This window comes from Eucalyptus grandis, chromosome 7 (genome assembly GCF_016545825.1).
Source record: "Eucalyptus grandis isolate ANBG69807.140 chromosome 7, ASM1654582v1, whole genome shotgun sequence".
Taxonomy (NCBI): Eukaryota; Viridiplantae; Streptophyta; class Magnoliopsida; order Myrtales; family Myrtaceae; genus Eucalyptus; species Eucalyptus grandis.
In genome coordinates, this window is record NC_052618.1 from 55,038,019 (window position 1) to 55,110,107 (window position 72,089).

The 72,089-nt window shown below is 40.9% G+C and overlaps 1 protein-coding gene and 2 long non-coding RNA genes across 3 annotated transcripts; all 3 read right to left on the reverse strand.

Annotated features, from left to right (window-relative positions):
- Positions 1–31,089: 31,089 nt before the first annotated feature.
- LOC120295601 lies at positions 31,090–31,776 on the reverse strand. The gene is made up of 2 exons (XR_005552966.1): positions 31,695–31,776; positions 31,090–31,567 (listed from the first exon to the last, which is right to left on the reverse strand). It is a non-coding gene; the product is annotated as an uncharacterized LOC120295601 (long non-coding RNA).
- Positions 31,777–32,100: 324 nt separating this feature from the next.
- LOC120296230 (chaperone protein dnaJ 6-like) lies at positions 32,101–32,582 on the reverse strand (the record flags this gene model as incomplete). The annotated part of the gene is made up of 3 exons (XM_039317951.1): positions 32,101–32,215; positions 32,315–32,424; positions 32,526–32,582. Coding segments are annotated over 3 exons (282 nt in total), but the record flags the coding sequence as incomplete, so codon positions are not given.
- Positions 32,583–32,597: 15 nt separating this feature from the next.
- On the reverse strand, positions 32,598–33,927 carry LOC120295600. The gene is made up of 3 exons (XR_005552965.1): positions 33,733–33,927; positions 33,558–33,655; positions 32,598–33,450 (listed from the first exon to the last, which is right to left on the reverse strand). It is a non-coding gene; the product is annotated as an uncharacterized LOC120295600 (long non-coding RNA).
- Between the last annotated feature and the right edge of the window lie 38,162 nt (positions 33,928–72,089).

Genomic DNA, 72,089 nt, shown 5'->3' on the forward strand with positions numbered 1-72,089 from the left:
TCGTGCAAAGAATGGAGTTCTTTAGTATAGCTTCCATAAATTGTTTCATATCTTGAAATTTCATACCTACCGACAAAGTAGGAGAGGCAACAGATGGATCATAAGAATGAAACTTACTTTTCCTTCTCCTTGTATGCACAGCTCCTTCATTTTCTTCAAGCTCATCCTGGGAAGTAACATTCTCAAGGCTTTCTTCATAATCAGTCTCCTCACCAGCAACAATAGTATCTACAGGGCCTTCGGCCCTATTTGGAACTTCATCAGCTACCTACAAAGCTGAAATTTATCTGTCAAAAAATCCCTTTGCTTTTTTCTTGATTGTACAAGCTCCTCGTCGTCGTTATTACTTGTGAAATTTGCAGTAGGCAACCCTTCATCATCATCATCACTTGATTCAGCTACTTCCCAATCTAATCCAAAGTGATTGTGACATCACCTATGTCATCATCACTATGGTGAACTGCATCTGCGCTCCTCTCCTCTCCATCATGTCTATCCCGCCTTCTTCGACCCTAACCTCGCATTACCTTGAATACCATTTCCTTCTTGTTCTATTTGGGCACTTTCTTCATCATCATCTTCATCCTCACTTTCATTGTACTCAACATATATTTTTACCTCTTCACCATGAAGATAATGGTATAGAATATCCCTAAAACCATTATCGTTTTCTAAGGTTCGCAAACCATCTCTTAAGCCTTTTCCAAGAATACAATACTACAACTTCTGAACTTTACAAGTCTAATAAGTTAGTATATCCCTAACAAATCCTATATAAGATGCCTTCTTAATGTCAACAAAAATGGTGCCCTCATTTCCACCCTCATACTCCCATTCATCCTCCCCAATTACAAATTCCCAAAGATAGAAACTATGACAAATGACATAATCCTTGGCATGAGCCATTTCTCGCACCAACAACAAGACAAAGAATAATTAGTTTTGGGACCACATCCACAAAAACAATAGACAATCGCACAAGGGAGTCCCCCACTCTCATGACTTTATTAAACAGGTCCCCACACTGTCACACCCCACACCGACAATATGCCCCTATATGACAGCCAAAAAAGAGATCGCCACTTTAATAATTTATCTTCCCTTCCCTTACAATATTAATAAAAAACAGAGGCCCCCACACTGAGAATATGCCCTTACATGACAGTCAAGAGGTCGCCACTTTAATTATTTGCCTTGCCTTGCCTTGCCTTCCCTTAAAATATAAACCAAAAACAAAGGTCCCCACAACAAGCATAGGTCCCCACAATAAGCACAACCCAAGCAATTTTGTCTACTAACTTTTGCTGTGTGAGAATGTACATCCACTTAATCAAATCTATTTTTCCTGTGAAAACACATATAGAATTTCATTAAGGCAAGCTTGATGTAAAATTATAGGGTGATAGTTCTGTTTCTCATCCAGCCAAGAGGAGAAATCATACCCTAATCTATAATGTTTGGCCATTAATATATTGTGTCAAGAGGTCATTACACAATCCAAGCCCTAAATTTATCCATTGCACAGTAGACTAATACTACATGTCAAAAGAGCTAATAGTTTATAAACTTTAAAAGGAGGTACTTACATGTGGTTTCAAATTTGTCCCTTGCAGGTAAATGAACTTATATAAAGTATCAAAACAAATTTTGCACTCCTCAATGTTCCCTGCATATATGTCGACTATTTGATTAGAAACAACAATCAGGAAAGAAGACTAAAAGAACGAAAAGATCATAATCAAAGGAACAAAAGCAGATTGATAGCAAAGTTGCGTGCTCTTTGCAGAGCACTTAAGGGCCATTATTCTAGCCACCTGATTCAATAACTTTTCACTCAAATACACTAGTTCCTAGTTCCACATTAGTCAATATTTCGTCTCACTCGAGCCTCGACTGCAGAAATCATCGACCGAGGCGAGCATCTCCACACAAGGGAGTAGCCAAACAGAGCGCGCGCATTTCAACAGCATTTCCATCGGAGCCTTAATAAAATAATCGAGCCCTAATTTCATCACAAGGGAGGGGGAGAAGGGGCCCAACTTGGAGGAGCGACGATGGTGAGCGGGGATGACGACCAACGATGCCGAGTGGCGACGACAACCAACAACGGCGACCGATGACCACCTATGGGCGTGAACGGCGACGGAGAGAAGAGAAGGCGCATGACGTGAACGGCGATGGAGAGAAGGGGCGACCGAGATCTAATGTGAATGCAGATGGGAAGGAACGGCGACGGCGACGGCTAGGTGTGCTTAAGCCAAAATGACCTAAACGACATCGTTTAACACCAACGAAAAACGACATCGTTTAGGTCAGCTCACTCAAGTGTGGGTGGACGACGCGTTTTGTCGTCCACGTGGGTTTTTTTTTTCTTTAAACGTTTGCCACCTCAGTAAAAGAAGTCACCAGAAAATGCCACGTATGCAATTTGACCGGATTTTGGCCGGATTAGCACTCAAGTGATCTATTTTGCTCCAATTTTGACACTTAACTGTACCTTTCGTAACTTTGGCACTTAAGTGTCCCTTTGTGCCAACTTTTGGCACCTGTGGGTCCGTGTCCCTTGAAAATTGATATCTCAAATATTTCCAAAAGATTTTCTATAGGATCTAAGAAACTTGAAAAAATTCTCTCTGTTCAAAGACCTTATAAATCCGGTTTGAGAATGACTGCTGAAACCATTCATTTAATTGATTTTCCTAAGGTGAATGAAAAAAATCAAACAAAGACCCACAAGAGATGCTTACAAAAATCATTTAAAAAGAATCTTTGTAAAACCAAAGAGGTCGCAATGCTCTCGGATGCTCAAAATGCAACAGTGCAGATCATTTTGAAAAGAATGTCCTATGATTTGGAAACCTTGTTAAAAGGTATGGGCAAAAACCGCATATCATACTAACACCAATGGACCCAAGAAAATATGGGTACCAAAGAAGGTTTGAGTTTCTTTTTAAGTGCGAGGTCACTATCAAGAAAAAAGTAAAATGGTATCTCGGATAGTGGATGCTCAAGACACATGACAGAGAGACTCAAATTACTTCATAAAGCTTGTTCGAGTAAATGGTGGAAAAGTCTCTTTTGGAGGAAACAACAAAGGAAAAATTGTGGGATTTGGAATTGTAAAGATTGGAAATCTCAAAATCAGCAATGTTTCCTTAGTGAAAGGACTCAATTACAATTTGTTCGTATTAGTCGGCTATGTGATACGGCTTCAAAATCAACTTTCAAGAGGGAATATGTTCGGAATTAGTAAAGATTCTACTTAGTCATTCATGGGTCGAAGACTTGGAAATATCTACCTCTTGGATGTGAAACCAGATGTATCACAATGTCTAATCTTAATCCAAGACGAAGCAAACTTATGGCACAGAAAGCTTGGGCACGTCAATATGAAGCAAATAGCCAAAATCTCATCAAAGAAGCTTGTTCGTGGTCTACCCAATTTATCATACCAAAAGTCTGATCTATGTACACCATGTATATTGGGAAAACATGTAAGAAATTCCTTTAAGCCAATAAATCAAGTTTCCACTAACCGTGTACTGCAGCTTTTGCATATGGATCTTTTTGGACCAACCAGAACGCAAAGCATTGGAGGTAAGAAATACTGCTTGGTAATTGTGGATGATTACTCACAATTCACTTGGGTATATTTCTTGGCAAGTAAGTTTGAAACCTTCTCTTACTTTGAAAAGTTTGCTAAAAAGGTTCAAAATGAAAAATGGTATGTTATCTCAAGTATAAAAACAAATCATGGAGGTGAATTTGAAAATCATGATTTTACAAAATTCTGTGATGAATCTAGTTTCCAGCATGTATTCTCCTCTCCATATACTCTAGAGCAAAATGGAGTTGTGGAAAGAAAGAATAGATCTCTTCAAGAAATGGCTAGAACTCTTTTAATCAAAAGTAACATCTCTTCACGTTTTTGGGCTGAAGTAGTTTCTACAGCATGTTACATTATAAATAGAGTTTTTTTAAGGCCTATTCTGGAAAAAAAAAAACGCCCTATGAACTATTCAAAGAAAAGAAGCCAATTGTTTCATATTTTCATGTATTTGGATGCAAATGTTTTATATTGAAAAATGTAAATGATCGAGTTGGTAAGTTTGAAAAAAAGTCGATGAAGGCATCTTCTTTGGATATTCAACCACAAGCAAAGCGTATAGAGTCTACAACAAGAAGACTCAAACAGTGGAAGAATCAATGAATGTTAAATTCCAAGACTCTATGCAAAATGAATTCATTCATACTCATCTTGAAGAATCTGAACCTGCTCCAGACTCTACAAAGTCTAAAATAGCTCAGACTTTGAAGGACCAGCAACAAGTGATTGTTGAAGATTCAAGTGAAGGAAGTGACCATCAATCGACAAATTAACCGAAACTGGAAACTTAAGTCCGGTTATCCCAAAGATCTTATTATTGGCGACATCAATGAAGGAATTCGCACAAGATCCAAAAGGCGCGAAGAGTCTAGTGCTTTGTGGCTCTTATTTCTGAAATAGAACCCAAAAGCATAGAAGAAGCTTTATCGATGAAAGCTGGATTGAAGCTATGCAAGAAGAGCTCGAGCAATTCGGTATTAATGATGTCTGGGAATTGACTCTTAAACCAAAAGGTAAATCTGTTATTGGAGCTAAATGGGTTTTCAGGAACAAGTGAACGAGAAAGGAAAAGTTATAAGAAACAAGGCAAGACTCGTGGCCAAAGGATACGCACAAGAAGAAGGGATAGACTATGACGAGACTTACGCACCAGTAGCAAGGTTAGAAGCAATTCGTTTATTACTTGCTTTTGCTTGTTATAAGAATTTCAAGTTATTCCAAATGGATGTCAAAAGTGCCTTCCTAAATGGATTCATCCAAGAGGAAGTCTATGTGGAACAACCACCTGGGTTTGAAGACCCAAGGAAACCCGGACTCGGTATTCGGACTCAAAAAGGCTTTATACGGCTTGAAACAAGCTCCTCGAGCTTGGTACGACAGAACTAAGTAAGTTTTTAATTGAAAATGGATTTGTTAAAGGTAAAGTAGACACTACTCTTTTCATTAAAAGAGAAAGCAAGAGTTTTCTACTTGTTCAAATATATGTCGATGATATTATTTTTGGATCCTCTAATGAAAGTCCGTGCAAGAAATTCTCTAAGACTATGCGGGATGAATTTGAAATGAGCATGATGGGTGAGTTAACCTTCTTCCTTGGACTTCAAGTGAAACAACCGAAGGAAGGAACTTTTATTCATCAAGAAAAATATGCTAATGATATTGTGAAGAAGTTTGGACTGGACAATTGCAAAAAGACTGATATACCAATGTCAAGCTCCATGAAGATAGATAAAGATGAAGAAGGAAAGAAAGTTGACCAAAAGTTATACAGGAGTATCATCGGCTCACTCCTTTATCTTACTGCTTCTAGACCTGATATTTTGTTTAGTGTTTGCATTTGTGCCAGATTTCAAGTAGACCCTAAAGAATCACATTTAAATGCTGCAAAGCGTATTATCAAATATATTGCATCAACTTCAAGCTTCGGTCTCTGGTATCCTAAAAGGGAGACTTTACTCTTCTTGGGTATTCAGACGCAGACTTAGCCAGATGTAGAGCACCTTAGGTACCTGTCAACTACTTGGAGGCAGGACAGTGTCTTGGTTTTCAAGGAAACAAAGTACAGTAGCTCTCTCTACAGCAGAAGTAGAATATGTAGCTCTTGGAAGCTGTTGTTCACAAATTCTGTGGATAAAACAACAGCTAAGAGACTTTGGAATTGAATATTCATGCACGGAGATTAAATGTGACAACACCAGCGCAATCAATCTCACCAAAAATCTAATTCTTCACTTAAGAGCAAAGCATATAGAGATACGACATCACTTCATTAGAGATCATGTTCAAAATGGAGAAATCTCGATTCAGTTTGTTGACTCAAAGAACCAACTGGCGGATATATTTACAAAGCCTTTAGAGAAAAATCAATTTGAAATTATCCGTTCTAGACTTAACATTTTGAGGTTTGAAGAAGTTAAAGTCTAGAGACTCTCAGACTCAGACAAATAAGACTTTGACTGCAAGACTTTGACTGTAAGTTATTCTCTCTCTCTAATCTCATTTTGAAAAGGTACGATTATTGTTATCTCAATCGCTATCTCAATTGGTATCTTTAATTGACGAAATTATTGCATCGTTTCTTTTAGAAAAAAGAAGTTATCTTGATATGACCATTTTTCGAAAAAGGCAGTTATTTTTTTTAAGGCATCTTTTCACTTACCATTACAACGGTTGGTATCCCCTCCTTTCGACTGTCTTATATATAGTCGGTTTCTCCTCGCTTAACTCCAAAACCCTAAAAAGCACCAATCTTCCATTCCTGTTTTCTTCTCTTGTTTAATCTTCAAAAAAGTTGTCATCTTTCTTGGGAAAGTCAAGCAAAGAATCTTTCAAAGAGTAAGAAAGATGTCGTCTTTAAGAAAGTCTTCGAGGATCGCAAGCAGGGGACCACGGCGAATGAGTGAGGGGCCTACGCACTTCGATCTCATAGAAGAAGAAGTGTCTCCAAATCAGCAGCAGAGCCCACAACATTCTCAGCAGAGTCATTCTCCTCCATCTAGTCCTCAAGATGTTGATCATCATCAAAATGAAGAAATCATTGAAGATGCAGACCCTATAAGAGTTCAAACGCCATCTTTTATTTATAAGCTGTATCGTGCTTTAAAAGTGACTGGTACTCCATTGAACTATGTGGATGATTTTCTTAAGGACAAAGGATATGGAAATGAATATATCTTTTTGAAAAATGGAAAGTTTGGGAATTGCTCGTAAGGGTGTGGCGAAGAATCCCTTGCGAATATCCCAAGTGACCCTCGTGATTGGGGAGTTAATACGGTGGATGGAAATGATGATGATAAATTATATAGCGAATTTCAACCAAGAATGGGAATTGCGGCGGAAAATCGAGGAAAAATGGGAGAGTTGTTTAGATCGAAGGAACGGATGGATTTATACTCAAAATTGCTGAAGCGTGGGGTGATAAACCCTAGGAGTGTGGATTTTGACTTTCTCGGATCTTTGTAAATGTGAACTTAAGGGAAAAGCTTGGTCATCTTCAACTTGAGAAATTCTGCTCGACACCACGAAGCCCATCCTCAACTAACGCATATTTCTATTCAAATCTTAGTTTCTTGGATGCGAATAGATTCTCCTTCAGTGTCAAAGATCAAGATTTTGTTGTGGATATGGATATGCCGGCAGATGTGTTAGGAGTTGAGAGAGGAAGATATCAACGGATAAAAGTTTCTGTTGCTCGTACTACATTGGAACTCGTTAAGGATAGGAGAACAGATGGAAAGATTTCCTATTCAAGGATGAGTGCATTTAACATCTTGCTGCACAAAATTGTAATTAACTGTCTCGGACCGAAATCAACTTCCAAGACTGATGTCTCAAGTTCAGAGGCAAAGCTAATGTATGCAATCATCACTAGGAAAATGTTTTCACTTCCTCACACTGTTATGTTCCACATGTATAGAGCTGTGATGAAGGATAGAGGACAACTTCCTTATCCAGGTCTTGTGACGAAGTTATTCAAACATCTGAACATTCAGCCTCCGCAAATCCTTTGTGCTCGATCGTGCGATCATATGGTGGTAGGACTGAAAATGGTGACCAAGATGCGTTTGAAGGAACTAAGCAAGGCATTGGAGAAATTTAAGGAGAAGACTCCAGTCAAATCTCATCAATTCTCTTTTGCAAGAAAAAGGAAAGGGAAGGAGCCCATGGATGCTCCATCCAAGAGAAGAAGAGCTCTCCTCGTTGATGATGAAGATGATGAGGATAACATCACTATTTCTGCTTTGAAGAATCTCAGTCAATCTGTTCCAGAGAAAGAGTCAGAACAACAGACAGAAGAAAGAGCAGAGAAAGAGGCAGAGGAAAAAGAAACAGAGGAAAGAGAAGAAGAAGAAGAACGAGATGCTGAGCAAGAGAGAATTGAAAAAGAAGAAGAAGAGAAAAGAGATCAAGAAGAAGGAGAACATGAGAAGCACTCTCCACCTGAAGGCATGAACACAGGGGGAGACCAAGAGAAAAGAGGAATGCCCTCAAATCCGGCAACCGGTGAGGGAGTCGGTCGATCCCAGCCCAGATCCAAAGGAGGTTTTTGCCTCTCAATTTCCTGAGGAAGGTCATGAGGCTTCTTCGCCAAATCTGCGCGATTATGCTGATCTACCATCGTCTGCATTTACTCCATCAGATTGTGCTAATGCCAGTACGCAGACCGAAAATTCAGCAAACTTTCGCAGAGTGATGGATATTCTCTTGGAGATGCAAGGTCGAGATATATGCATTGGGATGTGAAGTTCGGAACTTACGGCAATGCGGACAAGTCTCTTCGGGTTCATTAAATGATCAAATCCAAGCCCTTTCTCTTGATTCAGGCTAATGCTAAGGGTGAGGATGTTGCACAACCGAAGGAAGACTTGAAAAGGCCGGAAGGCATCGTTCGGTCGATGGGAGATTTTCGGTTTGTTCGTGTTCCCAAGAATCATTGACTTCATTTTCATCTCAATCTTTTTATGCTGACAAAAAGGGGAGAGTTGTGAGACTTGAAAAACTTTGAACTTAAATTTGTCGAACTTTTGGCTTGTTTGGTTTGTGGTTTGTTTTGACTTGACTTGTGTGTCTGGATGTGGACTAAATTTGGGATTTGGATTTGACTGCTTATTATTAACTACTATTGTTATCTTATGGATGGTTTTTGTTGCATACTGGACTAACCTATTTTCTGTGGGTGCAGATTCTAGAGTTATTCATTTAGCCATTTATCTATAAGATATACATATGTGTTTGAGAAATGTTTTGCAGGTCAAATTTTTCCAAATCTGTAGGAAAGTTTTGTCACCATAAAAAAAGAGGGAGATTGTTGGAGAAATTCTTGTGAAGTGTTTTGAAGTTGACAAAACGTTTCCATTAGTCTAGTCTGAAGGCTTGCAGACTTTGTTATTTAAAGTATGAAGACCTCCGGACAGCCAGACTCAAGACTCAAAGTCTATCCTCATTGACAGTTTCTAATCCGTTGAAGAAAGGCTATCCAGAACTGGATGTTTCATTAAAGATGTAGCCTTATCGATTGGAGAAGATCTCTTGGCTGGATATGACATAATAGAATTCTTTATTTGATCATAATTGATTCGAAGATTAAAGATCCGATGATTGGCAAAGTAAACTTGGAAGGTTCTACTTATGGAAACCGAGATTTTGATTGTATGGGCGAACATGATTGATGGGCTATCGACATGTTCTTTTAATAGCTCGAATGATCTTCCTAATTGATTCCGTTCAACGGGTAGATTGGAGGAATTCCTTTGGTAAGTGCCAACATGTATGATGGCATGAAGGAGTATATAAGGAAGACGTTCCGGTTGTTCGAAGCGATGCGATAGAAGAATTCCAAAGTCCGAAGCTTCTTGTTCTTAGTCAATTCATTTGTTGAGCAAAATCGTGTAAACAAAAAGAGTCTATACTCGTGAGAAACCTTGAGGAAGTGTGGTAGAACATCTACACCGTAGAATCGGGGAAAAGTCAGTCTTTGTAACTTCTCTTTTGTTCATAGTGAAATCCAGCCGGTGGGGCATCGGTGCGGAAGAGTGGACGTAGGCTTGGAAATAAGCCGAACCACTATAAATCTTGTGTTCATTTCTCTCTTCCCTATCTTTTACTTTACTTTGATCGTATTTTCTTTTCTATCGATTGCCTAGAGTTGCTTCCGTATCTCGAGAATTTGTTTGTGCACCTATTCACCCTCTCTAGGTGCTTATACTAGCTATATCAGTTGGCACCCATTGCACTCGTAGGTGCTGCCCCCTTTTTTCTGCTTATGATAAATAAGGGGACGGTCGTGACCACGAATCAGCCACTTCCTCATGATGGAAGACATCTTCATGCTGATAAAAGTGGAGATGCATAGGGTTATTTCAAGCAATAACTAGAAGGAAGCAAATCGCCTAATGACAGTAAATAAATTTGACTCTAGATTTGAAAGTTCCTGAGCTTTCTTTTAAGATACTTTTCTTATAGTTGATCATCTTATTCTACCCTACCAAAGAGCGATGCATACCAAACAAAAACGGCTAGAGGTACTTTCCAAACCAGTTGCTACCATATAAAACAAAGAGGAAGGGTCTTCCCCGTTTCCTAGACCCATTTACTGTTCCCACCCAATGAATCGGGACCGCCAGACCCTCTCCACATGTGAACCTAGCTCTAACACCAAATATACCCTAACTCGCAAACTCCCTATCTTAATTTGCTCCTTCACTTCTCTCTATCATTTTCTGCACATGGCAGTAGCCACATATTTACCACACCTTCTATAACCATCAACACTTCCTCCAAGAACACCACTGCGCATCACACACAACTGCCGCTGCACCTCCGCATTTTCTTTTGTTTTTCACCACCACGCCACTGCTTTTGACCTGATCATGGACTTAACAACCCGTTGGCTTACTCTTGCCGAATGGACAGGGCTATTTGATTAGATCTTTGGCCCGTTGATTGAAGATGCATGCATGTACTTTTAACGGTGAGAAGACCTAGGTGATTAAGTTAGGTCTGACCTTCGACCACGGACCAGGCCCCACCTAATTTTCAACCTCTCTCCGTTCGCCACCATCACGTGTTCTTTAGTTTTCCACCACCATGTCGCCTTTGCCTTTTCCGCCAACCTCGTCTCCTTTTCTAGTTTCCACTGCCACATCATTCACTTAGCCTCGTCGGTATCGAGCTTTAGATTGAACCTGATTTGAGGTTCTCTCGCTCCCACAGATTGAGCCTCCATCGGAGCCTCGGATCTGACGCTCCCTGAGGCTCCGTATTGACGTCTCATTGATGGAAGAGAGATGGGAGAGGGGAGGGAGGGGGGCCATCTGCAATGAAAGATCGGACAAGGACACCAGCGACTGAAGTAGCAATGTTGGTAGCCGTTGACATCTAAATTTTAATTTTTTTTTATTTTTTTTAGGGTAACAATGATTTTTAACTTATCTCTTAAAAAGGTTATTAAAAAAAATATTTTGCGGAGGAATGAGATTTTGAAGGATTTTCGGATAACGAAGTCATATCAAAAGTTGAGTGAATTGTCTTTAAAAAATCTTCATAAAGAATTTGAAATTATTTTCTTGTTGAGCACATCTCTCCGTTTCTTCGAATGATCCTTAGCGATTAGGTCAATATATGCAAATCTTCGTAGGTTGAAGAAACCGGGGTTTTCTCTGTATAAATAGGGGGGCTTTTTCTCGGTTTAGGGGGGCTCTCTCTGAAATCGAAAGGAAAAGAACACAAAAGTCAAAAAAGTGAAAAGTAAAAAGAAAAGAAAGAGAGAGAGTACGAAGGCAGAGGATAGTGTGCGGCTGCAGAGAAGAGAAGCGTAAAGGCAGAAGAAAAAGGGGGGTGATTTGACCCCTACTGTTCATCGTATCCCCAAGTTTGCTGCCCACGTTGCTGCTCCATCCGCGACGCCCGTTGCTGCTCCTGCGCCCTGCACAGCCCGCGCCCGGCCTCCAATCACCGCGTGCCCCTGCTCCGATTGATGCTGATCCGCGCCCGATAGACGACACCGCTGCCGCTGTCTTGATCTGCCTGCTTGAGCGCTCGACTCCGGCAGATTTGAGCCGGACCGCTGCTGCCCGCTTTCCGCCGGTAATCGATCCACCCAACGCCGCCCGCTGCTACTCGGAGCCGAAGACCCGTGCGCCGCCGTCGTCCAGCCTCCAAAAGTCCGAGTCATCCCTACCGCCGGCTGACCCACGATTCCGACCGCTCGTTGCCGCCCGAACCGCCCCCTGACGGACCCACTCCAGTCGCAGCGCTCGTCTCCCTCACGACGACCCAGGCACCAACCGCCGCGACACCACCATCTGTTGCCCGACGGCGCTCGTTACTCCCGACGCCCGCGATCGCCGGTGTCTGTCGCCCAGCAGCCGAACCCAAGCCGAATCGCGGTCCGACCCGGCACCCTTGTCCGTGAAGCTACCACCGATTCAACCCCTCGCCGCTCGCTTGTTGCTGTTTTCCTCTCGCCGGAGCTCTGACGATCATCCCCTAACGCCGGCGACTCCTCACCGGACCGGCCACCACGTGCTGCTTTGCTCAGAAGAAAAGAAAAAACAAAAAAAAGAAAAGGAAATTAGGTAGTTTTATTTTCTTTTTCTATTAACTTTATTTTATTTGCTTCTTTTAAGTTAGTTGTTATTGTATAAATTTGAAGGGATCTTCATTTCATGAATTTTGTAGGCATTATCCGCAGGGTCTTCCCCATAATTATTATAATTATTAATTTGACCCGTAAGATGTTGGGTCATTTTTTTTAATTATTTTAATTCTTGGAATTTGTTGATAGTACTTTAATTGTTGAATCAATGTAATTATTAATTTGATCTGTAAGAATTCGGATAAGATTTTTAGTTATTTTGATCATTTTGTCGTGATAATTAGGGTTAGGATAATTGTTAATTTGACCTGTGAGACAACATGTTATTTTTTCGATTATTTTAATCATTTATTTGATTGAATATCTTGATTGTTTAGATTTAGTTGATAATTGCTTGTTTTTTTAAACCACTAAAAAATCTAAAAATTATTTGAATTAGGATTCAGTTTGTTTTAAAATATTTCTCGTTATCTTGCATATCTAGAATAGGGATTTTATTTTGAATTTAGAAAAATATAAAAAAATAAAAACAAAAAAAGTGCATTCATTTAGGTTGTTAGTTTTATCATTATTTGAATTGCATGTGAAATTTTAATTTCGAAATTAATATAAAAACACAAAAAATCATCATGCATATATCATGTTGAATTAGGGCATTCTTTGCACGTCATTGCATGTTAGATAAATTGCATGTTAGATTAAGATAATATCTTTGTTTAAATTAGGATTTAATGTGACTTGATCCTTAGTTTAAATTAGAATCTTAATCTAGCTAGATCATTTTTGCATTTTTAAATAGAAATATCAAATGCACATCATTTAGTTTTTATTAGGTTCATTTAATTAGAACTTCTTCGTCATTAGATTAAGTCATTTAATAAATGTCGCGTGACATATAACTCGCAGACTAAATTGTATGTTGCGTATCATTTTAGTATGTCATTGCATTGCATTATCTGTCATCATTTGATTAATTTAGATTGCATTTAATTATTGCATTTCTTCATGTCATATAGTTTAAGTCATGCTACCATGTCATATTAGATTACATGCATTGCATAAGTCATGATTTTCATTAAATAAAGTGAAAACAAAAATTGAAATTGCGTGTTAATTAGAAATCATATCTAGGGTTGCTGATGCGAATTTTGATTTAACAATGTAGATGCTTTCGTTGCTTCTAGGTATGTTTTGCAATATTTAATTGCTTTCTTGAGTGTTAAACTGGTGGTATGCGCACATGTATGATCACATCACGTGTTAGAAAGTTAAATTAAAATCAATTCAATTGCCAAACATTTTTTGAAAATGAAATAAAAAGGTACCGAAATGGCACTAGGATAGTCTGGTGTAACCAAGTCCCCGAACTCATGAATCTCTAGTTCGTAGGAGTAAAGTAAATATCCCGTTACTTTACTTGGGTTTCTAATCAACCCACCAAAAATAGATTAGTAGCGACTCCTGATTGAAATTCAATTGCATGTTAATAATTTAAACCTAAGTCGCGAATTGGTATGGGTTTGGGAGAGCCCGAGCTAAGCTTAAAGACTTAGTAATTCATTAACCTAATTTTAGATGGTGAACCCGAAAAAATCTGGTCGCGACAGTAGCCAAAGTGGGACACACGACTGTGGCCGATACATGGATGGATGATAACCAAGGAGGTCAACTGTGGCAGCTAGCAACAGGTTTAGAGCTCTTAAGCATAGAAGAAAAAGATGAGTATGTAGATGGCATCAAATCAGGTTTTTTCTTTTTTTGTGGCAGTTTTCGAAGAAAGCAAATGATGGGTACACTTGGCATTCATTCAGCACTAGCAATGTGTCATTGGAGATAGTTGATGGGTCTATGAAGCCGGAATCGAGCCAAATCCCTAAAAAATTCCAATGGAAACCCTGACAACATAATCTTCTGTTCACCGTCAAACGGGAATGATGGTTGGCTCCAGTTTCATGCTCGTGGCGGAGATAGTTGATGGGAGAGAGGAGAGGAGAGGGAGGGCAACGATGGTGTGGGACCGGTGACGAGCTAGGGCTTACTCGAGCTCAAAAACGAACCCAGTCAAATTATGTACTGTGCAACGTAGAGATAATAGCAGGCTAGATGAGATGATAAGGAGAAACGGCAAACCTAGAAGGGAAGTTCGCTGCGGGTAGACTCGGACTGCGCTGTATAGTTTCTTCTCCTTTCGTTCCCTCCTTATGAATCCTGCAATATCCTCATATTCACAATAACTCATAATCATTATTATCCTCATGAAACCCAGATGCAGATAACATACGCAACAAGACTAATTGCTGGTCAAAAAACTAACCTGAAGTCGAACTCAGACTAACATGGCGAAGATGGGGTTGAACCACATGCTATATATAGCATGATCACTGCAGTATTCGTGCATTTTTTGGGAAATTTCCCGGAGGTTGTGCATATTCCCTCCTTGTGCAAATAGATTCTTTCAGAATCATTCTTATGAAGAACATAGCGGACTCGAACAGGACGCATCATTACGTCATTCTCTCTCTCTCTCTCTCTCTCAAGTCAATGAAGATGCGATTGGAAAAGTTCAAAGTCATATACCCGCTATATACATAAACTGAGTAGAACAAGCCACTGCGAACCGGCGGAATTGCTAGGCGTGCTAATTATTTCTGAAGACTTGATGTGACGACTCAACACGCGTAAATAAGAGTCATTGGAGGTGGTTTATAGGAGGATACTTCTCAAGACATTTGGAATCTAGACCACAGAGAAGTTACTTTACATTGTACCTGAGCTTATGAACTTTTCAACACATAGCGGGTAGGTTTAGACTTTAAAATGCTCTTAATTTCTTTCTTCAACCAGTGCTAGGGAACGATCTTACACATCTAAGTGCTTGCTCAAGTTTAGACCTATCAAACAAGTGGATCGAGTCAAAATTGATCTAACCCAAATCGAGCCATTTAGGGCCTGTTTGGTTCAAAGATTGCAAATGCTCATTTGGCCTCTAAAGTCCTTTGGCCAAATGCAAACACGTTTGTTCATATTTTTGCGCAACTTTGGCAAGATGCAATTGCATCTCCAAATGAGTCCAAAGGCCTTTAGCCCAATGGAGCTCTTGGGGTGCATTGGCAAGTTGCATCCTGGGAATGCAAGTAGCTCGGTTACTGTTCATCTTCTCCAACCTCTCCAAGCTGCTGATCGGAGGCCGACGACCACCGGCGAAGGGATGGCGCGCGCCGGCGACCGCCGCCTGAGGGTCGCCCGACCCCGGCGACCGTCGCCTGGGGTCGCCGGACCTCAGGCGACGCCCGGATCTCGCGACCCAGGGGTCGGCCGCCTGGATCGCGCGACCCAAGCGACCGCGAGGTCGCATGACCCGGCGACGGTTGCGACCGGGCGACCCTGGGCGACGGCGCTGAGAGGTCGCGCGACCTTAGGCGACGGCCGCCCGGGTCGTGCGCGGCCGTCGCCTGGTCGCCTGAGGTCGCGCGACCCGCGACGGTCGCTGGGTCGCGCGCGCCGTCGCTGTCGCTGGGTCGCGCGACCCCGGGCGATGGCCGCCCGAGGTCGCACGACCCGGCGGCCGATCGAGCCATCCGGCCGCCCGGCGCGACCCCGCGGACCGTCGCTTGAGGTCGCGCGACCCCGGCGACGGTCGCCCGAGGTCGCGCGACCCCGGGCGACGGTCGCCCGAGGTCGCGCGACCCCGGCGACGGTCGCCCGAGGTCGCGCGACCCGGGCGGTCGGATCCGGCCGATCCGGCCATCCGCCCGCCGATCCGACGGTCCGCCGCCGGATCCGGCGTCCGGTGGCCGGATTTCAAAAAAGGAAAATAGAATTTTTTTTTTTTTTAATTTAATAAAGTAATTTACAAATGCAAATTTTACCAAAACGGTATTTTGGCCAAAGTTGTATTTCAATACAAATTTTACCAAACGATATTTGCATTTCGGAAAACCCCATTCACCCAAAGGTATTTGCATTTTGGCAAATGCATTCCCCAAAAGCCGAACCAAACGGGCCCTTAATCCGCTTTGATTCATTTCCATGCAATACAAATCTAATGACTAATGCTCGACTCAATTCATATTACTAAAGCACTTCAATATTTAAACAAATTTAGGAAAACTCATACCCAAACTGAGGTAAGAGTGCAGAGTGAGCAAGCCTAATATCAAGTGAGAGTGAGAGAAAGTGAAAAGAGAGTCATAGAGATTGGTTGACTCTATATAAATTATGTACCTATTTAACATAGGGCTTTATCATTTTAAATCTATTTATTACCAAATATAATTAACTCACATAATAACTTAGCCCATCAAACATGCGTTAACAAATGGGTCATCAAGTCTATGAAAGTCCATCAGTTCCGTTAGGTTATATATATAGAAAGGCTCATTGAGACATGACTAATTCTAATTCTGCTCGTACATGTCTTACTCATTTAATTATGTCATTAGAATTCTTCATTTCAGTTTGCTTATCCTCCTATTAACGATGATACTACTTTTGCCCAAATAATCTGATTTAATCAGTTATCTCACCTTCGGTGGGATTATATACATTTGTTTGTAGATAATTGAAGACAACTATCGACTACTAGCTGGTTGTTATGACCAAGGGGTTACACTTACACTTTAAAATGTTATTATAATTCTCTACTAAATATCTTATAGAGGATTAAAATAACCATCTAATATAATTTATACCAAATTCTTAGCGGGACAGCTTCCCTTTCAAGATATACTGGAGTCAATGCTTGATTTCACCGGCTCCGTTTTAATTCTTCAAGACTCGGTATTAAAAGGAGTATAAATAAATTCTGCCATGTGCTTGATCAAGTCATGCTCAAATTGTTGCCTTTGTCACGTCGATGTAAGCAAAAAAAAAGTCGAACATGATAGGAACACGGACCTCTCCCTCTCTTTCTTTGAGTCAATAAAAATACTATTTAGAGAGTGCAAAACACCTACTATATTTATAAATTGACCAAACCAATTTAATGCCGGCGATATAATGTTGAACGTGCTCAATATAATGACTTAACTTATGATTGTTTCACAATTTTCAACTAATAATATTAGGGACATGTACAGTTTCCTTTACTACAATTAAGGATAAAATAGAATGTGATTAAGTCAGCTCTTCAAAAAAATAATAATTTTTGTTAGGCTAATGAGAATTTTGCAGGAACGTGTTGGAGGAATCAAACGATAACCGGGTACGGCAACTCTCTCTTTGATTTCTACGGCGACCAGGTAATTTTGAAATTTAAAATTCATTAGCCTAAAAAAATATATTGGCTAACGCGCAATAGCTTTAGTATGAATCAGATTTGAACCATCGACGAATAAGGTGAACCAATTAATCTCATAAAAGAACCTCAACCATGACCAAGAGCTTTGTTTTGATATTTCACAAATTGCATCATATGTAATGGCGACAGGATCAGCCGGCGACAAATTCTTCGACAAGGCTCATGCAGCCGCAAGCCTCCTCTTCGCTTTCCTCTGTGCCGCGCTTCCTCAATTTTGTCTTCATGTGCCCTCCTTAAGAAAGTTTGATGCTTGTGTTTTCGTCCTTTCTTTTTGCTGAATTTTGTGTAACATGCGTTTTGCTTGCACCAATGCGAGGGTTATACATAATTGACACTTCCCATGTATTGTATTTTCTATCCAAACTTGAATTTAGGTAAAGCGAATTAATGCATCAATATACGGTATACGATGAACGCGATGTGCATGGCCCACATTTCGCATCTAAGACCTGATTACATGTATTTGAAGATGACAATAGAGTAATATATGTTTATATTGTACCATTTTCTATCGGTTTAAAATTTGAGAAAAACTATTCTTATTGAATCCCAAATGAAAATGAACAGGGGAAAACGGAGAGACTCTCGATCCCATTGGCCAACTTCCCCAATGTTCAATGAATGCGAGTCCTTCACGGGTAGGCGGCCATCTCAAGTGTTGATTCCCCATTGATTTGAAAAGTCAACCATAGGCTTGACCTTTCCATGTCTCGACTTACTAGCAAAGGACAAATACACATCCTAATTAACGCGAGTCAAGCTCGGAAAGTGAATGCTCGAAATAATGAACGTGGGATTTGGAATGATGTTAGAACTTAGCTTCACATAAAGCGCGCCCTCATCAATTCAGGCAAGGGCTCAAAATTACTTTTTTTCTCTTTCCTAAAAGAATGTATTTTATCCTAGACGGGTAATTTTATAGATAGGGGTCCCCATGGGTTCAAAGAGCAACCATTCATAGGGAATCAATTTACATATGCATGATGATTTTTTGTTGTTTTTATTAATTTTCCTATTTCGACCTGCATATTAAACAGGTCGGGTTTGGACTCTCTAGGCTTGGCCCATACTGACTCAGGAACTCCCTTGCAATTAGCAAAACTTTGAAATTTATAAACAATTGATGGGGCCAAGTTGGGTCGGCGACGGCGTCTGGCGGACGATTTTGGGTGTGGCCAAATTGTTTATGTCAATGTTTGCCGTACCACGTAAGATAGCCGATGCCAACTAGACCACTGCGTAAGTGATTTTTAGTCAAAATTGGTTAGAATAACTAAATTGGCAAATTATTAAAATATTTAGAACTGAATTAGCACAATTAAAAAGTTTATGACTGAATTGGTAACTTGTTACAAAGTTTATAACTCGATTGGTCAAATTGAAAGATTTGAGACTAAATTTGCACAAATACAATAGATCTAAAACCTTTTTTTTTTTTTTTTTTTGGTAATTTTCCCAATTCATACAAGATGACCAAAAAACTTTAAGAAAAGCCAAATGGCGGACAGTCCAATACAATAATTTGACAAAAGCATTTGTGTTTCAAGTTCCATTTGTTTCATAGAAAATAAAATGATCGTCGTATCACTTACAAAATGAACAAATGAAAATAATTTTCGTTGTCTATGAAAATATTTAGATATAAATTATTGTCGATGATGAAATTAAAATTTATTGGCTAATTATTTCAAATGATACAAAGATCATTTTTAGAAAACTACTTTCTAAATTATTATTTTTTACGAAATAAATTAGAGAAAAGGTAAAGCAAAGCACCAACACGAGCTTTTAGCAAATTCTCTATGTGGAGAGTTTTAATCAGACGAAAATTTACCACAACCCACGGCGTCCTCGCCATGCAACATGCAACATGCAACGACAGCCATCAAAGCAAACCAAGAAAAAAGAAATTCAAGAAACGTACGACAAGATTTCAGTTGCAGAAGAACCAATAAAACCTGGATGGAAGAAACGACGAGTCGACAACCATCGGCGACCAACAATTTCAAGAACGCGACGTTATCATCAAGGGAAACGAGAAGCATCGCGGAGAGATTGAAATTCCAGATACTCCACAGAACAAACCCCAAAGAGCCCATGTCGAACCCGGGTATCCGACACCCTTGCTCAGCTGCCCGTTTGCCTCCGCCAGTCGCCAAGCCCCGACTGCAGTCGTCTTCCTCTCTCTCTCTCTCTCTCTCTCTCTGAAAGACAGAAGAAGAAAGCACAGACGAAGATGAAGAAGAAGAAGAAGAGAGGAGAAGGTGGCTGGAAGTGAGATGAAGCGACCTGTGGGTATTTTAGTCGCGTGGCGAGGAGATAGCCAATTACCCGATTTCTTCATTTCTAACTATAACCACCGTTTTACCTTCATATTTCGATTTACTTCTTCCATTCTATGAACAAAGTTCTATTCTCTCGGTTACTTTTACGTGGAAGTTAGCGTCACTTTGTATAACCAATTATTATTAGGAAAATATTTTTTGAAATTTTGAACTTTGCCTGAAATAAACGCACCTTTAACTTTTGAATATTCTCTTTGTTCGACAATAATACAACTAAATCCTGATTGGGACTTATATTTCTCCTATATCGTTACTAATTTGCTACACTATCAGAAGTTGCTTTTTGATCAAGGAGTAACCATTAGCATGTGTTGGCCGGTTTGCAATAAAAGGATGAACTCCTTGGTGTTGAACGAGGATAAGATTCGAATGTGAATTACTGAGAGAAGCCTCGATTAAATATCGCCACACCGATTATTCGAGATTGACATTGATTAACATGTTTTATAAAGTAATATGAAATATGCAATGACGAAATGAAGAGACGAACCTATACTGAAAAGATAGAAATTTAAGAGGCCTCATAAATGGTGCGGCTAACGTGGGTGGGTGGTTGTTTAGGGAATTTGCGTTTATTCGAGTGGGGCTTTTGTTTTGGACTGAAAATCAAGTTGGGCTTAGCCACATTTGTTTTTTAAAACATTTTTTTAAAAATAATTACTGACATCGCTTATAAAAAAATGAAAAATATTTTCATCGTCCACAAAATATTTAAACATATATTATTATTGATACAAACTATTTTCAATTAATTAATTATTTCAAGTGATCAGTTTTAGGAAAATATTTTCTAAATTATTCATTTTTTATGAGATAAATGAAACCTTAATCACTACCAATTTCTGATTTTCTAAGGTTGCTTGCCCAAATAAAAACTACATAAAACTCACAAAATAAACCTACGTGTCTAATCTAGCCATATAACATATAACTTGGAAAAAGCTTCTTTATCTTCCTAGTTATTCTAAAATCACATTTCAAAAAGTAATAGTCAAAATTTATGAATAAACTGCATCCACCACCGAACAACCACGTCTTCTGCTAAATATTAATTACTCTGACCCATTCTTCCGTTAAAAATTAACTATCCTCTTCCATTTTTGGAGTTTAGCTCCCAATATATTTTTCAACATATATGTTCTATTTTTCGCACACGCGAGGCGAATGCTTAATTCTAGGATTTTTCAACTATACCCATACACACACGTATATACATACATATATATATATATATATATATATGTATATTGCAATTTTGAAATGAGTTTTCTCTCAATTTTAAATTCCAGTTTAGCCCTCATCTACACATTACTTTAGTAATAAATTGCATTTTAGCTTTAAAGAAAGTGAAATCGTTCCCAAAAAAAGGACAAAAAGGTGAAAGAAAAAAAAATTAGCTACCATCTTTACACTAAAATTTTCTCTATCTGTCCTTACATTGTAATAACCAATCTCATCCTTCTCTCATATCTTTTTCTAAGTTTTGAATAAATATCCAGTGGTAAAAGAGAAAATAATGTATTAAATTTATTAATTTTATTATCAATTCACTATGACATTGCACGAGAAATGAAAAATAACTGCACACCCATAACGCATGCATGCAATTAATCTCTTTTTTATGACAATTTTGAGGTTTTTGGTTTTGCTTGCGTGTGATTTTGACCACTTAAATTTTGTCAATTCGTAACTCTTAGAATATTTTGCGGATTTATATAATTTACACCGTTAATACACAAGCAATCTCAGAATGGTTATCAACATATTTATAAAATAAATTTATATGCTAAACATAAAAAGTGTATAGATGTCTTTATCTAAAAGCCACTTCTTTTGCGACCAAAAAAAAAAAAAAAAAAAAAAGCCACTTCTTTAAAGAATTTTTTACACCATGAGAGAAAAAAAAAAAGAGTCTATGTAGGAGGTGACAATTAAATTACAGATTTCCATGTCAAATGAGCTCCTCCTTCATGAAACGTGGGATTTGGAATGATGTTAGAACTTAGCCCTAGCCCATACTGACTCAAGAACTCCCCGTGTAATTAGCAAAACTTCAAAATTTATAAACAATTGATAGGGTCAGGCCGGTGCCGAACTAGACCAACATGGTTTAAGGTGTAACCAAATTATTTATGTCAGCACTGGTCATACCGTGTAAGATAGTTAGGTTAACTAAACTGTCACGTTAATGATTTTTCAGCCAAAATTAATTGGAATGACTAAATTGGTAAATCGTCAAAAGGTTTAGAATTGAATTAGCCATTTGTCAAAAGTTTTGGAAATAAATTGTCACAATTAAAATGTTTAGGACTGAATTAGTATATTGTCAAAAGATATATGACTCAATTGGACAAATTGAAAGGTTTGAGACTATATTCCCGGTGCTCATAGAATAAATATTGAATAACCCACCTTGAACCTGAAATCCGCCACTTACACGCCGTTGCTTAGCCTTCCCTTTGTCATTGCTAGGTGTGACCCAGTCTTCAACCCCCGACTGCAGTCGGCTTCCTCTCTCTCACTCTACGCAATGGGGTGTTCTGTCAAAGATGATGGGCTGCACATGCTTTCCCGACCATATCGGTGCTCTCGAGAGAGGAAAAGGGGAGCAAGAAAGGGACGACGAAGAAGAAAGCACACACGAAGATGAAGAGGAAGAGAGGAGTAGGAGGTTGGAACCTGTAGAGATTCAGGATGTGTTTAGTTCAACTTTGAGATTGTCTTTGAGAAGCACAAAATCAGATCGGAACCAAACCGAAGAACTACCTAAGTTTCTTTACTTATTATTACCCAATCCGAACTTGAAAATTTCGAGTCAGGTTGGGTAATATTGAGGCACCACGCTCCTGCCTAGCTACTTGAAATTCAATCATACCATTTGAAGTCAAACCTTCAAAGTCCTGTTTATTGATACCTAAATTTTGATTAGGTATTTTGAATTAAATTGCATAAGAAAATTAAGGACCAATTTAACCCTAACAAAAATGATTTTCGCATCACTTATGTCTTAGTTTTTATTTGCATCCATTAAGTTTTATTTTCTATTTTTATTTTCCTTTTTCTTACCTTATTTCGGATAAATAGAATTATATATGTATATATAAGGGCCTGCGGGGGCTGGGCCTTCACGCCTGGCTCCCCTTCTTCTTCTTTTTCACCCAAGCGGGCCCAAGGCCCATTCCCACCTTTTTTTTTTCCTTGGGCGGGCCCCCTCCTCCTTGCCTTCTTCCTCCTTTGCCTCTATAACACACGCACAGAGGAGGCCGGACGCGCGCGATGCCGGACAGAAGGAGAAAATATTAGGTACCTTAAAGGGACCACGTCATCGATGCTCTGAACGATTCACCATACGACACCTGTCCAGCGGCAGGTCCACGTCAGCCGTCTTCACTTTTCTCGCGCTTCTCTCTCTCTCCTCTCTCTTCTCACTCTCCCAAGTAACTCCACAGCTGGTGGCTCGGCTCAGCTGAGCAGTCCCGCTTAAAATTTCTCTCTCCTCACTTGAATATTTTCTAGATTCTCTCTCCTTGTGGACGAGCTGCACTTCCTCTGTTTCCTTCTTAGTGCATTCCACCCCCTCCGCCTTCGCCTCCGCCTCTCCAAGAAGCCTCGCTGGTCATCTACCTTTGGCACGTCGCCTCTTCCAAGAGCCCCACCAGTCGCAACTGGTTCCCGACCCCCTTCGCCTCCAACCGTTTCCAACGCCGAGATCGAGCGTAAGGTTTGTGCTCGCGTTGGTCTCTTGGCAACTTCTGGGCCTCCATTCGATTGCCTCCCTCCGACGAACTCGTCATCAACTCCGACTCCGAGCCGCCGCCGTCATCAATGGCGTCTTCCGTCTCTAGCATCTGCTCGTCCTCCCCCTCCCTCAGGGTGAAGACGCCGCCGGCCTTCGCCGTGAAGCTGTCGGCCTCCGGCAGGAGGGAGGCGGCCTCGGTCTCGTTCTCGAGCGGCGTCAGGCTCCCTGTCGTTGACCGGGTGCTGTCCCTATCGCTGGCCCGATCGGTCACAAGGGAGATCTCGGTGGACCTGGGCAAGGCCGACGGCGCAGCGAAGAAGGAGAGGTGCGGGCTAGAGGGTTGGAGCTTGTTGTGGACGAGGTACGTGGACTGGTTGCACTAGCACCGGATTTAGGGCTTTTCCTTGGACGTGAGCTGAATCGGGTTCATGGACGAGTTCGTGGAGAAGATGGAGCCTCGGTTCTAGGCTGCGTTCAAGGCGATGGAGGAGCTGGAGAAGGGCGTGATCGCGAACCCGGCCTGGGCAAGGGCCGCATGGTCGGGCACTACTGGTTGAGGAAGTCAGAACTCGCGCCGGCCCAGTTCCTGAAGGTGCAAATTGAGAGCAAGCTCCCGTCTGCAATTTCGCTGTCGACATGGTCAGCGGTGAGGTCAGTTCTAGAATTCCGGTCGTTGTTGCTCTCCGTGTGGTAAGCTATGTAGCACCAACACGGACACGACACACGACACGACACGACACGACACGCCGACACGCCATTTCTTAAAAATAGAGAATTTCGACACGTTCCGACACGTTATATATTAAATATATTTTTATATATAAATGCAGAAATAATAATAATAATAATAATAAAATAATATTTTTAAAAAATAAAATAATAATAAATAATAATAATAATAATAATAATAATAATAATAATAATAATAATAATAATAATAATAATAATAATAATAATAATAATAATAATAATAACCTAGAGTTAATTTACACGAAAAATATTAAATAATATCATTCATTATTTTAATTTGTTACAATAATACATAAAACTTAGAGGAAAAAACATTGTTTAAAGAAAAATGCTGAAATGATATTTTTAAATTTACTTATTTATCATATATAGCATTTTTTATTACTTCTTTCATAGTAAAAGACTTTTTAAAAAACTAAAACAGTTCTAAAAAAAAAACTGAAAAAAAAATTGACCCCGTGCGTGTATATTTATAGCATTTTTATTACTTCTTTTATTACTTCTTTTATTACTTCTTTTGAGTATATTTATATTTTGACCCAACAAGTATTAGAAATTTTTAAAATTGACCCCGTGCGTGTCGGAATCGCGTGTCGGAGTTCTGGACTCGCGTGTTGGAGCGTGTCGGAGAGAGTTGACCACGTGTCGGATTTTTCGACACTCGTTGACCGCGTGTTGGGACGTGTCGGAGCGTGTCGGACACGTGTCGGAGTGTCGGACACGACACGAAGGCTTCTGGAGAGTGTCCGTGCTACATAGGTGGTAAGAGAGTTTGTAGTTCCCTGCATTTTTTTTTTTTTTTTTTTTTTCCTGGGAATCATTTTGCCATTATAGATGCCTGTGTCAGTTTTTTGATAAATGCCAGCATTGTCTTAGTAGCTTGAGGAAAGCGCGAGCCGGGGATAAATTGAATTGGTTTCTGGTCGAAGAGATGGAGAGCTCGTTTACTCGTTTACTCGTTTACGTATTATTCACTTGAAATGATTGTGTATGGAAATTTCTGACTCTGAGACGCAGTAATTTCAAAATTTTCTTCAGGTTTTCCGATTAATGTCAGCGTGAAATTCAGTTTTTGATCGTTGGTTTTCTTTTAGTGTGCTTAGCTGATTGCATCGGACATGGACGGATTGATTGACTTGATTATATTTGACGCTTAATTTGCAGATTAAGCCCCCTCCTACTTCTCCCGTGGATCGCTTTCTCTCTCACCCTTTCAGTTGGAATAGGAGGTTCAGCTCTTGGGCCACGGTTTGTTGCAGAGGCATTGGCTCCCAATAATCCTCCATTGAATTGTTAAAGACCGGAGTGTCCATCCTCCTCTCGCAATCTACCCTTCAGGTATTTAGCTTCATGGAATGTGCTGCTCTTTTAACGTTTCATACCTTCATTGATCTATTAATTTAAGTTGTCGGTCGATGCACATTGCACCGTTGATAGTGGAGGTGAGCACAGCCCTTTTTCATTCAGTTGGGCACCGAACCAAACAAACTGCATTAATACGGTTTACCAAACCAAACCACACTATGTTCTTTTTGTAACTTTTACTCCATCCTATTTTTCAATGCAAGCTGAGCTGGTCACTTCCTTCGGTTTTATTGGCAAATTGTGCGGCAAGCCAGACTCTGTTTTTCTGCTTAGCGCATTCCTTCCCCCTCAACAAAAAAGAGTCCCTCTAAAATCTATGGCATGGACAAATATGTGCACTTTTTGGTGGTTTAAATCAGCACCTAACCTAGCTCTTCACCGTATGTCATTTTTTTTATTGTCTTTATTAGGAAGCAGCCTTGCAAAAGTTGGTATTGCTCTATGCTGAAGAAGTGGACGAAACTGATGTTCAAGGTGAATCTGAGTTCAAATCATTGGATGTATAGATCTATGAGAGAATCCCTATTTGAGTTTTGCCGTTAAATTCTTTATGATATCTGACATTACCATGTTCTTCGTTTATTTAATTTTTCCACATGAATCGATGAGCTCTAAACTTCTAGAATTGAATTCACTGCATTTTTTTGCAATTGATTAGGATATCTTTCCTCACAAAGTATCATTCCGTATCATGGACACGGCATGTAGAAGATCTACTCTCATCATGTCTATGCTCTCAGCATGTCCCGAATGAACTTCTTTTATACTTCTCTGATTTATTTCTTCCTTCAATGAAGTAGTTTAGATTTTAATAAAGAAAGTGATCTATCTAAATTACTTCCATTCACATCATCTGCAGCTTCATGTTTAATTGCCAGAATCAAATTTTGCTACCTGTTTTATCGCATTTCAAGTAACTTCAATGGTTAATTGTAATAATAATAGAAAAACTTTCATGGTTAATCACATTTAAAATAAAGTGAGGTACAGAGGATGTATATCCACTGGATAAGAAGACCTTAAATCCCAGTACTCATTTCAAGTTGTTAAGTTGCTCAGCATTTGACGCTCATAATAATCTTTTAGTATCAGGGAAAGGTGTTGAGAGATGAGAATATGAGCCCCAAATCTATTATTTGATACTCCTGATAATTGCTTAGTTGTAGGTGGCTTATGGACACATAAAAGAGTTACATATTGCTCTACGACTTCAATACTGGCTTCTTGTTGACTACATATTATTGTTTGTCATCTAATATTCGTGAAATTAGTTGGAGAGCTTGGATTAGCGGTGCACAGCAAGTCCAGTTCAAGCCAAGAATCGGGTAGAGCCATCCTGATGAAGTCCGGTTCCAGGTCAATTCTAAAAAAAATTGGTCCACTTCTTGATAATGAAACCGTAGAGTCGGCCTTTTTCTGGTTTGGCTCCGGGTTCTTATACTAAAACCATCTATTGGACCTTGAAACCGACCAACCAAGGTGGTTCTAGGCTCGAACCAATCCAGAACCCATGTTTCACTTTATTTATAAAAAATGTAATAGCAAGTTGCAACCGAGAGGGATTGGAAGCCGTGACCTCAAGTATGAGGTGTATGCATAACACCACTAAGCTCACAAGAGTTTGCTTGACGACAGCTATAAAAGATGATCAATGATATTTTAGACATGATTTTCACAAAAAAAAAAAAAAAAAAACCCCTGGTTCTTGAGTACTGGAAACTGGCCTGAAACCGGCCAAGTGTAATTGACTCAGTTCTTGATTCCAACCTCGGAAATGAATCGCCCAATTCCCAAGAAGAGCTTTTGTGGAAATCAGATCATACATATTGTATGTTATTTTCCATTGCTCATGTCCAGGCTAGTTGCAGATCATTTGTAACTGAGACCTCCATGGTTGGTACAAGGTTTTTGCCATGGAATTGACACATCCTAGAACAGGTCGCCTGTAGTTTTAGATGTCAAGTAGCAGTATTCTTTATATATCTGATTTTTTGATCTCAAATTTTCCTTTCAATGATTCAAGGAATTGATACTCCACCAACCATTGTTGTTTGATAGGGTGACAACAATCTATCCTTTTTCTCAAATTTTTCCCCTTGCCTATAGAAGTTTCACCGACAAGTCGTTGAGTTTCATGTTTTTTATAAAGATACTAACTAGAGTAGAGTTAACAACTAATTATTAGCTTCTCGTGACGCGCAAGAGCTATAAGCTATCGAATATCAGACTTATCATTTTTATTGCAAAGAAATTAGTTGATCTTGGTTGATGTGCTCATGTGGTTGTCACAGAGTAGGTTCCATGGCCTTTCTATTGTTGTTGCACATAAAATAATAATAATAATAATAAAAAATCGAATACCCTGTTGGTTTCTTTTCTGGTTGAGCATTTTCTTTAGGGCAAGCTTCCAGATGTCTCGGGTTGAACTCTATTTTGGTGCATGTATTTTATAATTAGGATTATCCAGTCTAGTGGCTTTTTAAAGTCATTATTGCTAATGAGGCTTAGTCAGTTTGTTAGTCTTGCGTGGAAAAGTTATTGCTTGTGATGTATAACAAAATCTTGGGTAACTGGATGTCTTCATTTATATGTCATTCTGATGGTACACTTGCATGAAGTTATGTCAAAATTAATCTTTTCGGTCGTTTGCTTAAGTGAAATTTTGGCATCTTTAATTTTGCAGATATTGCATTGATCACTGTTTTTCCCATCATGAATGCAGGGTGTTCCCATAACACAAGAACTCGTTGTTGGACAATACTGCGCGGATTGAGGGCTGGTTGGCTAGATTTCCAATGTTTGACCGGGTGGGTGGCAGAACATCTTACATGTCTGCAGTTGGTCTATTTCCAGCAGCCCTTCAAGTTCGTAAGCCTTACTTCTAATCTCATTGTGGTTATATTCTGATTTGACTCGAAGAGCATATTCATTAGCGAATCCAACTTTGGGGGATCGATAGCAGAGAAATGCTTGTTGGTGCATCCTTGGTGGATGAGGCTACCACGACGAAAGTGGTAACATTGCTGTCAACTAATGTTATTTGGTGTTTCTTCGGAACGTTCTGTTGTTACCCAAGTCCAGTAAAGGAATTAGTTTCGGTATCAGTGGGGCAACTTATGGTGTAAAATCTTGCTCAGTGTGTAGTGCTCAGGATTCTGCATGTGCACGTTTATGATGTAGGAAGCTGGGTCGCCAGAATGAACTTAGTATGGTCGAGATATCAGTCTTGATTATAGATAGCTAATCAGGCATTAAAGGATGTCAGCTAACAAGTTGAATGGTTGTCACTGATGGTATGCACTGTGATGTATGCAAGAGTAACTTGTGAACTTATATGCAGCAGAATCGTACTTGTATCCAGTCATTATGTGCCGAGAAGATTTTGTAGTATATGTGCTAGAGGATGTCATACAGTATAATTCATTGTAAAATAGAATGTAGAGGATCCATTTGATCCATTTAAGCTCACGACTGGCAATTGCTAGGAATTGTCGTTGTTGTCGTTTAGTTGCTTCAAGGCATGTTCATTTCTAGTTGCTGATGCATGCTACAGTGAATCAAAGTACAATGCACTTTGATTTGTGTTTAGAGTGAATTATCCAGGTTTAAGAATGCAGAAGCCCCTGTTTACTATCTCTCTCTTTCACTCTATAGGAATCTTTATGGCAACTGAAGATGCCGGACTCCAAAAGGTCCCATCCTTTCCATCGACAACTGAGGCTTTTTTTGAAGTGCCACCACAGCCAATATATTTCCCAACTTCCAACTGCCACATGGACATGCTGCTGAGGCAAGAACAAGCTAGGCTTGCAGCTTGTCCTGTTAGCAGCATTGTCACGGGAAGCTCTGGCAAGAGTGGGAAGCACACAGTTGCCGGTGCAAGGGCTGTGCAAGGGTTGCGCTGGATATCAAATTCTCCTCAATCAGAGTTCTCCAAAATCCAATGCAAGTGGTAATTTAGCTATAATGTTATTCAAAAGTTTTGGACCTACTGGGTGCACTGCCTGATGAAAGCAGGTGGATTTGATCGGGTTCAACTGCAGGTGCAGCAACTTCCTATAATTCAGCACAGGTGAGAAGATCCAGCTACCTAGAGACCATGCAATAAAAACAAATCTCATGAACTGATTAAATCTAGACCTTTGGCCTATGCAGGTGGCCCTAATCCAAAGCAGTTTGCACTAAATAGATGAGATTAGACGGATGACCTCCGGTTGCTCTTAGAGATGGTGCATCAGCATCACTATTCTAATATGCATGGCTGCCCCTCTGATCACTGGACCGCTGCCCAGGATGCTATTGCTAAAGGAATCCCCATCTGTCATCAAGGCAATAAGAATTTGATAATATCTTAGAATGCGGGAGCTGCGTTGAAGGGTCTCAGACTCTGATGCTAGTTTGACTTCCTGTGAGCGCAGCATGCCAGCTAGCTCATGTCTTGAAGCTTTAGCATTGAGGACATTTTCTCATGTAAACAGCATTTGCAACACAGCTCATGATAGCACAATTTATTTGTTGCTGGGTACGGAATTTGTGTCTCTAACGACGTGCCACTCGGAATCTTGGATGGATGGTGTCATTCTGGTTGTAAAAATTTGTGATTTTAAGTATTACTAGTTAAGATTTGGCAAATCGTAAGCATGCAGAACGTCTCTTGTGCATTTTAGCATGTGAACTGGCTTAGGCTCTGCAAACAAAATCTGCACAAAATGGATTTCCAATTCCCAACTTGCTGATCGTCCTTGCGCTGAACACCCAGTTAAATTCTAGTTCTCCTTGCAACTGTTTCCAGCTAAGTCAAGTAGGACACATTGCTCCTAACCCCAAGATGCAGCCATGGAATTATACTAAAATCTTGATCGGTTCTAATCTGATTAGACAAAGACATTGCTCTGAAGTTGCAATCGAGAATTGACTGAATCGCAAAAGCTTTCACCTTTATTCATCTCAGAATTGAGAACAAGTCAGTCTTATATACTTAAAATCTGGCTCCACTGTTTTATGACGATTGAGATGAAGTATACTGAGCAAAGTCTTCTGCTCAAAAGATCATATGTACATCCCCCCTCTATTCAAGGATAGCATAAATATGGAATCAACTCAAACTAATCTCTCAAGGATAATCAACATGTTTTGAGTTCATGTTAAAATAATATTTACTACAATTCGTTCATGCCATCACCTTATGCGATAGACTGAAATTAAACAGGTGGCGTTGATGAAATCAAGAAAGCAGAATGAATAAAACCATATTCATAATCCAAAACTTGAACTTCTCTAGTTTTTCTTCATCTAGAAACTGCTGAACATTCATTGGCAGTCTTTTTAATGTTCAAATGAACCCCTGGAGAATGATCAGCCATTTGGTAGAAAAGTAGTCCAATCCCATTTGGGAAAGTAAAGTTCCTGTAACTTAAGCATGCACAAAACTATAGGCAGCAATTTCTAGTATTACAACAAATGTAGTTCTTGCGCTGCCAGAAGATAAGGAAACAAACCAAGGAGTGCATTGAGCATCTCTCATCCCAAAATATCATCCAAACAAAGGGGAAATCAAACACACCAATTTTGGCTACAGAAATTAGGAGCATAAGAGAGTGCTCAAAGCAACCAAAGCTATACACAGTTAATCCAATCAAAAGCTACATCACATGTTCCTGTTATTTCTGCCTGGACTTTTTGGCAGACTTTCGGCTCTCAAGTTTCTTTCTTGCAGCCTCAAACTCTTCTTCACTGGGTTCCGAACTCTGCATTCCACCACCATATTTATTCACCAAAGATGAAAACATGGAATCAAAATGCTCCTTTCGCTTGCTACAGCACTGAGATATTAATTGCAAGAAGATCGTCTGACTTCTTCTTCGCTCTATCAGAAATGGGAAACAAAGGTTAGCATTCCAATTCAAAACAAGAACATACTACTAACAGTACAGTCAAGAAATCGAAGCAAAAATTATGTAGAATAGAAAGCCCAGTGCAGCTGTGTCACTCACTTCCCCCTCTTTCTAAGAGGATCTGTAGGTGGTTCAGTTTTGGAAATTTGCTTTGCCCACTTCTCATATGCATTGGTTGTCTTGAACGTTCCTGTAGGACACAGATAAACAGAGCATGCATTAAGCACTATAACAGGATAGTGTACGCTACATTATCAAGCACGCATAAGATCTAGGCTACTAAACACCAGTATCCTCAGACCAGCATTATTTAGAAACATAAAAAGAAAAAAAAGGATGCTCTCCATAAAAGTAAATGAGCAACCTGTGCTAAATTTTGTCATTGTGAAAGAAAATTATTTCTTAAATATTGACCTCACTGTTATTAAACTCTATAAAACATGATGAAGCCTAGCCCTGCTTGAAGTCTCAAATTCTGACTGAGGTTTAAGAGTAAATCTAATGGTCAAGAAGAGATCAAATTGTCAAAAAACCAACCTGCTGCTATTGCATCATCAATGATATCCTTAAAGCGGTGGGAATCAAGCTTGGGATCTGAGCAGAGCATTGAACAGAAAAGCCTGTGAAGGAAAAGGTACAAAAGATTTCAAATACTTTTATGTCAGATTGGCATCTATAAGAAAGGAAAAAAGAGAGGAAAAAGGACATATCAACCCCACCTGTTCATGTTACCCTTGAATTTCTCGTATAGATCAATAAGATCATTCTTTTCAGAATCAGAACCTCTATAGCTTGCCTCAAACTCTTCGACGTCTGCTTCAGTAACCACCTGGATGAAGCCATGTCAGATAACTTCAAACCTAGAGATATTTATGCAAGAGAATGTCATTCACATCAGAAAGCTGTCATTCCAGGTAGAATATGATCAACCTTGTATACAGCTCTAAAAAAATCGTGCAGATTCTGAGCGACTTCCCCTGCAAGGTCCTAAGTACCAGGAAGATAGATGTGAGAAAAAGCACTCGCAATAATGAAAGAAAACTCTAATTGCCCAATAATATAAATTATTACACTTGGGCTTAAAGAATATCACAATTTGATCATCTTTCGTCACATTTTAGCTAGGCCATTTCAAAGCACAGAGTCTATGGACCATGCTATCTTAAATATATTCAACTAAGTAACATAATTTCTCTCTTTGCTTGGAGCAGCTATTTATCTATCGAATAGAGATCAAGACTTAATTCTCTCCTGTTTTTTGTGACTATGCTTCTGCAGAGATTCAGGTGGAACTCACAGCATACAAAGTGCAACTTATGTCGATTTTGTTATTCATCCAACATCACTTGAGATGCTAATTATATCTCATAAGCAACTTAACTGATCATTGGCTGTGATCTTTATTTAAGATGAGAAGCATTTCATTCGAATAGACACAAAGCAAATGGACTAACCCTACTACAAGCATATTATTATATCAATTAACTAGATTAAAACATCAGAATGTCTATATAGACTCCAACATTCTCGGTCAAAATATGACAATTCATTGGGGTCAAATGCACTTGCTGTAACAAATCATAATGCCTTTGAACTGCAACAATAGGTAGGGAGCCAGTCCTTCAACCCAGTCGTTCTGTGTACTCTTCCCACATGCTTTACAATAACAATTTACAAGCCTTAGAAACAACCATAGAAAGACAAAAAATGACTTACAGGTTTCATTATCATTTTGAGAAAAAGCGTGATGCAAAAAAATTCATTTTCATAAACAAATTGCTCTTTGTTGAAGGCAAATTCTCAAGACCTCATGGTTTTCCATCAGTAATATTCACTTCCCTGCTCAATAATCTCCCTTGCAAGCATCAAATAGAAAAACTTGATTTTTGCTTACTGTAAAGGTTACATAGGAAACACTATAACGACTATCACACGCTTGCAACTAAAACAATTCATCCCCACCTCAATGTAGCTCTCAATTCATGAAATGTCATTGCCTCAATTTTGGCCGGGTCATTATTAGGCAACACGACTTCACCAATGCTTGCACCAGAATTTTTCTGCAGAAAAAATGAATGCTAAATGGTCAAGCCCCCAAAACAGGGGTGGAACGATAGGTTCGATTAAAAGACAATACCTTGACATGACTTTTGGTAGAACTAGGAACTGAAGCCACCAATCCTTTCGATTTCTTCCCTTTCTTGTCCTCAGAAGTCGCCGCCACTCAGGTGTTGACGAATTCGACATGCTCCTTTTGGACACCATTTTGCTCGCTCCGAGCAAGACGATAGAACGACCAGCCCAGAATCTCGGAGCAGCCGCGAAGCTACAACGTGTGAAAAAGTCAGCAACTTTTTAAGGAACCAAAGCAAGGCTTAGCATCACAGAGCGAAACCTAGATTCCATTGAAGCTTAGCAATCGCTTTTGCTGAAGGACCGATCGAAGTGAAAAGGATAGTCATCTGGAAAGAAAGACTATAAAATTCACGCTGGGTTCACGCAAAAATGAGAGCTACCCGGACGAACCTCAAAGAAGGGGTGGCGAAACCCTTGAACCCTAGTCGAAATGCTTGCTTGATGGATGAAAGAATGCACAGAAAGACACACTCAGAGAGAGAGAGAGAGAGAGGCAGTACGGTGTTGCTGAGCAAGGAAGAAGAGACGTAGCACGAGGGCATACCCGAGACCTCACCGAACCGCGAGGGAAGAACCGCCAAAAGCGTGGAGGTTGTGGGAGAGGCAAGCGAAATCGGCCGTCGAGAGAGAGCGCGATTTAGGAAGAAGTGCGCCGAGAGAGTGGAGCCCTGAGGCCGTCAAGTGGAGAGAGAAAGTCGTTGGAAGGGAGCAACGGTCGTCGGAGGAATCGCTAGACCAGATGGAGCGTCGGGGAGAGAGAGACAAAACCCAGAAATTCAATTGAGGAGAGAGAAATTTAAGCGGGAGTATTGCGTATTTATTACCCATCCATCCATCCTTTCTTCTGTCGGCTGAGCCGAGCCACCAGCTGAGCCGAGAGTTATTTGGGAGAGAGTGAGAAAAGAGAGGAGAGAAAGAAGCGAGATGAGAAGGGAGAGTAGACGTGGACCTGCCCGCTGAACATGTGTCGACCGGTGAATGGATCAGAGCACAAATGACGTGGTCTTTTTTAAGGTATGCAATATTTTCTCTGGACAGAAGAGGAGAATGGCGACACACGTGGAGCGGCGCAGACGGAGGGGACGCGTCTTCAATGCGGTAGAGGAGGTGGCCTAGTTAAAGCCGCCTCGACTGGTGGGATGCTAGTTTGATCAGGGGAGGCCGCTCGGAGGGCCAAGGATTAGCGGTCTGAGCACCTCCGTCGATCGGCCTCCTCGCCTATAAATAGGGCGTTGAGGGGAAGGCCAAAAACACACACACATAGAGGGCAGCGAGCTCAGAGGACTTCTCTCGAGAGACATTAAGGGAGGTTCGAGAGCAAGCAAGCAAGCCGGAGAGTGAGATCAGAGAATGTCGAGGAGAGAAAGAGGGCCAAATCTGAGGGAGATCTATGAGCGAGCGAGATCTGAGGGCAAATCTGGGGATCCCACGGAGAGAGAAGGGCGGGCTAAGCGAGATCGATTGAGAAAGATTCGAGAGAGAGAGAGTTGCACGAGCCAGATCTAAGGGGGAGAGAGTGTCGTCTAACCACCGACGAAGCTGCCTGTTCGCTTCCCTCCAGTCACCGTTGGCGTCCGTAGACGTTGCTGCTCCATCTCCACGAAGACCCGGCCACTCACCAACTTCGGTCGAGCCTCATGCCGTCAAGCCCGTCGACGTCTCCCTTGCTGTTTGTCGACATCATCGCCCTTACATCTCGGCTTGGACTCGACGAGCTAACTGCTCGCCACCTTGCTGATTCGCCACCATTTGCTATTGCTGCCACGTTAGTGTTGCGCTTGCCGGTCCCTTGATGCGAGCTGCGGCTGACTCGCCACGCGCGACCACGACAATGGATGTCGCTAGTCGCAGCCAGCTCCGTTGGCTTTGTTTGGTCGTCCGGATTTTTAATTGGGATAGAACTGGATATGATAGGATATTGAATCTTGAGATTTTTTTATATTTTTTCTATTGTTTGGTGAGTCATAGTATTATAGTCGGATATATTTTTATCATATCATGTATATTTGTTTAATATAAATGGCATATCATTATAAATGAACCTAAATGTTCATAAACAGATATGGTGAAAATCTCTTGTAACTTTATTCTTTAATTTTGTTTATTTTTTTCCTCTTTTTTATATTATTTTATTTATTATTTCTTTTTCCCCTTTCATCATTATTTAATAAAATTTTCTCAAATAGTAAACTATACTAACCTACATAAAATACAAAAATACCTAAAATATATAATAAATATAAATATTTAACTTATAGATTAAATGCTTATTATAAGATAGAATTAAAGTTGAATATATAAATTGAAATAAGATTAATTAAAAATAAATTTCTATTTTTAATTTTTAATTTCTTAAATTGGAATTCAAATATTATTTATATTGAAATATAATTTCAATTTTATTAATTTAATAAGTTTGTTATTCAAGAAAAATAACTTTCCTATTATGAACATTAGAAATCCTATCCACCTTTATTCCACATTCCTCATGAGATAATTTTATCCTGTCTATATCCCTATTATATCTGACTTTATCCTGTCCTAAGTGAGCACCAAACGTAAGATAGGATAAATCATATCATATCCCGAATTTTATCTCGATCGCCAAACGCAACCTGATTTACGGTGAGGAGAATAGAGGGGGAGACGAACTGGGTCAGAGCGCAATCTAGTTGACCCGACTTGCCTTAACCGGGTAGGGTTTCTTTGGTTCGGGCCAGCTAGGTCCAATTGAACATGGGCTCGTTTTGCGTTGGCCTAGGAAGATTTGGGCCTGTTTTGTTTTTCTTTTAAATTGTCAGCTTGGATTTTTTTTTTTTTTAAAAAAGAGAAGGGCCTTCAGTTGGGCCCATACTTCAGGCTCATTTGGGCCAAAGGCTGGCGAGCCAGGTCTGTCCCATCTCAGGAGTTTGACCGGTATCCTTTTTATAAAATAATATAATTATTTTAACATAAAAATATTTCAATCATAATAAAAAATCAAAAAATCAGAAAAAGTAAAAAATATATATATTTTCCAAAAATTAGAAAAATCCGATTTTTTTATTTTCCAAAAATAGAAAAAAAAAAAAACCAAAAAATGTGGTTTTTGATTAGGTTTCTCTGTAAATGCATAGACCCTTGAAAAACCCAAAAAAAAAGGGAAAAAGAAAAAGAGAAATTGTGTTTAACTTTCTAGAAAGCAAATATTGACTTATTTATGCATTCCAATTACACCTTTATGATGCATGCATTTCTATTTCCTCAATCTGATTAGGAATTGAATCCTAGATTTCGTGATTGGTATAACATGTTGCATAAATGCTTGACGATTAAACAAGATTAGGTGTTGAAAGGGCATTAGTAATTAACTAATGTAATCAAGTCTTCGATCCTAGTTTCTCTAGTTGCGCGGGAGTATAGTATTTCTTTCGATATTTTACTTTGATTTCTAATCGACCCAACCCAAATCGATTAGTGATGACTCATATTTGAAATTGACTTGTATGTTAAAAACTCGTGAATTGGTAGGCTTGGGAGAGCCCGGGCTAAGCCTAAGACTTAGTTGAGCCATTAACCTTCGCACACGCCTGCGCATAAGAGGGCACCTGAAAAAGGGAGGTTGTGACAACTTGGCGACTCCACTGAGAACAATCTTTTGTGGAATTAGGCCTTTTTATCTTATATAAATGCTTCGCTAACTTGATTTTTTTTCTTTTGTGTAGGATAGTAGCTTATTAATTTTAATTTCATTACAATATAATGTTTTGTGATTATAAATTGCTATGCATGTTTTAATGTTTTAGTACTACATGTGGCACACACAACTCGACCGTCGAACATGGGTCGTCATAGGATATTTAGGATGGTGTTAAGAAAGATACGACCTTAAACGTGATACTGTTGTTGACACCTAAATTTTACAATTTTATTTAAGATTTAATCGTGTATAAATTTATGAATTAGTCACTAAAAAAAAGAAAGTAATTTCATTAAAATGCATCGCGTATGTTCTCATTAAAATCCGTTACGCATAGACATTATGAACATTTACACAACTATCACTAATTATTAAATTTAATTTTTTTTTAAAAATCAATTTTTTTCAAAGGACAAAAAGCGAGGCCGGGCCAAGGTTAGGTCGGCCCAACCCTCTTCTTCCTTCTATTCTTCTTTTTGCCCAAATTGACCCAACTCCTTTCATTTCGGCTTAGCCCACGCATGGGTCTTCTTCCTCCTGCATCATCCTCATGCTGGTTTGACTTTGGCAGAAAAATAAACGTACAAACCAGGGGGTGAGACAGAGGATCGAGAGGGCAGAGGACAGCGCGATCCCAGGGTCGGAGATCAAGCCGGCTACGACAGGCTGGCAGTGGCAGAAGCCATGCGCGCCTCTTGGCCAAGCTTAAAAGGAAGAGAGCAAAGTGAAGAGAAGGCGGGTCTCGACTGTTTTTTTTTTTTTTGGGGCCAAGAGAGAGCAAGAGAGGAAAGGAGAGGACGAGCCGAAGGGAGAGAGGGAACTCGAAGGATAGCTTTGCCATCGCCCGTCGTCCGCCTGAGAGCCGTCATCCGCCGCAGTGCTACCCTCCGAACTAGGTAGGTCGTTCTTGAGTACGTCTACCATTTTTTTTGGTGGGGCATCGGGCCGGAGCTCGTGGTCAATGAGTTCACAGGAGCTTCGGTCTCGGTCCTCACCTGAAATTCTGTCGTGCTCATGTTCATTCATCACATGCCTATTGTAGTGCTTTATGCAAATATTTGTTTGTGTTTGGTGTTATGGCCGAGACTTGTTATTTTTGTTCAAACTCAAGTTAAATGCTGATAAACTTGTCCCTGAGCCGATCTAGAGTAGTGCTTGTATATCGCGTGATGATCTTAGCCTGAAGCCGAGCCCCGAATGAGTCTATACTTACACCTTTAGTTAGTGCGTCTTATGTGTTCGATGGAATGCCTTAATAAAAAACCGAAGAGCAGTGTATGTTTTAACACAAGACCAACTCGTTTTTGCCCCCATGCCTACTGAGTCCTGCTTGCTTTGCTCATTTTTATGGTGTTTTTTGTAGTGTTCGTGGAAAATATTCATGTGTATTCAAGTCAATGAGGTTTTCTTCAACCCAAAAATTGGTTAGTGGTCACCGGAATAGGTGGCCAACAGTGGTCATTGTCGGTCGGAACGAATGACCGGCGCCAAATGGTAGCTTGGCGACCCCACGAACACCGGTGAGCGTTTGCCGTGGTGTTGATTTTAGTTCGGTGAGGATGGCGCAAAATGAGGAAGAAGCGTCGCGGAAGAAGAAGACGCACGAAGGAGAAGGCACGTGAAGAAGAACGCCAAAGGGGAAATAAAAAAAAACAAGGAAAAAGAAAAAAAACTAGAAAATAAAAATCTTTTAAAGAAAAGGAAGAGGAAAACCCAAAAAAAAATGGCTTCGGGAAGGAGGAATCATAGAAGGGGAGTTCAGTCGAAAAGACAAAATAGGGAAAAGACAAAAATTATTTAAAAAATTATTTAAAAATAATATTAATATAAAAAACAAAAACAAAAAACAAAAAAAATGTTTTATGAAATAGGTTTTGTCCTTTTTAGGGTAAGGTCGGGTCGTCAGATTGAGCTAGCAGGTCGGATTGGGTTTACTTGGTTCCGAACTAGTTTTTTTTTTTTTTTTTTCCGAATATAATAATATTAAATATTAAAAATATATTAAAAATTTCAAAAATTTAAAAATTTCAAAAATTTAAAAAAAAAAATTAGAAAAATTAGAAAATTCAAAAAGTAAAAGTAAAAAAAAAGTCAAAAAATTCAGAATTTCATTTGAAAAATTTTAAAAACAAACTTTCCGAGCTATTTTTTTAAAAATAGAACTTTTTTAACTCTAAAGTGTGTAAAAGAATTGAGCAAGCTCTTAGAGCTCTACCTTAGGGTCTTAATTGTTTTCAAAGATAATTATTCTTGTTTGCATGCTTTTGCTGATTTGATCCCTTTACTCTAGTTAAAATTAGCATTTATCTTTTCCTTAATAATAAATATTTGCTCTCCCATGCAATTTATTTAAATGCTTTCCTTGGCTACTAACTGTTATTTTAATGATTGCGTACTCGCACGATCACTTCACATGTTAGTGGATTGGTCTAAAATTAATCCAAGCTGCTTGATAATTTTTTTTTAAATGAATAAGATTAAGTACCGAAAGGGCATTAATTAGTTAATTAGTGTAATTAAGTCCCCGACCTTAAATTCTCTGGTTACGTAGGAAGTGAGGTACACTACATACCTCCATTGGTTTTTAGTCGATCCTAATATACTAGTGGCGACTCATTATTACAAAATTCTTATGAACATTTTAATGTCGTGCGAGGTATGGGCTTGAGAGAGGTCGTACCTAATCATAGAATGTAGGCCTATATTTTAGGCAATACCCCTAAATCTATTCTCTCCCCTGAGGGGTAGGTTGCGAAAACTGCAATGTAGAGGTTGCATTTTTTTCCCTAAATTTCTTTAGGTAGAGCCGATGTTAAGAAGGTAGGATGCCAACGCAAGACTGTGACGAGCAGACACCCTCTTGATTTCTCTAAACCTTCTCACTTATACATTGAGCCGCATGTATCATGCACATGTCTATGTGTTGCTATTTTCTTTAAAAGTAAAGTGATTTCTTTACCTTTTTACTGAGTCTTTTTACTTTATTGGCCCATGTCAATTTATGTCCATTTTTTGGGTCCCAGTTTATATGCAATGGGAAGAGATGATATCCAGTTTATTCCCGTCCCCAAAGCAGAGCTCTTCAGATGGTGAGATCAATTGGATCAATTTGCCCAAAAGCGCATGAAAGCCTAAATCGGTCATCTTCTATTGTTATTCTAAATCCCTATCCATTCTGAAGTCCTACAGGCAATAGCACATTTTTGGTGTCCTAGGACATTCACTTTTATGTTTAGTAAGTTGGAGCTAATCCAAACTCTAGAAGAATATAGCATCGCTATTGGAATGCCTCTCGAAGGTAAGCTTGTCAGGCCATCAACAAATATTGACCCACTTGCGTGGGTTAGCGCGACTTTTAAGAACTGAAGTTCATGTTATGAGGCAAATTCTCGAAACCAACCATAATACTTGCACACTACCATTTTTGATTGATTGTTTTGAAAATCAACTATGATCCAAAAAAGTGAGATTTTCCTTCTAGCATTTTTTGGGTTCATCATTTTCCCCCATAAAAAAGATGCCATAAGTCTCTCGATGGCATGGGTGGTTGATCAAGTCCTAAATGGACAAAATTATGTCAACATGATTTTAGCCAAAACATTTATGTCCCTTAATTGTTTTAAAGAAAACATGGAAAAAATCATGCAAACCTCCCCGGAAATTTTACAAGTCTGGTTCTTTTCTCACTTAAGTGAATTTGGATGCCTCATGCAATTGTCTGATATAAATGATTTCGAAAATCCATTATAGAGATTTGTGACCACACATTCCCAACTAAAGCCACTTTAACTAGATAAATCCCCTAAGAGACCCCACTCCTGAGGCATTCGTGTGGTGTGCTGGTTGGTTCTACGAAAAGAGAGCTCTTTTGCTTACTAACATTGTAATTCAATCTCGTTGCTCGGTCTCACCAATGCCACTCCCTATTACCCATAGAAGATGGCATGTCAGTACGGAGCCTTTCAAGAGATCCTGTCGCCTCTCAAGATGAAGATCTCTCCACTCTTTTTCACCCATAAAAACTGTGATTATGCATTCGAGATTTCCATTATCAAGGATACATGGAGCAAGTGCTATCATAAAAAGGATGGTGTTGCCTGAAAGGCTTGAGGGACAGGAAAATACCCATCACACCTTTAAGTCCTACATCAACAACCATCGTTTCCCGACAAGACTACGACCATTGGTCCTTGACCTAGCCAGCAAAATTAGTCAACATGAGCAAATTGAGCGTATGCGAAGGGGCTTGGGAATAAGTTGGGTACATATCTTAGAGCTAGTCCAAGAAAGCAAACAGTTTCGCAAGACCAAGGCACCCCGTTGCATATAAAGTAGCGGTCATGTGCCCCCTAATGTTAATATTTAGAAAGTTTTGTCTTGTTCCTAGTTCCATTGTTTAGGGACTCGTGTTTAATGTCTAATATTTCGTTCTGCCATTTTAATTCCAAGTTTAGATGTCAGAAATATGCTATCTACGAAATCCTCTTTTGATAAATAAAAAAAAAATTGAACTGTTGCCATGAGTCAATCTTTATTTACTCTTGTACTCATTCATTTTTTTTTTGCAACGTCAGGTAATTATGAATTGCCGACCATCCGTCGCTTGCGAATGGCCTCAAGCAATAGTGGCCAATCAGAGTGATGTACAAAATTACCTCACTAATATTGAAGATGGCGTAGGACATATGTCCATTGTCCTTTGACAACTCTCAAGGCAAATGGAGTCCACTCAGGCCAAGACCAACCTCGTGATTGCCGTAAACACACTCGTGACACCTGCGAACTTGCCAAATGATGACCAATAGGACAAACACTTTGCAATGATCATGAAGAAGCTAAGCCAGTTGCAAGGTCAAGATCCCATTGATCTATCTAATTATGCAAGTGTTAAAATTCCAAAAGAGCTCAAAGTGCTTGATTGCGAGGGGTACGCCAATACCTCTTGCCCAGAGGCCTATTTATAGGCTTAACTGGTCCAAAGGATGATTCAATTGTATCAATCAAATTTGACTGGCCTCGCCTTGCGGTGGTACATTGTAAGGAGGATTAGTCTCCTTAAGATTTGGGGGGAACTGACCAATGCTTTCTGCTAAGAATATAATGTTGACATCGACGTCGACATCACCCCGCCTCACGAAGAGCTGATAGTCACAGAGACAAAGGATAATAAGTTCTTAAGGACACATGCCGCGTCAAGGAGGAGCTCGACCGCCTAGTTTGACCTGCAGCCCACAGAAGAAGGATCAATCATAGAAAATATCGATGTAGCCTTGCATGATAAAGGGACTACCGAGCAATATCCTATTACTAAGAAGCTTCCCACTAAAAAAGGCAAGCAACCCATAGATGAGGTCAACACTATAAAACCTATTTAGAATTGGAGCACGACAGTGCAGCTTCCCAAGTTTATTGTAAGAGTTAGGGTCCAAAGAATGTCGACCCCCATTAACCTATGAAGCGAAATTCCACAATTTCTAATCCTCTTGACAAACTCAAGCTAGCAAAATGAAGGGCTTTACTCAAAAGGTTAGGACCAGAAGTCAAGAAAAGAATGCCTAAGTAATTTGAGCCAACGTTCGCCACTAAATGTAGGCAAAGTCTGACAGTTAATGAGTCGCCACACCAAGGCTTCGAACTTCGTCCGTAGTACGGTCCCGAGAGCTACTAGTATTATAAAATTGATGTTTATCATTCATCAAATAACTGCCTCCCACGTACATATAGGGTCCAAAACTTGTTAGAAGGGGTAACGTTTACTCTTTAAAGCTTATCTCCTAATGGGCTGCCAAATTTGTCATCTAACCATGAGAATGACATAAACGCCACATCCTTGATAGGAAATTTTGACTCCGAAGAAAGCAATGAAATGATCTCGAAAGAGTCTAACCTCCCTGAAGTAGCATAATTCATCACCGTAATGAATGGAATGTCAATGCAATGGGAAGATCGGTCGCTTAACTAAGACATGGTGGGTCCTTGCCCCAATAGCATTACGATTCCTAGAGAAATGGGAATATCTAATCTCCATAAATGCAATGGCAGGACTTGTCCCATGAACCACTTGCAATATTTCTAGGTTGAAATGAGTCGGCATTGCAATCGGACACCATTCATAACTCAGGCCTTCCAAGAGAGTCTCACAAGGTCCGCATTGCAATGGTTCTTCATGGCAAGGATCCACCTCATGAGGGATTGGAATGAGCTATCTTCCACATTCCTACATCAATACCAAAGCAAGATTGGAACTAAATTGCCTTGCGAGGATTTGGTTTGCATAAGAAGAAGACCAATGGAGGATTTCCAAGCATATCCAAAAAGGTGGGAGGCTTTCATGATGCAAACTAACTCTCAATTGACCGAAGAAAAAAATGATGAAGCTATTCATAAAAGCTTTACCCCACAAGCATCGATTTGGTTGCATGGATTACGCTTCCGTAACTTCAATAAAGTGGTCCTCTCATGCAAATACTTTGAGTCTACTAGGGGTGAAGAATTCAAAGGTGCTTAATTTTAGAGTCAATACTATCAACTATCAAAATGCTCCCTTTCATAGGAGTTTTCATGAGTTTTGGTTGTTTTTATAATCTCATGTTCTCTATCCTGTCTAGTATGTTACTATTGCATTTTTCATTCCAATAATTTAATTTGTTTTCACTCGGAATGTACAGTTCTAATATTTCGTTTTGAGAGCATGAGGTGATATGCCACACCGGCTGGATGATACTATCCAACCATGAAAGAAAATATCATCCAAGGAGAATCCTGAGGGTTGGGCTTCCTTATGCTTCCTCCCCCCAAAAAGCCAAAAAAAAAAAAAAACTTTATTTCATTGCCAAAAACTTTTTTCAAAGAAAGATGTCAAATTTAACCCGATTTATTTTTCTAACTTACTTCGTGTCTTAGAACATCATCCCCTTGACTTAGCGTGATAGGGGGCATTTGGAAATGGCATGTCATGTGGACTTGTCAAGTTCTAAAATACTCTTTTAAGAAAGTAGGGGCAAACAAAAAAGATCACCCCGTTTCAAAAAAATGGTACGTCTTGTTCCCTGAACATAATTTTGGGAATGATGCTCTCTCTTTTCTATTTATAGGAGACAAAAGATATGACATAATAGGCACAGGTACATGGTTGAACTCAAAGCATGCATATCATAGCAACTTAGGGCAAGGTAACCTAGGAATCCTCCTCCATTCTACTCTGTACACTCTACCTCTCACCTACATGACTTTATCTCAAGTCTGAGTAGTGTCTCCTTTGCACAACGTACCTGAGCAACCAAACATTGCAGCTTCATTAATGGGACGTTTAGATTCGACAAGCTAAGAAACACAAGGAAGGAATTCATTCTCTTCCTTTGAATTGGCTATTGTTAATAAGGAGAAAATCTAGATAGTCGAGGCGATCTCTAGCCCCCTATTCTAGATAATGACTTTGGAATTCGAAAACCTCACTTCTTATTCTAGATGCATACTCTCCTAAGAAGTGATTGCCATAAGAAAACTTGAGATTTTGACTATCCATCTCAGATTCCATGGAAGCTTGAGGTACATGACTTTGCCCAATGTTGCTAATGTTCATATGATTAAAGGCAGAAGAAAAAATTCTACAGAAGGAAGGCTTTGAAGATGGATCAACGACCATCGGCCGCACATACATGACCATAATAAAAAAAAAAAGGCCAACCAGAAGGGATGTTGAACCGTAACAAGACAAAGTGGCCGTCATGACATTTGAGATATTCTAAGAAGTCATTGAATACAAACTCTAGGGAAAGGTAATTTGGTATCATTTCCAATACTTCCCGTATCTAAATTCACTTTTGACATATTTCCCCTATTGATAGGAAGCATCAAGATGCAAGCAATAAACTCAATGGGTTAATTTGAGCAAATCGATATTGGCCAAGTAAACACATGGGAGTGATCTATATCGAATTCACTTAACTTAGTATGAAAAGACATATCATCCTAGAGCCGATTCAATTAAATAAAAAAGGAAACGCCCTATGGACATTACCGTTGCCTTGGCTTGGTGGTATGGGAAATGAATTGGTCCAGACATGTCTAGGGTTCGATCCCCGAAAGCGGCAACTAGTTGCCATATGTACAAACTAATAAAAAAAATTTGCTTCTCTTGCATATGCAAAAACAGGAGAGTGATTGACCTAACGAAACAAAAAAAAAATGTAGGACTTCATATCCTTCTCGTGCTTTAAAACCTCAGGTCTATTCAATCATTTGCAAATCAGTGAAGGGTAATGCGGTATCGCTCCTGGTTGTTCAACTCTTGAGAGAGTTGGTGATTGACATGTTCTCTCCTATCAACTGTAGGATCACCTGACCACCAAATATGTGGACAACAAACCAAAGAGAGGAACGTCAAACTCTAATAAACTCTCCTAAGCGAAATGGCATCCCAAGTATCGCCAAAACATATGACAGAAATCTTTCAGGCCTTAATGCACATTTGCTTTTGGCCTTATTAATTGATCTATTTTTGCATATTCTCTTCTGCAGGGGTAAACGCAGACATGCCCATCAAATCAAAGATCAAATTCCCAACCTGGACTGAACATTCATATGTCATCTCCCTATTGAGTAAGGACAGTCCGTGGACACCCATTTGTGAATAATCCCCTTTGATTTAACACGTCTGTAGGGGCAATTTTGTTAAATGTTTTTGATGAAATTTTTTGAGTTAAATCAATTATTTGTTTCAGAAATACAAAATCCCTCATATTTGAAATACTCCATGCATTTTCCAAACGGATTTTTCATGATGATTTTGTCTATCTAAGTCATTGACTCCACTGAGGATTATCAAAGTAGATAGCTGAATGAATGACGTGGGAACGATTGAGCATGCCAAATATTGTGCATCAAGATGATGAAAGGCAAGCCATATCCCACACATAGTGTCACACCCGAACCCCGGGCACGCACACATCTATCGGCGGCCGATTAAAATTGCGACGTTCCCAGGATGCGTTGCTGACCCATTCATTTTATGCACATGTGGAAACAAAATTGAACATATACTTGGACAACAATGAACACAGGGATAATAGAAAGACATGCAACCATTTTTCACAAATCCCACTTTATAAACAAACCAGGTTAACCTTCCCTAGGCCACCTACGCTCTGGACCCTTCAACCTTGGCTCCGAGTTCTCCATCTAAGGATTTGAAAAAGGGTTAACCACGATTGGGTGAGATAAAATCTTTGTGAGTCGACACCCTAAACCCCGATTAGGACGAGAATTCACTTAGAGGCAGCCTAAACAAGCGTCACACACAAACTTACCTCGCCTCAGCACCTTCCTACACATTAGATTATCACATATATCATATGCATACAACAAACATATTTCATAACTGGAACACATCAATTCATCTTTCAAACAATCACATGTGTCCCGATTATAAGGCCGAAACGTTATGACACGTCCCATTCCGTACCACACAATTTTGTCTCATAATCAGGTGTGGCTATCTCAATCACTCAGGCGTGTCCCAGTTATTTACGACCCATCGGCCACGACCAACTCAATAGTCGGCGGTCATCCTGTGACATCCTGCATTTTCAACCCTATCCCAATGGGCATTTCGTCGACACGCCTATGGTCCTTTTTCTCGGAGCTGATCACTTTCGAGTTAACTGATTTATCAGGTGAAGCCGTTAAAGGATATAAACGTGACAGCTTGAGAATTCGATTAGAAATCAATTGCTCGACCATGATAATCGACAAGAATCATTACAACACCGTTATAATTGATTAGTAATCAGATATGGATCGATTTGATAGAATGACATAATTGAATTGCGGGTGATTCTATATGATTGCAAAATTCACGTCGAACGACACTAACTTGATTTTCTGTTGATTTTGTACTCGGTACTCGTAATTGAAACCTTAAAATTTTTATGACAACCAAAAGTTGTTGACGAGTCGGAGATGCACAAACGTGGATCGAAATTATCGACAATGGGTCAAACATGCTAAAATGCCTAAAAGCTACCCGGTAGGTTGGGTCATGCTAAAATTGCATCTGGTATATTTTCGGGAATCGAACGTTTGAGCGTGTTACGATTTATTTTTAGAACCTCATCTCATTTTTTGAAGAAATTCCGTCGAGTTGGGAATTTTTGGCGGAAAAAAATCAATTTCGGCAAAAAAGAATTGGTGGAAATTCGTAGGGGCTATTATGGAGGGATTTTTGGGCTACCAAATTGGTTTGTTTGTGAAGAAATGAGAGCTAAATTGCCATTGGAGGGTCCCTAGACTTTTGGGCAGAATTAAGGGACTTCTTGGCCTTCAAAATGGATTAATTGGTGAGGAATTGGAAGGAAGTTGAAAAGAAATTCGTATGGGCAGCTGAAGAGGATTATTTGGCTACCTAAAAGGCTTGGTTTGTGAAGATTTGAAGAGAAATTGGCCATTGGATGATGCCTTGACTTATAAGGCTGAAGACTTTGTGCCATTTTTTTTTATCATTGCATGGGATTTTTGCTTGAAATCCCATTGGCTGCTTGGTGGAATTTCATGGACCCTTGTTCCCCTTTGTTCCCTCTCTTCTTCTCCCTTGTTCCCCTCCCATGCGTGAACTCCAGTAGCCGAACCCCCTTTGTCCAGCTTCAGCTTCTTCACTTCTTCTTCTCCATTTTCATTCCCTTGTTGCCGCAAACACCAGCCTAAGGCCAGCATCGAACTAGCCACCACTAGCGACCCAGTCCGAGCTCAGCCAGCTCCAGCCGCACCACTTGCCAGCTCTCATGCCTCAGCTAGCTTGCCAGCCCTGCCTCTTTGCCTCTCGCCTTCCGTTTGTTTGCCCACTAGTCCAGCAGCTCGCTAGCGCCACCGTTTGCCTAGTCCAGCTCCATTTCAGCCTCATCTCACCCCCGCCGTCCCCGTGCTATGTCCACCCAGCTCGACCAGCAAGTAGCACCAAATCTCAGCTTGGGCTGAGACTTGTTGGGGCCGTTTTCAGCCTCGTTCGGGCCTTGTTGGGGTTGCTGTAGACATGTAATCTCACTGTCTTCACGCCGTCGTCGCTGTGAACTTGTTACCTCGCTAATCCAGTGAGTTAACGCCCTAATCTTGGATTAGGAAATTAATTACACTTAGCGAATTAGTTTAGAATTAATTAAGGATTAGTGGTTAGTTAATTAATGTAACTAAATTAGTTAGGATTAGTTAGTTACCTAGACCAGTTAGTTAGGGAGTTTGGGACACTTGAGTGCCATAACTTGGCACGGGGGGACACTTAAGTGCCATAACTTCGAAAATGTACACTTAAGTGTTAGTTTCGAAGTTAAATGGAACACTTAGGTGCCACTCCGGCGAAAATCCGGCCAAATGGTTGACGTGGCAATTTTCCGGCGAGTTTGGTAAAAAACGGCGTTGTTTTGCACGCTGATGTGGCGAGAAAATGCAAAAACGACGCCATTTTCGTGTCTGATGTGTAAATAATAATATAAAAATTAATTAAATTAAATTTAAACTTAATTTTATTTAAAATATTCAAAAATTAAAAAACTAAAAATTAAAAAAAAAAAAAAAAAAAAAGAGGCCATAGGGGGCGGCCGAGAGTTGAGCCTTGCCATTGCTTGCCTCCCCGCCATCGCCGGAAGGGCCGGTGACGAAGGGGGAGGGTCGGCCGGGGACGCCGGCCCCGGCTGATTGGCAGCGAGGGCTCGCGGGCACTCGTTGTCGCGGCCCTTGCCCGACGAGGGCTGCGGGCCCTCGCCACCTCCCCGCCGCCGTCGGGAAGGGCCGGTGACGGCGGGGAGGCGACGGCGGCGAGGGCTCAGCCCTCGGCCACCCCTTCGGCCTCCTTTTTCTTTTTAATTTTTAGTTTTTTAATGTTTAGAATATTTTCAATAAAATTAAGTTTAAATTTAATTTAATTGATTTTTCTATTATTATTTACACATCGACACGAAACGACGTCGTTTTTGCATTTTCTCACCACGTCGCATGCAAACGACGCCGTTTTGGACCAAACTCGTCGAAAAATTGCCACGTCAGCCATTTGGCCAGATTTTCACCGGAGTGGCACCTAAGTGTTCCATTTAACTTCGAAACTAGCACTTAAGTGTACATTTTCGAAGTTATGGCACTTAAGTGTCCTCCCGTGCCAAGTTATGGCACTTGGGCTATTCTTCTGTTGTTAGTTAGGTGGTTAGTTAGGTTATTTAGTTAGCTTAATTAGATTAATGCAGTTAACCTAGTTAGATTAGTTTAGTTAGCTCAATTATGTTAGTTCGGTTAGCTTAATTAAATTAAATTCGTAATTTAATTAATTAATTATAATTAGCATAAATTGTACTAGGATAGCCGATTAATGGAATATTACGCTGATTGAAGTGGTTGAATTCATTTATGAATTTGATTGCTAAATTATGCAATTAAGTGCTTGGTGATGATTTTTTATTAGTATTGCAAAAATATGATTGTATGGTATTTAATTAGAAAAATACCATATGTCGGTTTTTGACACAAAATATTTTATATAGTATATAAAATCGTGGAATTTTGAAATTGGAGAGTATCACGTTTTATAACTCGATTTAAACATGTGACCACGCACAATTATTTTATCGGAATTTTTAATTTGAAAAAAATTGGCCAAATCCATTATTTGAAATTGAGACAATTGAGTACAAAGCACGATATTCTTGGCCAAGTATGTGCTGGTGTGTGGTCACCTAAATACCTTGATGCATTTACGTGGGGTAGTGAATCCGTTCTGATGGGTTTACGTGGGATAATGCCTAATTAAGTTCGGATGCCCCATGTCAACGAATGCCGATCGCAGTGGAGGCTGGGCCGATACTCCTTAAGAAATGTCGTCCTGATGCATTTTTACGTGGGATGATGCCGTGCTTAATGGGGCGAGACGACGCCCGGTTATGCCGGATGACTACTGATTATTGATTTGGACATGACTGATGGGTCATAATAACTAGGATACGTGTGAGTGATTGAGATAGCCGCGCTTGATTACAAGACAAAATTGTATAACAGGGAATGGAACGTGTCATAATGGTTTGGCCTTATAATCAGGACCCATGTGATTGTTTGAAAGATGAATTGATGTGTTCCATTTGTGAAATGTGTTTGATGTATGCATATGATATATGTGATAAGCTAATGTGCAGGAAGGTGCTGAGACGAGGTAAGTCTGTGTGTGATGCCTATTGAGGCTGCCTCTGAGTGAATTCTCGTTCTAATCGAGGTTTAGGGTATAGACCCGCTGAGATTTTATTTCACCTTGTTGTGGTTTAAATATTTTCAGGTTCTTAGATGGAGGTACGTCACATCTGTTTTGGGTGTTCACAGGAGGTGGAGATCGAGACTACCCTTCTCCCCATCCACTGGACCACCTTGACTCATGAGCTTGTGGTGACCATTATTTGGGTTGATGAGGGCCTACCTTACTTGGTATCCCATCGCTTTAAAGCGTGGTTTCTTAACAAGCCTGACGGGGTTCAGGAGGGCCATTTGGAACCGGGCTTGCCATTGAAACCGAGTATGAAAAGGTACTTGGTCCCATGGATATCGATATATTGGACGATATCCTGTCAAACTCGAGGCCTGAGGCTGAAGGGTCCGAAGTAGAGGTAGCTGATCCCTTGGACATCGACATCCCAAATGGTGTCGTAGTGGACCCGGATCCCGAGTAAGTAGGGTCTAGGGTAGAATTGGCTTGGTGGCTTCTTTTGAAACCTGTAGGTTGAACCTAATATGTTTATAAAGCGTGTTTTGTGAAAAGGTGTTGGCATATGATTTTACTATCCCAGTGTTTAATGGTTGTCAAGGTATTTATTTAATTCGCTTTCGCATATGCATAAAACGAATGGGTCGACGGCGCGTCCTGGGAACGTTGCAAATTTTAGTCGACTGCCGAGGGATGTGTGCATGCCTAGGGTTTGGGGCGTGACACATTCGGCATAACCAGGCGTCGCCCCGCTCCGTTGGGCACGGCAACATCTACATCTAGATGGCATTCCATAAAAGAGCATCGGCCCAGCCTCCACTACGACCGGCATCCGTTGACAAAGGGCATCCGAACTTAAACACGCATCATCCCGCGTGAACGCATCAGGACGGGTTCCGATAGTGACCGCACGCACATCCATACTCGGCCAAGAACATTATGTTTTGCACTCAAATGCCTCAATTTCAAATAATGAATTTGGCCAATTTTTTCATATTAAAAATCATCCTAGTAAAATAATCGTGTGTGGTCACGCATTTAAATCGAACCAATAAGTATGGTACACTCTCATTTCAAAATCTCACGATTTCATATAGTACATAAAATTTTGGCATAAAAAAACGACACCCAGTATTTTTCTAATTAAATACCCAAAAAAATCACTTTTTGCAATAATAACTGCCAATCACCATCAAGTAGTCAATTTCACATATAAGCAGTCAATTTCACATATAAACTCATCTACGACGATCATCGTAAAATTTTTATAAATGGCTATCCCATCACAATTTACAATAATTATAATTAATTAAATAAACAACAAATAAATTAATTAATTTAATTTAATTAACCGAACCATGGTTATTTAAACTAACCACGGTTAACTAACCACGATTAACTAAACTAACCCTAGTTAACTAACTAACCTAGGGTAGTAACCTAACTAACCACCTAACTAACTAGTTAACCTAACCAACTAACCTAACTAACTAGTTCATCTAACTAGGTAATTAACACTAATCTAACCTACTAAGTGTAATTAACTTCATAATATGAGATTAGGGCGTTAACTCATCGGATTAGCGCGGTGGCAGGTTCACGACGACGGCGATGCAAAGGCAGTAAAGACACATAACTACAGTGTCACCAACAGATGACTAACCAGGGTTAAAAAAGGCCCTACAAGCTCATGGCTTGAGGGATAGTTCTGAGGAGGGGCTTCTGGTCTCAGTTCTGGATGGAGCTGGCTGCGGCGCCAGTGGCTGGACGGTGCGAGGACGGCGTTGGATGACAGTGGGTAGTGAGGTGGTGCAGGTTGATGGCAGCTTGACTGAACTACGATGGGTGGTCAAGGGACGGCAGCTGTGCTGGACACGAGCTGGTGGAGGCGAGCTGAAGGTGGTCGAGCAGGTGGCAGGGCTGACAGTTGTGGAGCAGTGGCGATGCTGGCAGCCAAGCGGGAGCTAGTGGTGTTGTGGTTGCTGGACTGGACGACGCAAGCCTGACTAGCTTTGAGTTGGTGGCTTGTGGTTTCAAAGTAATGAAAATGAAGAAGAATTGAGGAAGAAGAAGCATAAGAGATGTTCAGTTAAGGGGGATGCGCATGGAGGGGGGACAAGGGGAGAAGGAAGTTGAGGTGAGAGCCAGTTGGGAGTCAAGCAAAATATCTTAAGCACTAAAGTGCAAAGGCCACAAAGTCTTCAGCCCTTTTGGCACCGCCCAAGACTAAATTCCTCTCAATTCTTCACAAATAAGGTCTTTTTGGTGGCCAAATAAAGCAATTCAACAGCCTATACGAATTTCCTTTCTTTTCTTTTTGCCGAATTGATTTTTTGCAATTTTCCAGGCTCGACGGAAATTTCCCGAAAGATGAGACGAGGTCCTAAAGATAAATGGTGGCATGCTCGAACGTTTGATTCCCGAAACCGAATTTAATTTCATGGTTAAAATCGATTGGACACGATTTTAGTATAACCTAACCTACCGGGTAGTTTTTAGGGAATTTAATGTGTTTGACCTATGGTCGATAATTTTCAATCCACATTTGTACATCTTCGACTCATAGATGACTCTCGGTTGTTGTAAAAATTTCAAGATTTCAATTACGGGTACTGAGTATAAAATTGATAGAAAACCAGGTTAGTGCCGTTCGACATGAATTTCAATTACGGAAACTGAGTATAAAATTGATAGAAAACCAGGTTAGTGCCGTTCGACACAAATTTCGCAATCAGGCAGAATCACCCGCAATTCAATTACATGATTAAGTCGAATCGACCTATATCTGATCACAAATTTCAATTATAATGGTGTTGTATCGACCCTTGCCGATTATCACGGTCGAGCGATCGATTTCCGATCGAATTCTCAAATCTATCGCGTTTATATCCCTTAACGGCTTCACCTAATAGGTTAGTTAACTCGTGAGTGATCAGCTCAGAGAAAAAAGGACCATAGCTGCATCGATGAAATGCCCATTTCATATCATCGAGATGGGGTAAAAAATTCAAGATGTCACAACTCTTCCTCTCTTATAAAAATTTCGTTCTAAAAATTTAAACCATTACAATTCTTCTTAAAAAATGTGGGGGTATTGACGTTTCATTAAGTCCTCGCTTTCCCATGTAGCTCCTTTTGTCCCGTGGTGTTGCCAAACCACTTTAACCAAGGGAATCGTCTTGTTGCACAACACTTGCTCCTTTTGATCCATTATCTGAACCGGTCTCTCCACGTACGACACTCTTTCGTCCACATCTAATTCTTCAAAATTCAGCACGTGAGTCGGATCAAGCTCATACTTTCTCAACATCGACACGCGGAAGACATCATGCATCTGAGCAAGTCTTGGCGGCAGCGCAAGATGATACGCCAAAGTTCCTATTCACTCCAAGATTTTAAAGGGATCAACGTACCTCAAACTTAACTTCCCTTTCTTGCTAAAACGTGAAGTACCCCTCATTAGCGACACTTTAAGGAATACGTGCTCACCAACTTAAAATTCCAATGGTCTATGCCGCTTATCTGCATAACTTTTCTAACGACTCTAAGCGGTCTTAAGTCTTTCTTGAATGACTTTCACGGCGTCCACTGATTGTTGAATCAACTCAGGACTTGTAATCTTCCGCTCTCCAACTTCGTCCCAATAGACTGGAGTTCTACAGGCTCTACCCTACTGTGACATCCCGATTTTCCAATTCTATTTTCAATAAATTAAGACGGGCATTTCGTTGGCACGCATATAGTTCTTTTCCTTGAGTCGGCCACTCATGTGAAAACTAGTCTATCAGGCGAAGCTGTTAAGAAATTCTAATGCATCAGACTCGAGAATTTGACCAGGAAGCAACCTTTCGATCAAGCTAATCTACAAGAGTCATTACGGCACAATTAAAAATCGATTAGAGACCAGAGATAAGTTGACTCGACAGAGGCATATGATTAAGTGTGAGTGATTCCACCAGATTGCACAATTCTTGTCGATCAGCACTGGACCAACTTTTCTGTCGATTAGGTACCCTGTGTCCGTATTTAAAACCTTGAGATTTCCCCCACAACCGAGAGTTGCCAATATGTTAAAGATGTACATTGTGGCTTGATGAACCATAAGTCAAATGCACGAAAATTTCTAAAAGCTACTTGGTAGATTAGGACGCGCTAATATCGTGCCAGAGTGAAATTACTGTGAATTGAGATCGAATTCAGAATTTGGAAGTCTGGGTGTGTCACAAATCTTTTTAGGAACATTGACTCATTTTTGAAAGATTTTTCATGCAAGCCGAGCTTTTTAGCAAAATAATCAAGGTATGGTTAATTTGGTTCGGAAAATTGGTAGGCCTGCTTTTGGTGGTATTTTTGAGATTAAGATTGTTCTATGGTCAAGTAAATATGTGAGTTGAAGTGTGGTGACATTGGATTAATTTATGGACTTTAATCGGACTCAATTAGAAGTGGGTTGATTGGAATTGAAGAATTTAATGTACTAGATTTCATGCCACGGCGGAAAAGAAAATTGCAACCATTGGAAGATGTTGTGGAGGGTTGACATAGTGGAAGATGACATCACTTGATGTCATGGTGGTTGGGGCCAATTTGAATGAGAGCTTGACAAGTGGCAAGTGCTAATTGGTCCCCCAAAAAAGCGAAAAGGTCCCATAATCTTCTTCTTCTTCAAGCTTGGAACCGGTTGGGAAGGAGGAGCTACATTGTCCGAACTAGGCCAACCCGCACGCCCGACCAGGCGCTTGCTTCGTCGCTGGAGTCCGTTGCCGTTGCCGCCGTTCGCACACGCAGCCGCGTGCCTGCTCGCCATCTGCCAACTCACCACTCCGCCTTCACTCGCCCGCCAGCCAGCACGTAGCTCCGCCTCCGTCCGTCGCTGCTCTAGGTCACCAGCCACCGTCGGAACCAGCAAAGACTCACCAGAGGTCCCGTCCAGCTCGTCGGAGACCCGTGCAAGCCACAGCTGCCGTCCGCCGGTCCTCCTCCGCTCGAGCCTCAGCCTACTCGTTCGACCATCCAACACTTCCGTTCAGCTGCTGCCGCCGTCGCCAAGGCCACTGGGAGACCGCCGGAGCCTCTGCTAGCCACCGCCCGAGCTGCCACCCCTTTGCTCTGCCCTTCTTGGCCCCAAAATGTTAGCTGGAAAAATGGGTATTCCAGCTCGGTTTTCGCTCGTTTTGGCTGGCTTCCCAACTCCGGATGCTTAGCCCGCCTTAAGAAAAGTTGATCCCCACAACAACCCCGTCGTTTTGGTCCAATCGGTTCGTTAATCGGGTGAGTTTAACTCACTAAACCTCGATTAGAGGGTTAATTATGCTTTATGTGTGCTTAGCTTAAGTTAATTAAGCTTAGGTGGTTAGTTTAGTTTATTTAAATGTTAATTAGATTAAGAGTATGATTAAGTTCAAGTAGGTTTAATTAATGCCAAATTGTTATTTATATTAGTTTAATGGTGAGTTGACTTAAATGAAGGAATTTTGATTTAATTAGAATATTTCGAAATTATTTGAAAATTAAATAATAAATATATTATTAAAATTATTAAAATAATATTATTTAATTAATTTTCGGAATAAATTTAATTATTTATTAAATTTCGAAAATTTCATCGGGACCTTATTTTCTCAGAATTTCGTGTTGATCGATGTTGTGTATTCAAATTATTAATTTGATGAGTGGATATTACAAATTTAGTGATAATTTGTGCAATTGATTGCTGAATTGTGAAACTGAGCGGTGATTGTGAAAAGTATATAATTTCTTTAGAAAATCCCGAGTGTCGAGTTTGACACCAAAAATGGATTTTAAGTATTATATCAAGCAGTGGGGTTTGAAAAAGAATGGTGTTAGTTTTGCTGGTTCGAATTTGATTGTGTACCCACACACACAACTACTTTCTCAGATTTTTTTAATATGAAGAAAAATAGTTATGATCACTATTTTAAGTGGAAGCATTGAGTGAAATGCAAAGTGTCCTAGGGCCGAGCATGATTTTGTTGTGTGATAATTAAGAGGAAGTTGTCAAGGGCTGTAGAGCCGGACTTGCCCCTATATAGGATGCCCCTTACAACGGATGCGGGTCGCAGTAGAGGCTAGGCCAACTGGACTCATGCTCCTTCAGGAATGCCGTCGACGTAGTGACGAAGTCATGCTCCAAGGGGGGAGATGATGCCTAGCATTAATGTCAATAGATAGCCGAACTGCGAGTAGGCTATGCCCTTATGTGGCAGTGAATAACAATTGGATCGCATGCTGAGTGTTATTGACGGGTCGGATTATGGGACGGAATCATGTGGCATGGTATGGGACGTGTCATAATGATTTGGTTTTATAATCCGGACTCCTGTGGTCATTTGAAATGATATTGTTGACGTTCTGGTTGTTTAAGTTCCTATTACTATCTGTGATTGAGTGATTTGAATTATGCTAACCTGCAGGAAGGAATTGAGGTGAGGTAAGTCCTCTACATGGTGTGGCTAGGCCACCTTTGGGCGTATTTTCTTTCTAATAGGGGTTTAGGGGGTTGAACTTGCTAAGACAATGTCTCACCCCGGTTGTGGGCTTACATTTGTAGGTCCCTAGTGGACGGAGCGGCTCGTTATAGTTGGCCTTGTGGAGTTGTAGAGGTGAAGTCTGTTGGATTGGAGATCATGTCCGACTAGTAGGTCGTAGGACAGTTCCTTTTTAAGAGCTGGTCTTTTGTAGACTTTTGGTTGTAGACCTCTGTTTGTAACTCTGTTGATTTATGAAAGTGTATTGTGGTAAAATTGCTTCCTGCTTTTCTATCTCGTATTTTATTGTCAGGGGTTTTATAACATGTTCCGCTTGTGCAATAATAAATGAATAGGGTCGGCGACACTACCTGGGAATATCGTATTTGAATGACCATAGTGGGGTGTTGGCGCGCCCAAGGTTCGAGGTGTGACACATACAACGCTTCAAACGATGCCATTCGAATGCTCTGATGATAACTGTTGTTGTAAGCGAACTCAACTAGATGAAGCTGTTCCTCCCCACTTCCTTTGAAGTCCAACATATAAGTTCGCAGCATGTTCTCGAGGGTTTGAATCGTCCTCTCAGACTGGCCATCTATCTGCGGATGATAGGCCGTCCTATACTACAGCTTCAATCCTAAGGCAATTTGTAAACTTTTCCAGAAAGCTGTCGTGAATTTCGGGTCTCGATCTAACGTGATCGTCACCGACACTCCATGAAGTCGAACTATCCGTCGCACATACAACTCAGCATATCTATCTAATGTATAGTCCTTTCGTACGGCGATGAAGTGAGCAAACTTTGTCAATCTATCAACTATAGCTCATATGGAATCATTACCTCGTTGACTCTTTGATAATCCTATCATAAAATCCATCATGATGTGTTCCCACTTCCACTTGGGAATCTCAAGAGGTTGCAACCATCCTCCCAACTTGCAATGTTATGCCTTCACTTGCTGATACGTCAAACACTTGAAGACATGTCTAGCAATATTCGCCTTCATACCGGTCTACCAATAGTGTTGATGTAGATTATGGTACATCTTCATACTGCTTGGATGAATGTTGTAACTGCTACGATGAGCTTCTAACAAGATCTCCTCTTTAAGCTTTGCATCGTCAAGTACACACAATCTTCCACGAAACTTTAATGTTCCATCCTCAGAAACTTGGAAATCAGCTTTCCTCTTTTCTACATCTTCTTGCATAATCTTTTGGATCTGAGGATCTATCAACTGCAATGTTTTAATCCTTATCTGTACTTCTGGTTCAATTCTGAGGGTGGCCATAAGAGTTGAAAGGTGGCCTACCTCAAATTTGAAAATTGAATCTCAAACTCCTTCGAGTAGGATCCATTCTTGAATCATCACTTATGCAATCGAGGACTTTTGACTTAACGCATTTGCAACCTTGTTGGCTTTTCCGGAATGATACAAAATGTCGCAATCATAGTCCTTGAGAAGTTCCATCCAACGACGCTGTCTCATGTTCAACTCCTTCTAAGAGAATGAATACTTTAAACTCTAATGGTCTGTAAAGATCTGAAACTTTTCTCCGCACAAGTAATGTCTCCAAATCTTTAGAGCGAAAATAATTGCTGCGAGTTCTAAATCATGCGTCAGGTAATTCAACTCATGAGACCTCAACTGACGGGATGCGTATGCAATAACTCTTCCGTGTTGCATTAAAACACAACCCAGTCCTTTGAATGACACATCACTAAAGATCTCATATCTTCCAAGACCAAATGGAATCGTCAACATAGGTGCGGTAGTCAACTTTTGCTTAAACTCTTGGAAACTAAGCTTGCACTTATACGTTCATTCAAACTTCTTTTCCTTCTTCAGCAATTGAGTCAGAGGCATGGATATTGTAGAAAATCTTTCCACGAATCGTCTGTAATAGTCGGCCAATCCAAAGAAACTTCTTATCTCTGTTACCGTCGTCGGTCTCGGCTAGTTGATCACGGCTTCAATCTTAGTCGGGTCCACGAAAATCCCTTCGCCAGAAATCACGTGACCTAGGAAAGCTACACGAGTTAGCCAAAACTCTCACTTACTAAACTTAACGTACAGTCTGTGTTCTCGCAAAGTCTAAAGCACTGTCCTTAAGTGCCTTTCATGCTCCTCTGGACTTCTCGAGTACACTAGGATGTTGTTGATAAACACAATCACGAACTGGTCCAGATACTCCTTGAATACTCAGTTCATCAGGTCCATGATAGCAGCTGGGGCGTTGGTCAAACCAAACGGCACTACGGTGAACTCATAATGACTGTATCGTGTACGGAAAGCCATCTTCAGTATATCTTCCTTCTTGATCCTCAGCTGATGGTACCTTGTCCTTAGGTCAATCTTGGAAAATATCAACGCTCCATGTAGCTAGTCAAATGGGTCATCAATCCTTGGTAACGGATACTTATTCTTGATCGTCACATGGTTGAGTTGTCGATAATCGATGCAAAGGCGCAACGAATCATCCTTTTTCCGTACAAACAGAATTGATGCTCCCCAAGATGATGCACTAGGACGTATAAATCCCTTGTCCAACAACTCCTGCATCTGTACCTTCAGTTCTTTCAATTCTGATAACACCATACGGTAAGGAGCTTTAGAGATTGGCTCCGTCCCAAGGGCTAACTCAATCATGAATTCAATTTCCCTTTATGGGGGTAAACCGGTTAATTCTTTAGGAAACACATCAAAAAACTCATGTACCACTGCAATGCTTTCCATCTTCTGCTCCTCAACTGTTGTATCCATAACAGTTGCTAAATAACCTTGGCAACCCACCTCTAACAAACGGGTTGTCTTAAGCGACGAGATTAAAGTAATCGAGGGTCCTCCTCGACTTCTAATAAACTTGAAACTTGAAACTTGAAACTTTCACCTACTAACGGGTTAAACTGAATCGATTTACGATAAAAGTCTACGATAACTCGTTGCTTGGTGAGCCAGTCCATGCCAATTATCACATCAAAATCATACATGGCCAGCACAATCAAATCTATCATTTCCTCTCGCTCACCAATTGTTAACTTGCAACCAGGACACCCTATTGCAGACAACACCTTATCTTTTAACGGGGTGAATATACTAATGACTGTTCCTAATGGTTCTAGACTCAATCCTACCAACTTAATGTATTGCTCAGCAATAAATGAATCGTAGCTCTAGGGTCAAATAAAGTATAAGTAGCATGGTCGTTCAGCGAGACCGTACCTGTAACCACGTTTGGTGAGTCCTCCGCCTCCAGGCGAGTGACAGCATACACCATTCCTTGTGCTGGAGGCCTATTCAATCCACCCTATGGCGCCTTCTGTGATGCATTCCCTCTATTCAGTCCCATCGATGGTAGAGGCAGCTGTGCTCCCATAGGCCTATGTAGGCAATCTCTGATTTGGTGGCCATGCTAGCCACATCCAAAACAAGCTCTCGTCCTAGTGAAACACGGGGCTGAGCCATGTCGTCTTCCACAGAAATGACATACGCCATGCTGGTTAGGCACCGACTTTCCAATCCCACCCTTCCGGTTGGGCAAAATGGGATATCTACCTCCAATCGTTGGCTTCTTCCTGAACCAATTACCATCTCTGTTGGACCCGAACCATGACCTGGATGTGGCGGCTCATTCATTCAAGTTCCTCTTGATCAACTATGCCTTCTCATACAGATCGTTAACGGCACTAACGGATCCTTAATCTCTAGTCTGAGGCCATCTCGGAACCTTCTTACTCTATCCACTGGATCCTCGATCAGTCTAGGTGCGTACTTGGACAGCTCGACGAACTTCGCCTATTACTGATCACAAACATTAGACCTTGATGAAGACACTGGAATTCTACCATCTTCTACTCCCTAGCGCAATCAGAGAAGTATTTTCCATTAAAGACTTCCATAAAGGCGTTCCACACCAGGACTGTGCCTTCTGGGAACACTCTTCCTCTGGTGGCTTCCCACTATGTGCTAGCGTTCTCTTGCAGCTAATAGACCACCAGGACTACCTTGTCTTCCTCAAAGCACCTTAGCAGTGCGAAGACTTTTTCTAGCTCCCTGATCCAGAGGATTGTAGCCTCGAGATCGCCTGCTCCTGAGAACCTCGGTGGGTTCAGCTTCAGAAATTGCTCTACCAATTTGTGCATCGGTTGCTCCCCGATCACATTTCCATGCGGGACTTCAGTAGGTGCGACTATAGCAATGCGCAAAAGATCATTGGCGGCAGCAGTGGCGGCGGCAATAATGGCAGCTTGATTCTGAACTTGCTGTCCCATCATATTACCCAAAGTCTCAAGCGCCTGAATGCTCCCGTCTATTCTAAGATCGCCAGGTGCTGCTACACCAAGACTAGCCTGTGGCGATACTCTCTCTCTCTCTCTCTCTCTCTCTCTCTCTCTCTCTCTCTCTTGCGTTGGCCTGAGCCAGCGCTCTACCTCGGGCACTAACCCTAATCGGCGTCCTACCCTGAGTGACAGATGCAACAGTCCTCTTCCGAAGAGTCCTTTACCCCGAATCGCTCATAATACAGACTCTTTATAGAACATGCTTTCCAATTCTACACAGAATTAGAAATTTGAGTGACCCACACAAAACAATCAATGAATCAATCATAGGCGTCAGCATAAGGAAAAAGCATTTCCTACTAACTATCCCAAAACGCATCACACCTTATCACTCCAGACACTAACCAGCTCTAATACCACTTTGAGCGAGGATGTCATGCCCCAAACCCCAAGCACACACACATCCCTTGACGGTCAATTAAAATTGTGACGGTCACAGGACGTGTCACCGACCCATTCATTTTATGTACATGTGAAAGTGAAATTGAACATATACCCAGACAACAACGAACATAGGGAAAGTAGAAAGACATGCAACAATTTTTCACAAAACCCACTTTATAAACAAACCAGGTTAACCTAAGGGTTCATATTTACAAGTCTATATCCAAAAGAAAGCCCTGGGCCACCTACGCTCCAAATCCTTTAGCCTTGGCTCGGGGTTCTCCATCTAAAGATCTGAAAAAGGGTTAACCATGACGGGGTGAGATAAAATCTCAGTGAGTCGACACCCTAAACCCCGATTGAGACGAGATTTCACTTAGAGGCAGTTTAAACAGGTGTCACGCAAACTTACCTCGCCTCAGCACCTTCATGCACATTAGCTCATCACATATATCATATGCATACAGCAAACGTATTTCATAACTGGAACACATCAATTCATCTTTCAAACAATCACACTAGTCCCGATTATAAGGCTAAACCGTTATGACACGTCACATTCCGTGCCACACAATTTTGTCTTATCTCAATCACTCAGGCATGTCCCAGTTATATACGATCCATTGGCCACGGCCAACTCAACAGTCGGCGGTCATCCGACATAACAGGGCATTGTCCCGCTCTGTCGAGCATGGTAACGTCTACATCTAAACGACATTCCATAAAGGAGCATCGGCCTAGCCTCCACTACGATCGGCATCCGTTGACAAGGGGCATTTGAAATTAATCAGGCATCGTCCCGCGTGAACGCATCAAGACGGGTTCTGATAGTGACCACATGCACATCCATATTCGGCTAAGAACATCGTGCTTTGCACTCAAATGTCTCAATCTCAAATAATGGACTTGATCAATTTTTTTTCATATTAAAAATCATCTTAGTAAAATAATCGTGCATGGTCACGCATTTAAATCGAACCAAGTAAGCATGGTACACTCTCATTTCAGAATCCCACAATTTCATATAGTACATAAAGTGTTGGCCTCAAAAACCGACACCAGGTATTTTTCTAATTAAATACGCAAAAAAAAATTGTAATAATAATTGCCAATCACCATCAAGTACTCAATTTCACATATAAGCAGTCAATTTCACATATAAACTCATCCACGACGATTAGAGTAAAATTCTAATAAGCGGCTATCCCGTCACAGTCTACGCTAATTATAATTAATTAAATAAATAAATCTAATTTAATTAATCAAACCATGATTAATTAAACTAACCATGGCTAACTAACCACAATTAACTAAACTAACCCTAGTTAACTAACTAACCTAGGGTAGTAACCTAACTAACCACCTAACTAACTAGTTAACCTAACCAACTAAACTAACTAACTAGTTCATCTAACTAGGTAATTATCACTAATCTAACCTACTAAGTATAATTAACTTCCTAATCCGAAATTAGGGTGTTAACTCACCAGATTAGCGCGGCGGCAGGTTTACGGCGACGGTGACGCGAAGGCGATGAAGACCTGTAACTACAACGTCACCAATGAAGGACCAACTAGAGTTGAAAAAGGCCCTACAAGCTCACGGCTTGAGGGATAGTTCTGAGGAGGGGCTGCTTGTCTCGGTTCTAGATGGAGCCGCGCGGCGCTAGTGGGCCGGATGGCGTGAGGACGACGTTGGACGAACGGTGGGCGGTGAGGTGGTGCGGGTTGATGGCAGCTCAACCGAACTGCAGTGGGTGGTTAGGGGACGGTGGCTGTGTTGGACATGAGCTGATGGAGGCGAGCTGAAGGTGGTCGAGCGGGCGGCAGGGCTGACGGTCATGGAGCAGTGGCGGTGCTAGTGGCCAAGCGGGGGCTAGCGGTGCTGTGGTCGCTAGACTGGACAGTGCGGGGCTGACTAGCTTTGAGCCGGTGGCTTGTGGTTTCAAGGGAATGAAAATGAAGAAGAATTGAGGAAGAAGAAGCAGAAAAGTTGTTCAGCTAGGGGGATGCGCATGGAGGGGGACAAGGGGGAGAAGGAAGTCAAGGTGAGGGCCAATTGGGAGCCAAGCAAAATATCCTAAGCACTCAAGTGCAAAGGCCACAAAGTGTTCAGCCCTTGAAGTCTTGGCACCACCCAATGACAAAATCTCTCTCAATTCTTCACAAATAAGGTCTTTTTGGTGGCCAAATAAAGCAATTCAGCAGCCCATACGAATTTCCTTTCTTTTCTTTTTGTCGAATTGATTTTTCCCCAATTTTCCGGGCTTGATGGAAATTTCCTGAAAGATGAGATGAGGTCCTAAAAATAAATCATGACACGCTCGAACATTTGATTCTCGAAACTGAATTCAATTTCATGGTTAAAATTGACCGAACACGATTTTAGTACAACCCAACATATTGGGTAGCTTTTAGGAATTTTAATGCCTTTGACCCGTGCTCGATAATTTTCGGTCCACGTTTGTACATCTACGACTTGTAGGTGACTTTCGGTTGTTGTAAAAATCTCAAGGTTTCAATTATGGGCACCGAATATAAAATCAATAGAAAATCGGGTTAGTGCCATTCGACATGAATTTTGCAATCAAGCGAAATCACCTGCAATTCAATTACATGATTCGGTCGAATCGACCTATATTTGATCACAAATTTTAATTATAACGGTGTCGTATCGACCCTTGCCGATTATCACGATCGAGTGATCGGTTTCCGATCGAATTCTCAAGTCTGCCGCGTTTATATCCCTTAACGGCTTCACCTAATAGGTTAGTTAACTCGTGAGTGATCAGCTTAGAGAAAAAGGACCATAGGTGCATCAACGAATTGTCCATTTCATATTATCAAGATGGGTCAAATATTCAGGATGTCACACATAGTCTCCTATTTATACACTTGTGAGATGAGCATAAGAGGTTCCATGTTTGTAGGGTAAAGGGTTCTCTTGCGAATGGTACGGTAACCAAAGTAATAAGGGGCATTTCATTTCTCTACCCTAAATACTATAGGTTATCCATTGCTTACCCCTTTTGAGGCCCATACACTTGTGAAGTTTCTTTCATACCTCTATCCTTAATTTACTTGCCGCCAGTCGGTTGGGGTTGTCAGCCCTCGGCCGGGGCTTAGCGACCCAAGTGGCCCTCGCCACCGGTCATGTCACATCTCAATCCTCCGAGCACGTGCCCATCCCTCCGCGGTCGATTAAATAGCGATGTCCCATGATGCATCACTGACCTATTCATTTTAATACGCATGCGGAAGCAAATAATTAATCGCCAGACAACAACATGATGGGATAGAAAAGTAGGGCCACAATTTTCAAATCAACACATTATTAGCACAATCTGGTTTATAAACAGAGGCCAACTCTAGGGTCTATCTACATGAAGTCAATATTCAAAAAGAACTTCTGAGCCATCCATGCTCTTGACCCTTCCACCTCATGCTTCGAGATTCTTCACCCTAGGGACCTGAAAATGTCATCCCACAACGGGGCAAGACAATGTCTCAGCAAGTTCACCCTTTAAGCCTCGACTAGAAAGGAAATACGCCTAAAGGGTTGCCTAAGCACAAACACATGTCAAAGGACTTACCTTTGACTCAGTTCCTTCCTTCAAGTTAGTACGATTTATAAAATCAACCAATCACTTCAATTCAAGCCACGTCAAAAAATTAAATCATTAAATTCAGATCGAATTATCGATCAATCGACCTAGTCGATTCCAAGACATCAGGACCATCACACGGTCATTTCAATTACTCATCCCCAACTCTTCATTATGGCCCAACGGGCATGGCCTACTAAATCTTCGGCGGTGAATTACGGCCTAGCAGGCACGGCCTATTAAATCTTCTACGGTGAATTATGGCCCAGTGAGCACGGCCGGTTCCAAGTTCGGCGGTAAATTATGGCCCAACGGGCACGGCCATACTTTGGCGGTAGATTACGGCCCAATGGGTATGGCCATACTTTGGCAGTTGATTATGGCCCAATGGGCACGGCCATACTTTGGCGGTTGATTTGATCTAACTCATAACATCATGTCCAATAACTTTCAATAGTTATCTTATTACGACTATACACCATCACAAATTAATTACCTATAGCCAAGGACAAGGTATTCCACCCTTACATTCCTCAATTAACATAACATCTTGGAATATTTCCCCTGTATTAAAGGTACTCGATAAAAATAATCGTGTGTGGGTACACGATCGGCCTCGGCCAAATATAATATCTTTACTTTCAAAACTCCCACCATTTATATAGTTGATAAAAACATTTTTGGCGTTGTAAACCGATGCTCGGTTATTTTCTAATTAAATACTAAAAATAATAAATTTTGGGATAAATATCCCAAAATTGCCAATCACACTCAATTTGCACAAAATAACAGCTAGATAAATAAATCAACCACACCATTGCAATCAATATAAAATTCCAGTTATCGGCTATTCCGGTCTAATTTTCGGAAAATAATTAATTAATTAATTAATTAATTAATTACATAAATTAATTATTAAATGCAATTAAATAGAACTTAAGCCCGTAATGCCTAATTAAATGTTGAGACAAGTTTGGAAAATTCCCAAACCTGTCTAAATAAATACTAGAGCATAATTATTTGCTAATTGCACTAATCTAACCACCTAACATGCATCAAGAATTAACTAAATCACTAATCCATTCTAACTAACCACATAATCCTAGCTTAGTCTAAACTAATCAATCCTTAAGCGTCATTAACTTATTAAACATGGATTAGTAAGTTAAACTCACTTGATTTGTGATCCACTTGGACCAAAACGACAGAACGCGACGACAATCGATAAACTCCAAAGCGGTGGCGTCAACGGGAGCCCGGAACAGGTCGAAAATGGCCCCGCAAGCTCACGGTTGCTGGGCTGAATTTGAAAGGCTACTAGCCTTGACTCGATGGGCTGATCACGCGGCCGAACGGCGAGGCTGTTCCGCAATGAGGAGGTGGCTGAACGGCGGGAGCTCGGTGGAGACGCGGCGCGACGAGCGAGCTGCTCGCGGCTAACTTTGGGAGAGCTTGGCTTCAAGAGCGGAGGACACGGGCTGTTCGTGCATGGGCTTCGGTGGGGTTGACGCTGCAGCGAGATGGAGGAAAGGTTGACCATGGACGGTGAAGCTGGCGACGTGCGGCAGCGGGTGAGCGATTGGGCAGCTTTGGAGGACTTGTCTTCATGGCAGAGGAGAAGGGATCGTGGGGTGCTGGGTCTTCGACCGAAAGAAAGGAAATCCAAAAAAAGCAAAGCAAAAGAAGACAGAAGGGTCGGGGGCTGCACCGAAAGGAAGGATGGAGGAAAGAGATAAGGAAGAGAGATGTCGGGGGGAGACAGAAAATTAAGGTCAAACAATTGACCAATTGGAGGATGATGGCAGAAGAAAGTGTCGGCTATGAGGGGGAAAAGAACCGTGAGAGAGAGAGAGAGAGAGAGAGAGAGAGAGAGAGAGAGAGAGAGAGAGAGAGAGAGAGAGAGGCGTGCGTGAGTTGAATGGGCAAGGAGGACCCGCAAGTCAACGGAGAAGAAGAGGAACGAAGACCACTGCAGGGATGGTCGAATGGGGAAAAAGGATCAACGACGAGGCGGGCTTGCGAAGGGAGACCGAAGAAGAGATAATTATTCATCCACATCTTCAGCACACCTTTAACCAACAATATCAATTGGTCACCCAAGACCAATTTCAACACCAATTTGCACAGAAAAATCAGTCTAGCGCCGATCGACGAGAATTTTGCAATTTAGTGGAATCACTCAAGTTTAACTACACATCTCAATCAAATCAACCTATCTCTGATTTCTGATCGATTTTTAACTGTACCGTAACCCTTGCAGACTAGCACGGTCGAGTAGTCGATTCCTAGTCGAATTCTCAAATCTATTACGTTTATATTCCTTAACGACTTCACCTGATAGGCCAGTTATCTCATGATTTTAGTCGATGAAATGCCCGACTTATCCAATCAAAATCAAAACCTAAAAATTTAGGATGTCACAAGTCAGCTGGGTTGCCGGCCCTTGTCTAGGGCTTGGCGACCTCGGCAGACCCTCCCCTACCTTTCCGGCGACGACGGGGAGGCAGCGATGGCAAGGGCTAAGTCCTCGCCACCACTACCTTCCTCCTCCTCTTTTTTTTTTTTTTTAAAATTGTTTTAAATTTAATTTAATTAATTTCTATATTAATTATTTATCACATTAGCACCAAAACGATGTCATTTTGGCATTGTCTAGCCACATCAACGTGCAAAACGACATCGTTTTACATTACGTTCGCTAGAAAATTGCCATGTCAGCGGTTTAGCTGGATTTTCTTGCCATTGGCACTTAACTGATCCATTTTGCTCTGATTTTGGCACTTAAGTGTTACTTTTCTAACTTTTGACACTTTAGTGTCCATTTGTGCCAAATTTTGACACTCCAGGTGTCCTTGTGTTGATAAATATGTAGCAAAGAATAGATTAGATAAGCGATTGAGGAGATCGAGAATTAAGACCAAAAGTCTCCAAGGTGCGTGGTAAGCAATGATTAAGGGCTTCGATTACGGCCTGTAAGGAGAAAAAAATTGCAGTTAATGTGAGTTTTAATGCATTATATAGTCCACGATGGTCTGACTCCATCAATTGATGACCAAGAGCACCGTTCTTGGCTGTCAAGAGCAAAAATAGAGGATCCTAGTAGATTTAAATAAGTTTTAATTGACGTCACGCTATAGATGAGTTGTCACGCCCCGAACCTCGAGCGCGCCAACATCCCACCATGGTCATGCAAATGCGACATTCCCAGGTAGTGTCGCCGACCCCATTCATTTATGATTGCGCAAGCGGAACGTATTATAAAACCCCTGACAATAAAATACGGGATAGAAAAGCATGAAGCAAAACCACAACATAACACTTCCATAATTCAACAGAATTACAAACAGAGGTCTACGGCCAAAACTCTACAAAAGACCGGCTCTTAAAAATGAATTGTCCTATGACCTACATGTCGGACACGTTCTCCAATCTTATGACTTCACCTCTGCAACTCCTCAAGGCCAACCAAAGCTATCTGGTCGCTCCGTCCACCAGGGACCTGAAATTTTAATCCCACAACCGGGATGAGACGATGTCTCAATAAGTTCAACCCCCTAAACCCCTATTAGAAAGAAAATACGCCCAAGGGTGGCCTAGCCACATCACACAGAGAACTTACCTCGCCTCAATTCCTTCCTGCAGGTTAGCACAATTTGTATCACACAATCTTAGGTAGTAATAATAATTCAAACAATTGGAACGCCATCACTTTCATATAAATCACGATCGCACTTAGCATGCATTCCAATTATTATTCACTGCCACACAAGGGCATAGCCTACTCGCAGGTCGGCTATCTACTAACATTACGGCATTTCTAGAATAATAAAGGTCCAGTCGGTCTCGCCACTATTCTCTTGACAACTAGAAGAATAAAGGTCCACGTCATTCTCTTGACGGCATTTCTAGAAGAATAAAGGTCCAGTCGGTCTCGCCACTACTGCCGGGGTCCCAGCCACGTCATTCTCTTGACGGCATTTCTAGAAGAATAAAGGTCCAGTCGGTCTCGCCACTACTGCGACCCAGCCACGTCATTCTCTTGACGGCATTTCTAGCAGAATAAGGATCCAGTCGGCCTAGCCACTACTGCGACCCGAGCCTTTCAACTAGCACACGACAATTCGATACCGATCCCTGGATACTTTACATTTCACTCACATAATCCAATTACGATATTAACCATTAACAATCCAATTTCAATGCCAAACTTGACACTTGGAATTTCCTAAATAAAATCCATACTTTTCACAATCCACACTCAATTTATAATATCCAATCATCAATTTCAAAATCTGACTACACAAAGAATGACCGGCATGAAATTCTGAGAATTTAGGGTCCTAACAAAATTTTCGAATTTAATAATTAATTAAATTTATTCCGAAAATAATTAAATAATAATATTTTAATAATTTCGAATAATATAATATTATTAAATTATTAAACAATTTCGAAATATTTAAATAAATCAAAATTAAATTCCTTTATGTCACATCACATTTTATATTAATATAACCACTCACTTAACCTTAAATTAAACACAATTTAAGTTAATCAAACACCTTAATATAATCTACACTTAAATGAATTAAACTAACCACCTAATAACACTTAATATAAACTAAGCACCCATAAAGCATCATTAACCCTCTAATCAAGGTTTAGTGAGTTAAACTCACCGGATTAGCGAGCCGAGCGAACCAAAACGATGGGGACGCCAAGGAGAACAACTTTCCTCAAGGCGGATCGAGCATCCGGGCTCGGGAAGGTGGCCAAAACGGGCACGAGCGGGCTGCAATACCCATTTTTTTTCCGCTTCTGATTTGGGGCCGAGAAGGGCTACATGGCGGCGGATCGGGCGGAGGAACGGTGGAGGAGGACCGGCGGGGCTTGGACGGGCGAGGCGGCGGCCAGGCGAGGCCTCACGGTGGCCGGAGGGAGCTCCGGCAGCTCCTAAAATACGCGAGTAGGGGCGAGACGGAGGCGGCGGTCCAGGCGAGGCGCCCGCGGGGCGACGCACGGGCGCGCGGGTGCGGGACGACACGGGCGGCGGCGAGCTCCGGCGACGGGCGGCGGCGTCGAGCTCGGCTGGTCCCGGTCGCTGCTGCAAGAGATCTCGGATCTGGCTTTGGGAAACGGGCTAAGGCGGAGCGGCGAGCTAGACGGCGAGCGAGCGGACGGCGGCACAAACGGCGGTGACGAGCGGCGGAGGGGGCGTGCGACGGCGGTGAACGGCGAGGCGTGCGGCTTCTCCAACTTGCTGGTTGCTGGGTTTTCAAAGAAGAAGGAGATGAAGAAGATGGAGATGGAGGAGTCGCACAGTAGAGAGGAAGAAGAGAGGGAGGAGAGAGAAGGAGGAGGGGGCCCTTTTTCTTTTATTTTTCTCTTTCTTTTATTCAACAAAAATGGCCCACCATGACCTAGGATGACATCACACTCCATTATCTCCCACAACCTTATTCCAATGGTTGCAATTTCATTTTCCGCTAGGGTCCAATTCTTATACACTAATTTCTCCAATTCCATTCAATTCTCTCCCAATTGAGTCCAATTGAAATTCATAAAATTAATCCAATGTCACCACACTTCAATTCACATCTTCACTTGTCCATAGAACCAACTTAAGTCCCAAAAGCGTGACCAAAGACGGGCGTACTAATTTCTCGAGCCAAATTAGCCATTCTCTGATTAATTTGCCGAAATACTCGGCTTGCATGAAAAATCTTCCGAAGATGAATTAATGATCCTAAAATGATTTGTGACACACCCAGACTTCCAATTTCTAAATTCGATCTCAATTCCACGGTTAACTTCACTTTGGCACGATACTAGCGCGGCCCAACCTACCGGGTAGCCTTTAGAAATTTTCATGCATTTGACATGTGGTTGATCATCTCAAGCCACAATGTACATCTTTGAAACATTGGCGACTTTCGGTTGTCGGGGAAATCTCAAGGTTTCAAATACGAACACGGGTACCCAATCGACAGCAAAAGTCGGTCCAGTGCCGATCGACAAGAATTGTGCAATCTGGTGGAATCACCCACGCCTGATCACATGCCTCTGTCGAGTTGACCTATCTCCGATCTCTAATCGATTTTTAATTGTGCCGTAATGACCCTTGCAGATTAGCTCGGTCGAAAGGTCGCTTCTTGGTCAAATTCTCGAGTCTGATGCATTAGAAACTCTTAACGGCTTCACCCGATAGACTAGTTTTCACATAAGTGGCCGACTCAAGGAAAAGAACTATATGCGTGCCAACGAAATGCCCGTCTCAATTTATTGAAAATAGAATCGGAAAATCGGGATGTCACATAAGTTCACTAGTCCAAACCAATGGTTTGAATATTACTTAAGATATAGCATACCTCAGCACTATAATCTCATAATTAAGTAGCTGTAGACCTTGCTGTCAACGATGGTCTTGAATATAATCCGTTGTCAGTGCTTATATGTTATTACCTATCTATCGAATAGCACGCTTACTTTTTACAATTCTTATCTAAGTTCAGAAACGAGGATGCTTCGTTGGGTGTGCGACACAATGTCAAGTGTCGTAGCGATCTATCTAGAACATAGTAGGAAGAGGATGCAAGATGCGTGGTTACTTGGCGTTTTCAGTTTCTACATTGA